The following is a 72,089-nucleotide window of genomic DNA, read 5'->3' on the forward strand; positions in this document are numbered from 1 at the left end:
CAGTCATATGGAAAATGAAGAATTGTTTGAAAATTTGACCATTATGAGTCACGTATCATCCTTAGTGAGGTGTTGTAAGGGAAGATGTCAGTATGTGTCTGGCAGCAGCAGCATTACAGCAGTACAGCTGTGACAGCGGCTGTATCAAGCACCAGAGGACGACCTTGCCAGTACCTGCTGGTGCCACATGTGTTGTGCTGGTGTGTGGTGTCACCTGCACTCACTACTGCAGATGACATTCGGAGTTTTATTGATTCTAAAATGAAGTGAATTTTTTAACGCTTGATAAGAACACAGTAATTGACCTGCATAATAATTGTACAAATCTTTCAGTACTCTGAACATTTTATGACGGTTAATGATATGTATATATGGAAAGAAAAGAAATTTGGTGTGCTTACTTTCATCATGTTATGTCATTAATCATACGTTGGCAGATATATATGATATGTGTTATCTATTCATAAATATTCTAAGACTCCATTCTAGAAAGGGCCCTAGAGTTACTCTAGGACGCCATTTCTAGATGTTCAAGCATTTACAAAACTGCGCTATTTCCAGTAGCAGATAGATGGTGGACTCCATAGGAGGAGGAGTTCTGTAGCGAGGTTGTGCTCCTAATGATGCAACCTCGCCAAGAATGACATCTTAAGGCGGCCTGTAACCTCGCACAGGTGGAGTCCGGCAACACCTGTATGATATATGTACACAGAGGCAACCAGTAAGGAAAATTCAGAAACAAAATCTCTTTCAAAAGACTGTATGATTTTGTGACTTGTTATGTTCTGAGGAATATACTATATGAAGGTAATATAAAAGACTGACGTGTATCTAAATTGGCTCACTTAAAGTTTATGGTTATCTGTGGGTTCACGTTGAAATCCCTTAACTTTCCTACCTATTCTGAAACATCTCATGATAAGGAGAAACTCTTAAAGTCCCCAGCTGCGAAAGCAGTTCAGGTTCACATTAGATAATATAACAAAGAAATAGGAGGCTCACAGGTATTTGAGTTAATCTACGTATTTCTTGTCATCGTAATGATTAGATACATTAACCCAGTACCATCCCGTTGGTATATCATCTGTGTCAGGAGTAAAGGATTCTGTAGAACTATTATCTTACACTGTTTCTCCTACTTCCATCCATCACCCGCTGTCTTTCTTTTCTTTCATTGTCCTTTTACATTTACTATGTTTCTATTTCTTTGCTTCTTTCCCTCAATATATCGTCGTCGTCTTACTCTTCAATTTTTTCTATCTTTAATTTCTCCTCTGTTTTACCGGCCTCTTTTTCTCTTCTCCTCAGTTCCCTTCCTTATGTTCCCTGACCTTGGTAGCGGTGGCAGTCGATGCACAAACCATCACCATAACAGTCTACAACTCACCTGTGTTCTCTGTGGTCGCCTGACACCTGTCTGGTTTCTAAGGAGACACCGCTGATGTTCGGTGTTTGTCTGGTTTATTATGACAAGCTGTTCTGCTGCTGCTGCTGCTGCTTCACTTCGCATCCTGCCACATATCTAAGGCGTCTTCTGGAGGATGATGGCAGGTAAGTGGAGGATTGCATCAATCCTCCCTCAGTTGGGCTGGCCTTCAGAAACATATCTCTAGTAACAGGATAGTAGGCCGGGCATCCTGCAAGATAGACTGTTGGGCTATACCTGACGCCCTGCAGGATAACTTCAGCAACCATATCTGCTCCATCTGGCATTCTGTATGAAACTACTTACAAATTGCAAGATTGTAATCGTAACACAGAGGCCATATCAGCTTAAACCTCTCTGCTCCGATATACCTTCAAATTTTAAAGCATCTTATTGATAACTGGATATCTTAACACATCAACTGAGGTACTGGTATAAGCGCTTCATGTTACAACCAGGACACGTATGCCTGTGTGGACAGAACAAAATTCTTCTCTCTGGTCTTTATTATTGTAATACGTCGGAATAGCACTGTGCTGTACTGAAGTAGGAAAGGTGTGGTTATATAAGTCCAAGTGTGAGGCTGGTGGGCTCCCAGTTCACAGCTGAAACTCTGTGCTCTGATTAATTCAAGTGTTCTACCTGACGGTTTGATAAAGATATACTGCAGTGATACTTTGATAATAACTCAGCACATCAGTTTTGGGAAATTCACTTTAAAAAGATTATGATGTGCAACTTTACATGGGATTAGTTTCACTCATTAGAGTTAAATGTAAAGAAACTAAGAAACAACCTTGAAGATGTAGTCCTATACACGTCCTCGTGTCTAGAGTTGGGATGCTGGGCGATCTCATCCACTGAGAACATTAAGTAACATCCTCTGCCTCAGTGGAACAAGGCTCTGCCACCATTCCCTACACAGATGTTTACGTCACTACAAGTGTGCGTGAACAAAGTAACAGAAACTTCTAGTGTAGCTCTTCATTCATCTGAACAGTGATGTCCTGCAGTGAATCAGGACAAAATAGTTTTAAGACCATGACACATGCATGATCAAAAATTATTCTGCATCTCATCCATAACAATTTCCAAGTGGAGTAATTCTGTTAATTGATGTGTAGCACCAGCAGAACAAAAGAGTACGTGACATTCTTTCCATGGTGTTGTGACAAGAATTTAATTGCGCTCAACCGTAATGCATGACAAAAGAAAGATATCACAGTATACATACAATCTTCCTACATGTTATCATAACCGTACCAGATAACGTAGAAATATAAAGCATCCTCACCACAGAGCAACACGTCGTGTAACTGGCAACGCTTCAATGTACCAGCACATGGTGGTATGGCCAACACTCTTTCCTCTCCTCCCATCTCACTTCTCCTCCTTCCACTCTGATCATATTTTTGAAAATCAATAGTTGAAAAGTAAAAAGAATAAAGAAAATTCTGTCTTGATTGGATGGGTCGGAGGCTGCTGCCAAGGAAGACGGAAATAATTTCTTAATAAAAGTTCCGACGGTGAACCGTGAATGCCTCTCCTCCTTACGGAATTTTACATTATATTTTGTAATTGTTGCTTTGCACCCTCCACAGTACAGTACATAGAACTCCAGGAAGTAACACAAAAGATAATGTGCTATACGGGATAAAATAGAAAAGAGAAGGACTATGGGTTAGGATTATACATCCATGTGTAGTAATATCTGTAGGTGAACAAGTTTCATGAATATACCTTTCAGATCCATCCATTCATATGTTCAGTTTTGGTACATAGACCAAAACGTACGGACACTATCACATACTTTACTAATAACTGTTTCTTATCATTTCTTATTATTGTTACTTGTTGAAAGAGAGAAGTATGTAGAAGGAAAGAAGAATAAAGATAGAGGCAAACTGTAAAAGACCAACAAAGGATAGGGTGAATAGAAATGAAGGGAACAGAGTAAAGAGCCTTAAAGGTAACAAAGGGTGAACAAAAGACTGAGGGAAAGAAGACAGGCGGAGAGAAAAATGAACGAAGCGATAAAATGTGAGGGTAAGATGGAGAGGAGAGAGAAGGAAGATTAGAAAAAGATGGGGGGAGTAAGAATAGGGAAGGGAGTTTGAGGGAAGACGATTAGAATATGGAAAAGGAAAAAAGTGAAGAAAGGGGAAGGTGGAATGAAAATAGTTAAGGAAAATGAAAACAGGATGCGGCAAATGAGGGAGGATAGAGAGGGGCGAAAAGAAGGTAAAGGTAGATATTGATACACGATAGATATGTGATCACACGAAGCTTTATACTGGAGAAGAGCAGTACAATGGTGGTCGACTTCGACACAATGTCTGTGTTAGATAATACTTGTTTTTAACCGTGCCACAGTCTGACCAGTATAAAACCTTTCAAACCCTTAACATAGGACACTGTTCACACGACCAGTCACATCCTTAGAGCTGTGTCGTGTGAGGTTATATCTAACCAAATCATCTGTATAAGCCACCTGTTTTCTGAGAGAACAACATCGGTAACATTATCATGGGAGCATATTATGGCTACTGTTAATCTTAAGGTATGAATCATTAGAGAGAGAGAGAGAGAGAGAGAGAGAGAGAGAGAGAGAGAGAGAGAGAGAGAGAGAGAGAGAGAGAGAGAGAGAGAGAGAGAGAGAGAGAGAGAGAGAGAGAGAGAGAGAGAGAGAGTACTCATTACCAGGCGTTACCGGACTCCTCCTGCAAGTGTAAAGTCACCTCTAGCGAGGCTGTATCATTGGGATTAAGTCTGGTTAGAGAACGTTTCACCCCAGTGGAGTGCACATTTGCCTACTACTGGAAATATTGATACCTTGAGCTGAATGAACCATTAGAACGAGGTCGTGGGTAACACCAGGACTCTTTCTGGTGTAACTATGCATAGATAAATTCATAATCATTCATAACCATGAAAACTGTGCAGGTGTACGTACATACATAGCTTTTCGTTAACAATATATTTAATCTGTTCATTTAGGGATATCCATTATTCTAAAATATAAATCAACAGTGATATATCTGGGTGATCTCACCCACTGAGGACATTCAGTGACACCCCAGCGCCAAGTGAAGAAGGCTTTTGTGCAACAGTTCATCATCATGCATTATGTGTGGACATGTGTACCCTCATATTTCCGTGTTTCACTCACGTATCTACTTTCCACATCTTTGATGAACTTGAGCCGTTCACGTAATTTCCAATGGTCTCTCGAGAAATTATTTGGTTGGTCTGTCAACTGGGAAATTTATGTGAGCTACAGACATTATGGAGGAGGTAAACGAAGGAGCAGCTTCTTGTTAACGAAGAGGAAAGTCAACATCTTAACTGTAGCTTCAGATGCTTTGTATTTAGTTTTTCCTTGTTCTCTCAGCCAACATCATCTCAAGACAATCTTTATGTGACTAATATTTATGGTTTTTATGGAAGTTTAATCTTTTCTCTTCCCGAATCAACTTTCTCACAACTCCAGTGAGGTTATTTTCTCTGCCCGTGTCTATGTATGTGTGTGTGTGTGTGTGTGTGTGTGTGTGTGTGTGTGTGTGTGTGTGTGTGTGCTCAAGGTAAGTGTCCATGCTCTTCTATAATCCTCATAATATAATGGTTACCACCCCGCACTTGGCAAGGAGGCGAGGACACGCTCCTCTGGACATAATATTGCACGCAGGAGCCGCACGCACGTGTCAGAGGCCACACATGTGGAGGGACAAAGGATGACTCAGCATGTATGATCCATCTTACATATAACACATTATAATTCATATTTCAGAGGTCTCAGTCCGCCTTACTAACTCCTTCTCCCCATTCATCGGTCATTGTTTACCGTCAGTGTCGTGGGTTCGACTGCCATCCACCCACGTTACTGGGCATTACATTTTCAGTGTACCAGGTTGTCGCTCCATTTCAGTCCACAGCTGTACTTAATACTGCACTAAGTGTCTGAGTTTCTACAACGGCTAATATGTACTTAAGTCTCACTGGAATACAAAAGAATTTAAACTGATCTGCCAGTCTCTGGTTAGTTACATTTTCTCTTCCAAATATATAATTTTGACCACCAGCCTGAGTGGCCCCACACTGTCCCTCCTCTGCTCTTGGTGTTCCCACATTTCATCGTCCACTCACGACCACATTATGGACACCCAAGTCACAACATCACGTTTCATTATCGTCCGCTGTCATTGACATCACAGAGTTCCTGTGCTTGAACAAACTTTCGCTCTAACGGAATACCCCAGGACCACAGAGGATGAGAAGTTGTGAAAATGAAAATCTTTTAATTTTAGTTCATATGTTTAACAACTTCTGATCTAATTAAGAAACGCAATTTAGATTCTCCGTCAAAGAGAGCCTTTTACCTTACAGTTTAGTGGCCATAAACTGCGTAATCTAAAATCGCTTTCATCTCTCTCTCTCTCTCTCTCTCTCTCTCTCTCTCTCTCTCTCTCTCTCTCTCTCTCTCTCTCTCTCTCTCTCTCTCTCTCTCTCTCTCTCTCTCTCTCTCTCTCTCTCTCTCTCTCTCTCTCCAGCATCATGAACAGACGATTTCTTTCCTCTGCTTGTTCTTCTGTTACTATATTTGGAAATGAACAAGAGGAAACGATTTCCAGCCTCCGTCCCTATTAGTCACCATCCACGACACACAGGAGATACGTCGGTCATATTCTGTTTACCTTATCCCACTTCTGATAAGATTTTCCCTTACCGTATCATTATTGCTGAAGACTACATTAATATTAGATATTTCTACGAAAACAGGAATATTAAGCAAGTTTTCACAATAGAGTAATACGAACAAATGGTTCTTTAGGGTTAACATTGTCAAAAGGCTTTCTAGCAAGATTACAAGGTGAGTCAAGGAAATGTTTTGTAATACTGTGTTACAGTAATGAGCCGCCAGCCTCAGTAATGTTGTGATCAGCTTCGCTACCTGTGAAGTTCTCGGGCTTGTGTTCGAGTCCTGGACCAAGCCGTACAGAACACCAGTGATAGATACATATCTGTGTTGGTGTTTGAAATCAGAATGATACTGAAGATACATTGTAAAAAAAATCTACAATGTTTTGGCGAAGGGAAATTAGTGTTATGACCAATCTTGAAAAATCTGTTTTAATCTAAAACATATCTGGCTATATGTACGATTATTTGCTTCCACCTGGCCCCACACTTAATAACAATATCAGTACAAAAGAATACAAACAACAACAGACCACTGGGTCATATCGAGGCTGTTGGTGATAGTGGAAGATATCAGAAACTCATGGATACTTATACATAGTCATACAGATGATTCATAGGTAATAACCAGCAAACTATTAATGTGGCTAAGGAGCTGAAAACAGTGTAAGTCGTGGACTCGAAGCGAAATATGTCAAGTCTGTTCTTAAACGTATCAATGGTAATGCTTTCAACCTCTCCAATTGGCGAATCATTCCATATGTTGACAATACTGCTGCAGAAAAAGTGCTTCGCCTCATTCCAGGTGAAACGTTGACATTTATGACATTTATGATTATGTTGTAGGTTGATGATATTCATGATTATGTTGTAGGTTGATGATATTCATGATTATGTTGTAGGTTGATGATATTCATGATTATGTTGTAGGTTGATGATATTCATGATTATGTTGTAGGTTGATGATATTCATGATTATGTTGTAGGTTGATGATATTATGATTATGTTGTAGGTTGATGATATTTATGATTATGTTGTAGGTTGATGATATTATGATTATGTTGTAGGTTGATGATATTATGATTATGTTGTAGGTTGATGATATTATGATTATGTTGTAGGTTGATGATATTATGATTATGTTGTAGGTTGATGATATTATGATTATGTTGTAGGTTGATGATATTATGATTATGTTGTAGGTTGATGATATTATGATTATGTTGTAGGTTGATGATATTATGATTATGTTGTAGGTTGATGATATTATGATTATGTTGTAGGTTGATGATATTATGATTATGTTGTAGGTTGATGATATTATGATTATGTTGTAGGTTGATGATATTATGATTATGTTGTAGGTTGATGATATTATGATTATGTTGTAGGTTGATGATATTATGATTATGTTGTAGGTTGATGATATTATGATTATGTTGTAGGTTGATGATATTCATGATTATGTTGTAGGTTGATGATATTCATGATTATGTTGTAGGTTGATGATATTATGATTATGTTGTAGGTTGATGATATTATGATTATGTTGTAGGTTGATGATATTATGATTATGTTGTAGGTTGATGATATTATGATTATGTTGTAGGTTGATGATATTATGATTATGTTGTAGGTTGATGATATTCATGATTATGTTGTAGGTTGATGATATTCATGATTATGTTGTAGGTTGATGATATTATGATTATGTTGTAGGTTGATGATATTCATGATTATGTTGTAGGTTGATGATATTCATGATTATGTTGTAGGTTGATGATATTATGATTATGTTGTAGGTTGATGATATTATGATTATGTTGTAGGTTGATGATATTATGATTATGTTGTAGGTTGATGATATTATGATTATGTTGTAGGTTGATGATATTCATGATTATGTTGTAGGTTGATGATATTATGATTATGTTGTAGGTTGATGATATTATGATTATGTTGTAGGTTGATGATATTATGATTATGTTGTAGGTTGATGATATTCATGATTATGTTGTAGGTTGATGATATTCATGATTATGTTGTAGGTTGATGATATTATGATTATGTTGTAGGTTGATGATATTCATGATTATGTTGTAGGTTGATGATATTCATGATTATGTTGTAGGTTGATGATATTCATGATTATGTTGTAGGTTGATGATATTCATGATTATGTTGTAGGTTGATGATATTATGATTATGTTGTAGGTTGATGATATTCATGATTATGTTGTAGGTTGATGATATTATGATTATGTTGTAGGTTGATGATATTATGATTATGTTGTAGGTTGATGATATTCATGATTATGTTGTAGGTTGATGATATTATGATTATGTTGTAGGTTGATGATATTATGATTATGTTGTAGGTTGATGATATTATGATTATGTTGTAGGTTGATGATATTATGATTATGTTGTAGGTTGATGATATTATGATTATGTTGTAGGTTGATGATATTATGATTATGTTGTAGGTTGATGATATTATGATTATGTTGTAGGTTGATGATATTATGATTATGTTGTAGGTTGATGATATTATGATTATGTTGTAGGTTGATGATATTCATGATTATGTTGTAGGTTGATGATATTATGATTATGTTGTAGGTTGATGATATTATGATTATGTTGTAGGTTGATGATATTATGATTATGTTGTAGGTTGATGATATTATGATTATGTTGTAGGTTGATGATATTCATGATTATGTTGTAGGTTGATGATATTATGATTATGTTGTAGGTTGATGATATTTATGATTATGTTGTAGGTTGATGATATTTATGATTATGTTGTAGGTTGATGATATTCATGATTATGTTGTAGGTTGATGATATTATGATTATGTTGTAGGTTGATGATATTCATGATTATGTTGTAGGTTGATGATATTATGATTATGTTGTAGGTTGATGATATTATGATTATGTTGTAGGTTGATGATATTATGATTATGTTGTAGGTTGATGATATTCATGATTATGTTGTAGGTTGATGATATTCATGATTATGTTGTAGGTTGATGATATATGATTATGTTGTAGGTTGATGATATTCATGATTATGTTGCCGGTTGATGATGTTTATGTTTGTGTGTGTTCCAGGTTAATGATACTTTTGATGAAATATTATACAAGTTGATATGATCAAGTATGTGGCATGTTTATGATAACATAAGTTTCAAGTTGATAATACTTATGATCATGTCAGTTAAAGCTGAAAGTAACTTTGATAATGTATGTTACAAATGATTAATACTTTTGTTGATATATGTTTCAGGTTGATGATACTTATGATAATGTATGTTGCAGGTAAATGACACATCATAGTTAATGTCTCAAATTGATGATACTTATAATAAAGTATGTTACAGATTCATAATACTTATGAAAATGTATGATGAAGGTTGATGTTACTTGTATAATGTATGTTGAAGGTTGATGTTGCTTGTGTAATGTGTGTTGAAGGTTGATGTTGCTTGTATAATGTATGTTGAAGGTTGATGTTGCTTGTGTAATGTGTGTTGAAGGTTGATGTTGCTTGTATAATGTATGTTTCATGTTGACGATAATCTTGATAATGTATGTATCATGATTATATCTATAAAGCCAAGTGGCTAGTTATGTGTCAACATCACACTATTACTATCAGACCCTGACCATCACACCAACATGGTGGGTCCCTCACCACCAGACCTGTATGGTCGGTCCCTCACCATCAGATCTGTATGGTCGGTCCCCCACCACCTGATCTGTGTGGTCGGTCCCTCACCATCAGACCTGTATGGTCGGTCCCTCACCATCAGACCTGTATGGTCGGTACCTCATCATCAGACCTGTATGGTGGGTCCCTCACCACCAGACCTGTATGGTGGGTCCCTCACCACCAGACCTGTATGGTCGGTCCCTAACCATCAGACCTCTATGGTCGGTCCCTCACCATCAGGCATGTATGGTCGGTCCCTCACCACCAGACCTGTACGGTAGGTCTCTCACCATCAGGCCTGTATGGCAGGTCTCTCACCACCAGATCTGTATGATCGGTCCCTTACCACCAGACCTGTATGGTCGGTCCCTCACCACCAGATCTGTATGGTCGGTCCCTAACCACCAGACCTGTATGGTTGGTCCCTCACCACCAGACCTGTATGGCAGGTCTCTCACCATCAGGCCTGTATGGTCGGTCCCTTACCACCAGACCTGTATGGTCGGTCCCTCACCACCAGACCTGTATGGTCGGTCCCTCACCACCAGACCTGTATGGTAGGTCTCTCACCATCAGGCCTCTATGGTCGGTCCCTCACCACCACATCTGCATGGTCGGTCCCTCACCACCAGACCCGTATGGCAGGTCTCTAACCATCAGGCCTGTATGGTCGGTCCCTCACCATTAGACCTGTACGGTCGGTCCCTCACCATCAGATCTGTACGGTCGGTCCCTCACCACCAGACCTGTATGGTCGGTCCCTCACCACCAGACCTGTATGGTCGGTCCCCCACCACCAGACCTGTATGGTCGGTCCCTCACCATCAGACCTGTATGGTGGGTCCCTCATCATCAGACCTGTATGGTAGGTCCCTCACCACCAGACCTGTATGGTCGGTCCCTCACCACCAGACCTGTATGGTCGGTCCCCCACCACCAGACCTGTATGGTCGGTCCCTCACCATCAGACCTGTATGGTGGGTCCCTCATCATCAGACCTGTATGGTCGGTCCCTCACCACCAGACCTGTATGGTCGGTCCCTCATCATCAGACCTGTATGGTCGGTCCCTCATCACCAGACCCTCACCAGCCTACCTCATCCTCGGCAACCCATCATCAAATCTTGCCCCGGCCTCATAAGGATTAGTGAAGGGACACTGGGAGACTTATCATTAATGAGCATAATCTTGCAGGTAACAAGAACACCGGGACAAAGTTTGCCTGGAGAGATTTACCTACTTAGTCTCGGTCACTGGGGATATGGAGAGAGAAGATGGTCGTCATTAACGTCACCAAGTGTTTCTTCTTAAGAGAAAAATTAAAGGTGAAGCAGCAGCTTAGGGACTGGGGTGATGTCTCTTTATTTAGCGTAATGTTTTCTTTTTACCTTTCAGGGTAATCATCACTGTAACATGAGGAAAGAAGAGGGCACTCATGAAGTCACAGAAGGCTTGTAGAAGGTAAACATCCCTATTCCCGGTGTGTATTTGTATATGTGTGAGAGAGAGAGAGAGAGAGAGAGAGAGAGAGAGAGAGAGAGAGAGAGAGAGAGAGAGAGAGAGAGAGAGAGAGAGAGAGAGAGAGAGAGAGTATAATGCATGAGACACAAGGTTGACTTGTAGGATATATATCTCATTCCAGTGTTACCGATTTCTTTACACCGTCATCATGTATCAAAATGTGTCATATTTGTAGAATTTCATATAATTCCCCTGCTAACGATGTCACTGTTGATGAGAACACAAACAGTAACGATTAAATTGTAATGAAATGAAATAATGACACATAGACGACACAGAAAATTATCCTGAGTTAATTCACAGGAAAGCCAAAGAGAGAAAACAGTAATCAAAATCCCAAACAATTGAATACAAAGAATGATTGTAACAAAAGATATTAAAGACCAGAAAGTGAGAGAGAAGCAGAGGTGGGTGAGTCCTGACACAGGTGATAATCCAGGCGACACAGATCACGACTAAATGGCTGAATGGCAAACATTTCCATGTGTTAATGTGTGAGAGATCTTACCCCTGTACGATGACTCTCCTCCAGCACTCCTTACTGACAGCAAATATCGCCATGTCTCACAAACTAAACCAGAAGGTGTCGTCATGTACCAGTCTCCACATACAGCAGGTGTTGCAGGTTAACACTCTCTTCAGGCAGCTGGTGTTGCTGGGTGACAGTTTCTACATGCAGCAGCCGTTGTCATGTACAGTCTGTACAGGCAGCAGGTGTTGCCATGTAGCAGTCTGTACAGGCAGCAGGTGTTGCAGTGTAACAGTTTCTACAGACAGCAGGCGTTACTGGCCAACAGTTTCTACATGCAGCAGGTGTTGCAGTGTAACAGTTTCTACAGGCAGCAGGTGTTGCCGTATAAGAGCCTTTGCAAGGAACAGGTATTACTAGGTAACGGTCCATACAGGCAGCAAGTGTTGCCATGTAACAATTGTTATGGGCAGCAGCGGCAAGTGTTGCTATTTAACAGCCTCCACAGGCAGCAGATGTTACCATGTAGCAGTCTTTAAAGGCAGCATATGTTACCTTGTAGCAGTTTCTCCAAGCAGCAGATGTTGTAGTGTAACAGACTTTACAGGTAGCAGTTGTTACCTCGTAACTGTGTCTACAAGCAGCAGCTGTCGTGTATCAGTTTCTACGGCAGCAGATGTTGCCGCTCTACCCACGTGGCTACACTTGTTCAGAGGGCCAGAGTGAGGCATCAGGATTTGTCTCTGAAACGTCAAGATATTATCCTGATGTCTTCATTGTTGACCACCTTATCTTACTGATGTGATCCTTCCCGGGAACTGATGATTGAACTGATGTAATGTGAACTTTGTTACAATGCACAGAAACACCAGCCAGCTCCTCTGCTGCTGGGTTATGTACTCTGAACGTGTGTCCATCATCTCCTCAGTTGTGGTAGTGTGGCGGGTCGGTCGTGACCAAGGGTCGTTCACTGTGTGGCCAGGAGGGTCCTGTTGGCCACGCTTACTCTGCTTGGTAGGGTGAAATGACAACTCTACGTTTCAACTAATTTTTTTTCCCATTTATTTCTTTACTTACCATTATTGAGGATTTATTGGACCCTCTGCTAGGAAGTAAAGCAAAGAGGTCAACACGGTCACTTTCTGACACAAAGCTGTTGTTTTGTTTTTCTTTAACTCTGGTTCTCGTCATGCAGTACTGAACGTCTGATGTTTCTGTTTACATCTCCAGGATCCTCGAGTATTATGAGGTCAGTTTACGATCTTCGGTAATGTTTGATAATTTACAACCAACTAAACTGTAAATTTAGATCTGCTAATTAGCTACGTTAAAACATTTTCCATAGAGCTAGTATCATACAAAGTTAACCTTGCGTTCTTTTCTTATTCTGTTCACATTCAATTGTTTTCCTCACTAGACACGTTCTTTATAGATTTGCCTGTTATTCATGAACTCATGAGTATAGTAGCGGCAGATGAGATGATGGAGGGAAATAATAGAAAATCAAGGAATGTTAAGTGTGGTGCATGAGAGGTAAGATAGAGAGACAGCTCGAGATTTACAAAAATTCGAGTATAGATTCGTAAGTTTGGAAAGAATGAATCATCAATAACTGGCAAAAGAATAATGAGAATAAGAAACGTGAAGAGAGAAGAAAAAAACAAAGGATAAGAAGAGTTGATGAGAGAGAGAGAGAGAGAAGAGAGAGAGAGAGAGAGAGAGAGAGAGAGAGAGAGAGAGAGAGAGAGAGAGAGAGAGAGAGAGAGAGAGAGAGAGAGAGAGAGAGAGAGAGAGAGAGTCACGTCATAATGGTTGTGTGGTTGACACAGAAGACATTGTGTTGGTCTTCCCTGGTGAGTGACGCCATTATTGTCTTCATTGGTGGCCACGCTGTGTTCGGGACACTTCCATGTGCAGCCTCTTACTTCTCCCTCATCTTCTCACCTCTCCCTCGCTCCTCCACCAACCGTGTTCTCCCTCATTGTGAGATCTCAACTCTCGATCATTCCTCCTGCTGAAGAGACCATCTGGATGTCGTAATATGCTGCATCTTTTCAGCTGCCATTGCCTTTTCTAGTTCATCTCTATTTACCTTTTCCGGTTTGTTTTTCTGTGTTTGTGCGTTTGTGTGTCTGCCTATACTCTACCGACACGCTACAGTGGCCAGAGGTTTCTCATTCGACCACTTTTTGTTATGACGACTTAAGGTTTCGAAATCGTATATCGGGATGTGTGAGCATGAAACTGGATCAATGATCAAAATTATCAGTTCGAATAAACATTTATATTTTGGTTATGATTATAAATTGAGGCAAGTGGTTTATATACCCGGTTTGTGATCTTGGACAACATCAATGAACACCTCATCTGGGAAGTGATTTTACGTTTAGACAAATGGTTAAAGTGTCCTACGTAAGATAAGATGGTCCAGACAACGGATGTGCATCAGAATATATGGATAAACGAATACGATAATTGAAATCTGATCCTGAGCCCAAATAATCGGAAAGAAATTCCTTTCTATGATCATTATGTTGAAGAACCAGTTAAACTAGATCAGGCGCCAGGCTTTGGCCGGATATACAGTCAACCTAACAGGGACCGCAAGAGTGAAGTGGCTGGGAGAAACCTTGGCAAAGGTATGTGGGGCCTGGTTGTGGACTGGAGGCTGTGGTTTCGGTGCATTACACGCGAAAACTAGAAAATGAGTGTGAAAGGATGTGGCCTTTCTTCATCTGCTCCTGGCACTTCATCGCTAACGTGGTAAACGGCAGGCAAGTATAAAATGGATAAAAAGGTTCTGGGAGCGTTGTTGAAGAATGTGTGGAAGGCGAGAACGTTATCTCGGAGGGCAAAAGTGGGTATGGTTCCAACAATGTTATATGGTTGCGAGGTATGGGCTATAGATAGGGTTGTGTGGAGGAGGGTGGATGTGCTGGAAATGAAATGTTTGACTACAATATGGGGTGTGAGGTAGTTTGATCGAGTAAGTGATGAAAGGGTAAGAGAGGCGTGTGGTAATAAAAAGAGTGTGGTTGAGAGAGCAGAAGAGGGTGTGTTGAAATGGTCTGGTCACATGGAGATAATGAGTGAAGAAAGATTGAGAAAGAGGGTATATGTGTCACAGGTGGAGGGAACGAGGAGAAGCAGGAGACCAAATTGGAGGTGGAAGGATAGAGTGAAAATGATTTTGAGCGATCGGAGCCTGAACATGCAGGAGGATGAAAGGCGTGTAAGGAATAGAGTGAATTGGAACGATGTGGTATACCGTGGTAGAGGTGCTGTCAATGGATTGAACCAGGGCATGTGAAGTGTCTGGGGTAAGCCATGAAAAGTTTTGTGTGACCTGGATGTGGAAAGGGAGCTATGGTTTAGGTGCATTACACATGACAGCTAGAAACTAAGTGTGAACGAATGTTGCCTTTTTTGTCTTTTCCTTGCGCTACCTCGCGGGGGGGGGGGGGGGGGGGGGGGGGTATTTCATGTGTGGTGGGGTGGCGACAGGAATAAATAATGGCAGCAAGTATGAATATATATATATATATGTATATATATATATATATATATATATATATATATATATATATATATATATATATATATATATATATATATATATATATATATATTTTCTTTTTTTTTTTTTTTCAAACTATTCGCCATTTCCCGCGTTAGCGAGGTAGCGTTAAGAACAGAGAACTGGGCCACTGAGGGAATATCCTCACCTGGCCCCCTTCTCTGTTCCTTCTTTGGAAAATTAAAAAAAATTGAGAGGGGAGGATTTCCAGCCCCCCGCTCCCTCCCCTTTTAGTCGCCTTCTACGACACGCAGGGAATACGTGGGAAGTATTCTTTCTCCCCTATCCCCAGGGATAATATATATATATATATATATATATATATATATATATATATATATATATATATATATATATATATACATGCAGCCAGGATTTTTGTTTATTGATGCAGAAAATATTCCACTGTCGCTTGGCTGACGGAGACTGACTGAAAATGTTACATCAAAAACCGAAGTCGAAAAGTTTATAAAGTACTCTGACTGTCTGTCTCTGTTTGTAGCCAGTCACCGACCGTCACTACCCGCATGTGTAAGTGAAAGGTTGCTAACCGCTGCATAGTTAACCAGTACTTCAGCTGCTGTCAAGTGTCATTCTTTTGACCTAGTAAGCTGTTTTTTTCTTTCTGCTTCACCTTAACATGTGCAGTTGACAAGGTTACAATACCATACAGTCTCTCCATCCCACCCATACATAACACTTGACAACACATATGTAACTTCGTAACTCTAAACTTTTCTGTGGTTACCGCTGTGCGCAAGTTCTGCTTTTTGGCTAGACCTTATCATAGATACACTCTCTCTCTCTCTCTCTCTCTCTCTCTCTCTCTCTCTCTCTCTCTCTCTCTCTCTCTCTCTCTCTCTCTCTCTCTCTCTCTCTCTCTCTCTCTCTTCTTCCAATTATTCAATACTAGCAATATGTTCAAGCAACACACAGTAACCATTTTCTTTACCGTACAGACACCATTCTCTCACTAGAGGTAGAAGGAGGTAGTTAAACATTTCTGTTGGTAATTTTCCCCTCGTATTCCAGCAAAGATGACATTTCTCCCTGACCAGCCGGTCACTTCCCACGGTTAAAGCAATAACTATACACCAGTCACTCTGTCGTGGGTACCGCCGCGCCGCCTTGATAGCTTAGTGGTCTGGCTCCACACATCTTACTGAGGCAGAGGAGGAAAACTCTCCCGCCAGTGGAAAGTGAAGGACGGAGGACGAATATTTTTATGACATTTTAGAATTTACTTTTACTTAGTATTTTTATGATTGGGTTAGCTCAATTTTCATCACTTCAACCTTTATTTTACTTGTATGAAGTTTGCTAATATAGTTTAGATAGGTGATATATGACAACAATGCAGTGTCATCATAATAGTACAGCTAGATATGGAATGAAGTTTCATGTGATAGTTACTTTTGTCATTTCTTCATATTCTCCATCATTCTACTTGTAAACTATAAGATTTACGTCAGAATTTCCATTTGTACCAGAGTCATCATCGTAGGATTAAGATGACGCTTCTTGGCTGTCATTTGGTAACAAATAATCACACAAATCAATACACAGCTGGGCAGTGTTGACCACCTGCCTGGCTAAGTGTGAGCAAGCGTCTAGTGATCATTACTAACCACAACAACAACAACAACACATACCATTATCTTCCTACAGTTACCACTGTGGTAGTGGGAGGTGATGATGGGGGAAGGTGGCGGTGAGCAGTGTGCTTATGGAGGTTAGTGGCTCAGAGTAATGTATGACACGTATGGATGAAGGTTTCTTCAAAGAGACCTGCGTTAGGCAGTTTGTAATATAATGATTATTAGTCATTCTTTTATCATATTTATTTGTCCTCATCTGAATAGATATTAATGAGAGTGAATGAAAAGATATTGCCATTAATATATAAACATTTCACATCTTATCATATATCCACTTGTCGACCCCAGGTCTTCTTTTCTTATCAGTAATGAAGCAGTAACTCTGGCCAAATGAACTCATCCAGTGTTCCTGGGACACGTTCATCTCATCCCCCGGAGGGTAATGACGAGGAAGATCCTGAAGAAAAGGATTCACATGTGGAGAAACATCTCACGAAGATCAGCACCTGGGAATCTTCCGTCAAAGGCAAAAAGACTGAAAATCCCCTCCCCTCCCCAACCCTCATCCTCCCAGATATAAACAAACTGCTACTCACGGTTTAGTTCTCAAGGTTTGGACAGTTGTCTTCCACAGGAGAAGATTCTCCACAGGAAGACAACCGTCGGAACATTGAGATTTAAATCCTGATCAGCAGGTCGGGTCTCACTGCTACCTTGCTACTTCTCCCTCAGAATAAACAACATTTGAATGTGTTGAATGTGTTGTGTTCTGAGACAGGAGGGCACTGGCAGCACTGGTACTAACACCCCTGGTACTGGTAGCACAGGTGCTGACACCCCAGGTACTGGTAGCACTGGTAACTGACACCCTTGGTACTGGTAGCACTGGTGCTGACACCCCTGGCACTAGTAGCACTGGTACTGACACCCCGGTGCTGGTAGCACTGATACTAACACCCCTAGTAATGGTAGCACTAGTAATGACACCCTACGTACCGGTAGCAATACTACTGACACCCCTGGTACTGGTACTACTGGTACTAACACCCTCAGTTATTGGCAGCACTGGTACTGACACCCCAGGCATTGGTAGCACTGGTACTAACACACCTGGTACTGGTAGCACTGGTACTGCCACCCCAGGTGCTGGTAGCACTGGTACTAACATCCCTGGTACTGGTAGCACTAGCACTGACACCCCAGGTACTGGTAGCACTGGTACTGACACCCCAGGTATTGGCAGGATTGGTACTAACACTCCTGGTACTGGTGGCACTGGTGCTGACACCCCTGGTGCTGGTAGCACTTTTACTGACACCTCAGATACTGGTAGCAGTGGCACTAACACCCATGGTACTGGTAGCACTGGTACTGACACCCTTGGTACTGGTAGCACTGGTACTGACACCCCTGGTACTGGTAGCACTAGTACTGACACCCCAATTACCGGTAGCACTGGCACTGACACCCCTGGCACTGGTAGCACTGGCACTGACGCCACTGGTACTGGCAATACTAGTACTGACACCCCAGGTATTAGCAGCACTGGCACTAACACTCCTGGTACATGTAGCACTGGTACTGACACCCCTGGTGCTGGTAGCACTTTTACTGACACCCCAGGTACTGGTAGCACTGGTACTGACACCCCAGGCATTGGTAGCACTGGTACTAACACACCTGGTACTGGTAGCACTGGTACTGCCACCCCAGGTGCTGGTAGCACTGGTACTGACACCCTTGGTACTGGTAGCACTGGTACTGACACCCCTGGTACTGGTAGCACTAGTACTGACACCCCAATTACCGGTAGCACTGGCACTGACACCCCAGGTGCTGGTAGCACTGGTACTGACACCCCTGGTACTGGTAGCACTTTTACTGACACCCCAGGTACTGGTAGCACTGGTACTGATAACCCAGGTACTGGTAGCACTGGTACTGACACCCCAGGTACTGGTAGCACTGGTACTGATAACCTTGGTACTGGTAGCACTGGTACTAACTCCCCTAGTACTGGTAGCACTAGTACTGACACCCCTGGTACTGGTAGCACTGGTACTGATAACCCAGGTACTGGTAGCACTGGTACTAACTCCCCTAGTACTGGTAGCACTAGTACTGACACCCCTGGTACTGGTAGAACTGATAGTAACACCCCTGGTACTGGTAGCACTGGTACTGACACCCCTGGTACTGGTAGCACTGGTACTGACACCCCTGGTACTGGTAGCACTGGTACTGACACCTCAGGTACTGGTAGCACTGGTACTGATAACCTTGGTACTGGTAGCACTGGTACTAACACCCCTGGTACTGGTAGCACTGGTACTGACACCCCTGGTACTGGTAGCACTGGTACTGACACCCCTGGTACTGGTAGCACTGGTACTGACACCTCAGGTACTGGTAGCACTGGTACTGATAACCTTGGTACTGGTAGCACTGGTACTAACACCCCTGGTACTGGTAGCACTAGTACTGACACCACTGGTACTGGTAGCACTGGTGCAGATATTCCCACCCTCCACACGTATGTTCACATCCAGGGATGAAGTACCCACCAGCCACGCAGCGAGCCAACCACCAACATCAACATAACGTCAGTCAACAAGGATCCCCCAGTTAACCTGAGGGTATAACCATGTTCCAGCTGGAGGTCACGACCGGCCAAGTCCATAAGTGCCAGTAGTCCAAGATAGTGCCCAGCTATTTCCAGGATCATTATACCTCCTTGTGAAGCTAATACTCACAAGTACAGCTGAAAACACTGGCAGCTCCAGCACTGGTACACAGACAGCAAACCAAGCAGACATATGACACCTTATCCTGCCGCTATACAGACAGACACATGGAACCATAACATTACGCTACGCAGACAGCAGACTAAGCAGCTAGGCAGGCTTATGGCACTTTAACCTGTCCTCACACTCGGCAAACCAAGTAGACACGTAGCACCTTAAATTCCCGCTACATCAGACCAGACAGACAGACACATCGCACCTTAACCCGTCGCTATGCAGATAGAAGGCCAGGTAGACATATGGCACTTTAACTTGCCGCTATACAGACAGCAGATCAAGCAGGCACAAGACGTTTTAACTTGTCGCAACACAAACAGCACATCAAGCAGATGCATGGCTCTTTAACCTGCCTCTCCACATACAGCAAGCCAAGAAGGAACATGGGACCTTAACTCGCCGCTATACAAGCAACAGAAGAAGCAGGCACATGAAGTTTTAATATGCCGCTACAAAGATACTAGAACATGCAGACACGGCAAATTAACGTGCCTCTTCACAGTTAGCAGACCAGGTTGGCAGATGGTACCTTAACCCACTGCTAGACAGACAGCAAAACAGGCAGACACACTTCACCTTACCCAGCCTTACGCTACAATGTTCACGTAATGCCCAGCGCGCCCTAAACGGGTCACAAATGTGAGCTCGACTCAAGGCTACCCAAGCTACACATTCATCTTTCAATGGTTGATGTAGAGCGTAGGACGTCATTAGCGGCTAGGGGTAGACCCGGGAGCAGGCCGTACTGCTCTGACAGTGATGACAGAAGAGTATTGGTTACCATTGACCGAAAGCAAATGTGTTTACTGAGGTCAAGGATCATCTTGATAGAATAAACCGGAAAAGTCGTGAGAGAAATTAGATCTGCGTGAGAGGAAGACCTAACGAGAGGTAACAGATGATAAACTGAGGGCAGTCTGATCATATGATGTCACTGAACTGTCGTGTTGCATAAGAGTATCTAAATAGTATGAAAACTTTCCGAATCAAAGAGAATATAGAAATGAAATATGTTCTCTTATAACACAAAGAGACACTCATTGATACTTCACCTTCATATTCCAGGGAATCTTTCTCCTGTTATACTCGAGATATGAAAAAAAAAAATGGTTTCTAGTTTCTATCTTTTCATCTTCACAAGTCCCCAGGTCAGCGAGAGTACACCGTGAGAGCATCTTTAGTGTCATCTTATCTGTCAGGCACTGTGAACCCTCGAGGAGGCCTCTGTATCTCTTTCCTGTACAATATCATAGAAGTCGTTCTCTGCCTGAGTTGGGTGGAGAACCGTCCTTGCAATCATCTATTTACCTTTGTTAGTTATCTACCTCTGAATTCTTCATAACTACAGTGTACAGCTTCTAAAGGTAATGTTAATACAAAAACCCTCACTAGGTGGGCATCGTACCACTGACTGGTTCTGAACATCACCTCTGGCATCACGGATGTTCCTGCTGTCACGATTCACCAAGACGCACTGTGTCTTCCACACGTCGAACGATACCTGTCTCTCACACATAGAGACGTATCGCTCCACTTTCCTGACCTCCAGCAAAGTTCCATCTCCCATTCTAAGAGGGCGAAGATGCTGTATCTTCCTGTATCCTATATTTCCCTCGGTGCTTTGGATAAGAGTTCCGTGTATTACTCGACTGCCCACACCAGCCTCCCCAGAGCCACGTCCTTCCTGGGAAGTGAGCCACACTCCCTGCTGTACTGGCTGGTGTAATGACAGCTCAGAGCCAAACCCTCCCCGGGAAGTGAGCCACACTCCCTGCTGTACTTACAGCCACTGATCTGGCAGAGAAAATTCTTTGCGAGGCAATTTACTGAGAGATATGCAACAAGGTTGTCGACTTCACACCGGCTCCAGAGTTGAAGTTGACACCTCCAGGAAAAGTTCTGAAGACTTGGGCGCTTCTCTTGATGACATTTCTCGTGTCGTGTGTAACTGTGAGTGGCTTATGCACCAAGAATGTCACTATTGTTAAAGTAAACCTTATACCTTTCAGATTTCATTCCTCTTAACAGACTGGAAATGGATGTGATGAACGTGAGTGTACTGCTTTATACCCATACTTGTTAACCATTGTTCGAATTCACATTAAGAATACAGTATTAATTGATATTAATGTAAAGTGGAGAAAAGAATGTATGAAACTGCTCCTCTGCCTTGAAGCTATTTACTTGTCCATAAACAGGATATCAAATACATTTCTCTTTGAATTAAGATAATGATGCCACGGGCAACGTGATGGACAGGTGTCTGGCAACACTAGAGAAGCAAGGTCAGTGTCACTTATGTCCTGATAATCTACAGAGGACTTGCCTAAATGCCAAGCGTTTACATCAGGAATAATTATAATTCCACAGAGGCGTGTGACGAGCAACAGGCTTTATACTGATAGCAAAGATAATTAATTTCATCACCAGTTAATTGGATTCTTGATTTATTCAATTAACGTAATTGCTTTACTCTGGTTTTATTAGGAAATATTTCTGCATTATATCAGTTATAATCTTTCTATATATCACAGAGGCCTCTGGCTGTGGCATCACAGTCATCAGTTCAGCGTATCCCTGCACCTCTGATCATCTGCTCTGTCGTGTCCTGTTGGTTAGCCAGTTCTTGATGTGACTGTTTACATTTCAACAAACACCTCAAATCGTCACTGGGTTCTGATGAAGCAAACAAATGTCATCTCAGGTCACTAGTCTTTCATTCTAAAACAACAGTTCGTTACCAAATTGCAAAAAACTATTTGAAGTGTTTCATTTTAATCCTAAATATTCAGGGAGGTTTGCATGATAACATTGTTGTTACAAACGAGGTCGGTTTGAAAATCTTTTTCCTCGGCAAAAATGGCAACCTTTACATCAGGCTAGATTTAATACGTGAAGAAAAGGAAAATGGGATGATTTGTTGAGTGTGCTGCCCTTCAACATTTAACGCTGCTGCTGCTGGTAAATACTGTTTCATCAAGAATAGTGTTAGTGTTGTCATTCATCAGCCTGTCAGGTCTGTCCTTATATCTCTTTATCTCTCTGTTTGTTTTAATCATTTTGTTTCGCTCGAGTGCTTACTCTGGACCCCCGTCTAAATGTTTGTCTCTGTCACTCCATTTTCTATTTCATGTCTTCCTCTGGCTCCCTCTCCTGTTAGCCTCTCTCTCTCTCTCTCTCTCTCTCTCTCTCTCTCTCTCTCTCTCTCTCTCTCTCTCTCTCTCTCTCTCGGCTATGCAGTGGCTGTCAAGTTCAGCTGCTTTGGCTCAGATTATTGTGCTTTCTGTCTGCTTCACTAATTAGTGGGCAGTTGACATTTAGTCCACAAACACAATGTCTCGTTTTCGCACTTAACATCACGCAAAATCTTGTAAGTACTCGAAAGTAAGTACTCCTTACGTATATATGTATCTACATGTTACAAGACTTTTCTTCACTCTGTCAGTCATTCCGATAATTACATCATCTTCGCTGCATTCTTCTATTGCCATTCTGTCAGCCCTTCTCTCCCGTCATTCCCCTCCCTATCCACTATGGTGTCCCAGTCTCACGCATCACGCCAGTATACGGAAGTGGGTTGTGCCGCCACTTCTGTCACCCAGTACAACACATGCTAATCTAATAAACACACTAGTGGTGTATTTGTTCTTCCCTTCCACAGTGATCACAAGGTTTTCACTAAACTTTGGAATAATTGTCGTTGGGTCACTGCATATATCTTTGAATTGTAAAGGGCGATGTAATATATATGGACTCAAGTGGTGTAGATGATAGCGTTCCTGACTGACGCATTCACGGGGCGCCCATGTTCGAGCACATAGGTTCGAAACCTGATTGCGGCAGTCGGTCTACAGTCAACCCAGTTGTTAATCCACCCCTCGGGTATGTTCGATAAAATGGGAACCTGGATCAGGCAAGCGTACATATATATATATATATATATATATATATATATATATATATATATATATATATATATATATATATATATATATATATATATATTATTTTTTTTTATTATACTTTGTCGCTGTCTCCCGCGTTTGCGAGGTAGCGCAAGGAAACAGACGAAAGAAATGGCCCAACCCACCCCCATACACATGTATATACATACGTCCACACACGCAAATATACATACCTACACAGCTTTCCATGGTTTACCCCAGACGCTTCACATGCCTTGATTCAATCCACTGACAGCACGTCAACCCCGGTATACCACATCGCTCCAATTCACTCTATTCCTTGCCCTCCTTTCACCCTCCTGCATGTTCAGGCCCCGATCACACAAAATCTTTTTCACTCCATCTTTCCACCTCCAATTTGGTCTCCCTCTTCTCCTCGTTCCCTCCACCTCCGACACATATATCCTCTTGGTCAATCTTTCCTCACTCATTCTCTCCATGTGCCCAAACCATTTCAAAACACCCTCTTCTGCTCTCTCAACCACGCTCTTTTTATTTCCACACATCTCTCTTACCCTTACGTTACTTACTCGATCAAACCACCTCACACCACACATTGTCCTCAAACATCTCATTTCCAGCACATCCATCCTCCTGCGCACAACTCTATCCATAGCCCACGCCTCGCAACCATACAACATTGTTGGAACCACTATTCCTTCAAACATACCCATTTTTGCTTTCCGAGATAATGTTCTCGACTTCCACACATTCTTCAAGGCCCCCAGAATTTTCGCCCCCTCCCTACCCTATGATCCACTTCCGCTTCCATGGTTCCATCCGCTGCCAGAGCCACTCCCAGATATCTAAAACACTTCACTTCCTCCAGTTTTTCTCCATTCAAACTCACCTCCCATATATATATATATATATATATATATATATATATATATATATATATATATATATATATATATATATATATATATATATATATATATATATATATATATATATATATATATATATATATATATATATATATTTTTTTTTTTTTTTTTTTTGCTTTGTCGCTGTCTCCCGCGTTTGCGAGGTAGCGCAAGGAAAACAGACGAAAGAAATGGCCCAACCCACCCCCATACACATGTATATACATACACGTCCACACACGCAAATATCCATACCTACACAGCTTTCCATGGTTTACCCCAGGCGCTTCACATGCCTTGATTCAATCCACTGACAGCACGTCAACCCCGGTATACCACATCGATCCAATTCACTCTATTCCTTGCCCTCCTTTCACCCTCCTGCATGTTCAAGGCCCCGATCACACAAAATCTTTTTCACTCCATCTTTCCACCTCCAATTTGGTCTCCCACTTCTCCTCGTTCCCTCCACCTCCGACACATATATCCTCTTGGTCAATCTTTCCTCACTCATTCTCTCCATGTGCCCAAACCATTTCAAAACACCCTCTTCTGCTCTCTCAACCACGCTCTTTTTATTTCCACACATCTCTCTTACCCTTACGTTACTTACTCGATCAAACCACCTCACACCACACATTGTCCTCAAACATCTCATTTCCAGCACATCCACCCTCCTGCGCACAACTCTATCCATAGCCCACGCCTCGCAACCATACAACATTGTTGGAACCACTATTCCTTCAAACATACCCATTTTTGCTTTCCGAGATAATGTTCTCGACTTCCACACATTCTTCAAGGCTCCCAGGATTTTCGCCCCCTCCCCCCCCCTATGATCCACTTCCGCTTCCATGGTTCCATCCGCTGCCAGATCCACTCCCAGATATCTAAAACACTTTACTTCCTCCAGTTTTTCTCCATTCAAACTTACCTCCCAATTGACTTGACCCTCAACCCTACTGTACCTAATAACCTTGCTCTTATTCACATTTACTCTTAACTTTCTTCTTTCACACACTTTACCAAACTCAGTCACCAGCTTCTGCAGTTTCTCACATGAATCAGCCACCAGCGCTGTATCATCAGCGAACAACAACTGACTTACTTCCCAAGCTCTCTCATCCACAACAGACTTCATACTTGCCCCTCTTTCCAAAACTCTTGCATTCACCTCCCTAGCAACCCCATCCATAAACAAATTAAACAACCATGGAGACATCACACACCCCTGCCGCAAACCTACATTTACTGAGAACCAATATATATATATATATATATTCCTATGAGTCCACGGGGAAAATGAAACACGAAAAGCTCCCAAGTGCACTTTCGTGTAATAATCACATCAGCTTCGTCTCTTCGATGTATATCAACTGACTGAGCACTTGGGAACTTTTCGTGTTTCATTTTCCCCATGGACTCATAGGAATATCTTGATCACGCGCAAAATTGTGATCCTTTCCAATATATATATATATATATATATATATATATATATATATATATATATATATATATATATATATTTTTCTTTCTTTCTTTCATACTATTCGCCATTTCCCGCATTAGCGAGGTTGCGTTAAGGACAGAGGACTGGGCCTTTGAGGGAATATCCTCACCTGGCCCCCTTCTCTGTTCCTTCTTTTGGAAAATTAAAACAACCGAGAGGGGAGGATTTCCAGCCACCCGCTCCCTCCCCTTTTAGTCGCCTTCTACGACACGCAGGGAATACGTGGGAAGTATTCTTTCTCCCCTATCCCCAGGGATAATATATATATTTAATTCATTTATTTTGTTTTGTCGCTGTCTCCCGCGTTAGCGAGGTAGCACAAGGAAACAGACGAAAGAATGGCCTAACCCACCCACATACACATGTATATACATGCACGTCCACACACGCAAATATACATACCTATACATCTCAACGTATACATATATATACACACACAGACATATAGATATATACACATGTACATAATTTTATACTGTCTGCCTTTATTCATTCCCATCACCACCCTGCCACACATGAACTAACAACCCCCTCCCCCCGCAAGGTGCGCTAGGTAGCGCACACTTTCCAGGGGTCCACTAGTGGCTCCCGCTTGACGTTGTTCATCCCCACAGAGAAGTCGGTCCGCTGTGGCCAGGGAAATTTGGTTAAACCGCCTTGGAGATCCATCAAGAATGCCACCATCTTGATGTCTTCGATGACCCCCCAGCTGTAGCCTTAATACTTCAAGGCGTCTAGCGAGAAGGTCTTGACTGTGTTTTATTCTTCTGTGAAGTGCATCGAGTGAGCTAGGGGAAGAGACTTGTACTTGTTCCCATTAAGGAGCAGCGCGACTTTGAGGCTCCTGGATGAGCCGTCAATAAAGAGGCGCCAGTCGTTCGGGGTACAGGCGATTCCGATTGCCCCAAACAGACTGGTTACATTGTGGTAAAAGCAGAGTCCTTCTTAAAGGATGAAGAAGGTGAAAAAACCTAGGTGACGCTTCCTCTGGTCTGCGATTTGCACACTTTCATCCAATAACTTCCACTTGACGTCAAAAACTCGGCACTGGAATTGCGAGATCAAGACCTCTGACCGAGTCGTTGGGGTGCTTTTGACTTGGGAATAGCATGGGTTTCTTTCCTAAGCTGTAACTCTGAAATTCTAATCTCGATCTAATTCGTGTTCTTCCCCCTCTGACTTGCTGGTCTGTTTTGACGACGGCTGCTCTCTCTTCGGAGGTGTGGGTACGGGGAGGTCTGGTCCGTGTGGCACCGGGGCAATGGATGATGGAAGGTCAGGATACATGATAGCAGGTGCAGTCTTACCAGTCCAACGTTTGGAAGGATCCACCATGCAGATGTAGCAATTGTTTAAGTGGTCAGTGCGTTCCCGCAAAATTCTTGGGATAGTGAACTTCATGGCTCTTTCTTCCCCTGTATACCTTCCTGCAAAAGAACAATATAAAACTGTGATTATGAAAAAATGATATGACTGTTTATAGAATCATTTCATCCATGACTAATATGTAAGTAATTCTCTTAACATATTCTGCCATCCGAACGAGCAACAATTGCCTATCTTACCTTCCACAGTTTTCTATTTTTTTGCGGTGTTCGCAGGTGATGTGAGGCGTCCAGAATTTGCCTTGATCCCAGGGGGACAGTCATGCTGAAATATGCCTTGTAGGCCTGGCACATCTTAGCTGATGCTGCCACGCAGTACATTTTTCGTTCTTGTTTTCATAAATTGGCCGCAGACATAACCAGATGCGTCTGCTGGATGATTGCAGCCTCTAGATGCCTGCTCAGAGAAATGTATGTATATATATCCACTTAGGCAGCTAGATCTAAACTGAACTGGTTGGCTTAAGGGCATTATATTTATGCTACTGTTTATATTACTGGAAAGTTCTAGAAAGTTCTATATCAGCTACTCAGGACTGACTCTATCTGGAATGTTCTGAAAAATAGGTAAATTTCAAAATATCACAGTCGTGATCACAAAAGCAAAGATTCAAGGTAATAATGGCCATATTTTATACTTGTTAGACATAATCAATTAGAAAAAACTTATTACGCAGGAATGAAAAAAAAGTAAAATTTTTTCTACACAGTGCTATCTAGAGGAAATAAAGGAGTGAATCTGAAGTGTATATAAAAGACGAATGAGAAACCAGATAGAAAGTGGGGTAGAATTGGAGAGAGAGAGAGAGAGAGAGAGAGAGAGAGAGAGAGAGAGAGAGAGAGAGAGAGAGAGAGAGAGAGAGAGAGAGAGAGAGAGAGAGAGAGACTATGTTCATGGTAATCTTAATGGATTCTGGAGGTTCATTATACACGTGGTCTATTCCTACACGGTAATCATCTCGGCGTGTCACTTGGTATCTCTCATCAGATCACAGTGTAATTATCATTCCATTCATATCATGTGTACTGACATGTTCTAGTGTTCAGTATAATCTAACTATATACAACAATGCATCTAATCTTACTGCATTGTGGAATAACTAACTTAGAAAAAGAAGTTAATCAAAGACGATTAAGATAACATGTTGATGACGTCAGGGTCGGTGGAAAGTCTAGGAGGAATTTTTTCATCAGATTTATAGGACGTCAAAGATGAAGGAGGAGCCTTAATAGCCACTGCGGGACGGAGGTAATGTCCACTCTGGGATATGGATGTGGAGGCCTCGTGAAACCCAGGGAAAAGTGAGGCAAGAGAACGAAGGAGGAGGAGGAGGAGGAGGAGGAGAAGAGAGGAGGAGGAGGAGGAGGAGGAGGAGGAGCAGGAGGAGGAGAGATGAATAAGAATCTTTACAAACTACCTTGCGCCTCCATCCTCCTGCTGTGGATGGGATGACAGTCTGGACGGTGAATGAAAGTGGGAAAAAGACTTCGGCCCTGACGATACCACGTGGGTCAACTGATCAATCTTCTCTGTATCTCTGACTGATGAATGACCACACAGGGAAGGAGAGGATATTCATACATGAAAAATATGGACACTTCAGAGGTAAGCAAGTTGAGCAATTCTGAGGTAGCTACTAAACTGAAATAAAGTGAGCTGCTGCTAAGAGCACAGGAAGGTGGAGTGGTTGGCGCATAGTTTTGCGAAGGCTTTAGAGAATTATAAGGACAACGGCAAAAGATTATATTTGGGTATGGTAAGAGACAGCAGCTGTAGAACACATGTCCAAGTCAGATGAGCATAAATATTGGTGGAAAGCGAATGTAGATCTGCAGTGACCGCAATACTGGAGAGAATTTTGAGTGTTCCGACCCGACCTAAAGTTATGAGACATTCCACCGAATGCAAAGATAAGCAACAGCCTAAGTCAGTCTGGCACTGTGACAGTCTGTTGTGCTTGAAGGAACTGAAATGTGTATCTGTCAACTTGGTTGTCAGTGAAAACACGAACAAACGGTAGAAAAGTAATCATAGGATGATGGTACAATTACAGTCGAGTTGTACCTTCAATCTTCGATTCATATGACCATCACACCTGGTCATGATACTCAGACATACTGCTACCGGGATACCATTATGATTATGTGGGAATATTTTCTGGAAGCTTCTAGGACAGCCATTAATCCTGTGCAATGACAATATAATCGTGTGAACTGACATCTATGAAGAGCGATAGATATTGACGTGAAACAGTATTACATTTAATCTCGAATGCATTATATAGTTCCGTTAGATGTTATGATATGCCTGTACCTTTCGAGCTTTGCCTTTTCCATCACCGCCTTTATGAATCATTCTGGTAAGTAGACGCATAAACAATATCCCACGAAACTTGAAATTTCGACTAACATAGGGATCAAGAGATACGCCATCAGGAATGATAAGATCTATCTCAGCCAATCAACAGATATACAAAAAATAACAGATCTGTAAATTGGAAACTCAAGACAAGTGATCTGAAATATACGTGTTGCTGACGGTGAACCCAGAATCTAGATTGGATGGGACAAAGAGACGAATATAGATATAAGTATAATTCTAATAATATAATATGTAATGAGTTGTTCTAGTTCTCGGTAACGTGTAACTACATATAACATTATATCTAATCTAACTACAAATTGAATAATCATTAGAGAAAGTGAAATTAGCTAGAGGTAAATAATAGAAATTGTTAACGATGTCAGGATTTGTGGAAAGTCTGGGAGAAAAATTTTTCATTAGATTTACAAAACGTCAAAGATGAAGGAGGGGCCTTAATTGACATTGCAGGACGGAGGTAATGCCATGATATCTCAGCGATGGTCGTGGAATTTAAAGAAATCTTAGCAAGACCAAGAGTGTTAATTGGTCGTGTCTAAAAGAATTAATCCGGCTTAGCGTTTCTGACATGTGAAACGAGGGAAGGATTAAGAGATTAAGTAGGAATACAGAATATGGAAGCTGGATGAAAGGGGGCTTATAAAATGATGTTGATATCTGATGAAAAGTAACTTCTACAAGGAGTGCGTTACCAATTCAGGGGAATAAGTATATAGAGATCTGAACCTTTGATGGCTTCCACGATTCCGTAATTCCACCTCTTGACTTAGAGAACATACGTGGTATTATTGTAACTTTCACACTGTATTGGAAACCCCACGTTACAGAAATAGTTAATCTCTTCAAAGAAACTGGGAGTTGAGTGAAGGCGTCGAAATTTCTTTTCTTTCGAGCAGTTTCTCCGTTTATACAAAGACTTATATTGAGTACTAATCCAACAACTTGGGTGGTTCTAGTTCTTCATTTTGACTTGACAGATTTAAGTTCAAAGTGGTCCGACTTACCAACTCTCCCAGGCTAACATCAAAAATTAACCCGCTTGCTCTACGCCACAATAGTCGCTTAGTGTCTCTCTTATGCACATAGGTATTGCCTTTGTTTTTGTTTCCAAGAGCTGGCTGTTTGTGTGCCCGAACCACGTGCTAACCTACAGCAGATTTCATTTCATATGATACTGAACTTATCCACTGTTGTTAGTACCAGTAATATTGCTTATGTAAAGCATTCATCAAGATACTCATCAAAACACCACTCTACAGAATACCTGATCATCAGTACACACACAGATGGAAGTACACTGTGAATAGTTAACAACAGTGCTGAGTCGTACTACATATAAGGTGTCGCTAGATATGCCGGTGGTGACAGCGTCGCTAACCCTGTGCTTCAATATCTCAACGTGGAAAAGAAAATTTCTGTCCAAAGTAAGAGCAGTATGGTGGTCCGCCCTCCTCATGGCTCGACCGGCACATAGTCCAGGTCAGGGGTCACAACGTCGTGGTCAAGGGGAACAACTTCCTCCTCCTCCAGCATTACCTGGATAACTTTTCCTCTCCCCAACAGTCTTCCAATATTTCAAATGATTCACTATATTGTTATATTGATCTACTTCTCAAAGAATATTCAAAAGTTTCTCCTCTGATTTAATGAAATTAAGCAAAACTTTCCACATTCTCCGTCTAAACACGCCTTTGATAGAATAAACATCAGCCTCACCAACGCTTGCCTCACTCCTTCCCTGCACGTGAGGTGGATGTTCCCTAAACGTTGATCTCCTCAGATCATATAAAAACATCCGTTTAAGTACTTTACCCACAGTCAATACAGTACACCGCCGTTACTCATAAAGCACCTATTCGGAGTCCTCAGAAGTTTCTGGAACTCACCATAAATTCTTCTGAATCATAGAGTTAAACAAGTTTGGTAATCTCTGCCCCTTGCTTATAGTCAATAAGCCTTCTGCAAAGATTTTCTTTATTATCTACTATTTTCATTATCATTTTCCCTGAAATTTCATTCATCTTCATCATACAAATATATGAAACACCCTCTTCTGCTCTCTCAACCACGCTCTTTTTATTTCCACACATCTCTCTTACCCTTACGTTACTTACTCGATCAAACCACCTCACACCACACATTGTCCTCAAACATCTCATTTCCAGCACATCCATCCTCCTGCGCACAACTCTATCCATAGCCCACGCCTCGCAACCATACAACATTGTTGGAACCACTATTCCTTCAAACATACCCATTTTTGCTTTCCGAGATAATGTTCTCGACTTCCACACATTCTTCAAGGCTCCCAGAATTTTCGCCCCCTCCCCCACCCTATGATCCACTTCCGCTTCCATGGTTCCATCCGCTGCCAGATCCACTCCCAGATATCTAAAACACTTCACTTCCTCCAGTTTTTCTCCATTCAAACTCACCTCCCAATTGACTTGACCCTCAACCCTACTGTACCTAATAACCTTGCTCTTATTCACATTTACTCTTAACTTTCTTCTTTCACACACTTTACCAAACTCAGTCACCAGCTTTGTAGAGGTATATTATCAGTAACCGACAACTTATTTACTAACTATCATGAAAATGATACATAAGCTAGTGCAGTCGTCTTACAGGAGCAATCAATGATATATATATATATATATATATATATATATATATATATATATATATATATATATATATATATATATATATATATTCCTATGAGTCCACGGGGAAAATGAAACACGATAAGTTCCCAAGTGCACATCACATTAACAGGGGAGACTCAAGAGAGAAATATAAGTCAGTTGATATACATCGAAGAGACGAAGCTAGGACGCCATTTGGTAAGCATGTGATTGTCCAAAACATACGACGAGCGTTCATAAACTTATCATTTTACAAATTTTATCAACAATAAAGTTATTTGATTTGTATAGACCATTACTAATATTAAGATTATAATTCTTTGTGTATTTGATAATAGAAGATTCATGATATTTCTCAGGGTAATAGAGTTAGAGTTAATAACTGAGATGGCATTACTCCAGTCAGTACAATGACCATAGTTTATAACGTGATTAAACAAGGCATTTGATTCTTGTCCCGTTCTTATACTATATTTTTGCTGCTTAAGTCAAACAGAAAGATCCTTACCAGTCTGACCAACATAAAATTTATCACAATTTCCACAAGGCACTTTATAGATGCATCCAAGAGAATTTTCTGGTGAATTCCTGATAAAGATATTCTTTGTAGTATTATTGTTGCTAAAGGTAACATTTACATTAAAGGATTTAAGCAACATGGGAAGGAAAGTGAAATTATTATTAAAAGGGAGAACTAAAAGATTCTTGGTGTCGATGGGAGGTTTGGGCTCAACTCTATAAAATGATTTCTTTGCTAACTTAAGGGATTTATCAATGAAAGATCTAGGGTACTTTAACATAGATCCAATAGAATATATCTTCTCAAACTCATCATCAATAAACTCTGGACTGCAAATACGTTATGCCCTTAGGAACATAGATTGATATGATGATAATTTAACTCTGTCATGTTGAGATGAGTAATAATAGATATATGAGCATACATTAGTGGGTTTTCTGTATATGCTAAATTTAAACTTATTTCCTTGCCTATGGATCATGCAATATAAAAATGGTAACATACCACTATCTTCATTTTCTACAGTAAATTTAATGGAAAGTACTAAATTGTTAAGTAAGGGGAGATATATTTGTAAATTTTCATTTGTTGGCTAAACACATAGAACATCATCTACATACCTAAACCAAGTTGCATTAGAAGATAAGATATCCTTTAGTAATTTTGTTTAAAAAAATTCCATATAAAGATTACATAGTACAGGTGAAAGAGGGTTACCCATTGCCTTACCAAATTTTTGAGCATAATAATCTCCATTGAATTGAAATACACAGTCTTTTATACACAATTTTATCACTTCAATGAAAACAGACTTTGAAACGAGTAAATGAATATCATCCAAGACATCAAATAAATATTCTAAAAGGTCATATATATTTATTGAAAATAATCAAACTTTGGCTAGTCCGTCCAGTGGATGGGAAGGCAGCAGCAGCGTTAGGTTTTATCAGCTTACTGTTATTTTCTGGGTGTGAGCGGAAAGCCGTATCCTCAGGACTCGCTCTATCACAAAATTTTGCTGCTTTTAGCCTTAACATGGAAATGCCATCTTTGGCAAGACTGTAGAGCTCATAGGCAGTTCTTTGATTGAGCCTAAAAGCATAAAAGATCTGAGTCATATGTTTTGAAAATGAAGAAAATACTCACTGGAAACTCTTGCTTGTGACCTTCAGGTATCAGTGATTCGTAAATTTTGTGGTCATAGTTTCAGCGCATCTCAATTTTCAGTGTTAATATGATTTTGTTGCTTGAAGAATATATATACCCAGAATTTGTGTCCTGCTATTTCTTTCCGTTTTCTTTTACTTGTGTGTGTGTATTTTTTTTTTTTTTTTGTGTGTGTGTGTATGGATGTATTTTTTTTTGTGTGTGTGTGGATGTATATTTTGTGTGTGTGTTTGTGTGTGTTTGTGTGTGTGTGTGCGCGCGCGCGTACAGCGAAGTCTACGAAGTAGGGACATTGGGAGGAGGAAGAGGAGAAGGATGAGAGACTGTATGATGTAGAATGACATTAAGAGAGATGTCTGCTCCAGATGAAACCGTGTGTTCATTTCCTCCTCTACAACTCGGAGTCCCACAACCTCCAGTAGAGATGATATCTGTTGCTATAAATGATATATGGATCTAGGGCGCAATACTATAACTATAGCTTCTTCTGTTTTGAGCGCTACATGCTAGCCCTACGATTTGGTAAAATTTCGTCGTATGTACTTCTGAGTAATTATTCTCTCTCTCTCTCTCTCTCTCTCTCTCTCTCTCTCTCTCTCTCTCTCTCTCTCTCTCTCTCTCTCTCTCTCTCTCTCTCTCTCTCTCTCTCTCTAGCCTTGCTTCATGGGAAAACCTCGTGGTAGGGATTCCTGTGTAGGTAGATTTTCTTTCTCTTTCTTTCTCATAATAAAGCAAGGATGAAGTCTAGTTAAACCAAGCCTCGAATATGCAATGAAGGTGTGGGCCCCCTCCTAAGAAGGATATTTTTAGATTGGAAACAGTAGGGGGAAGAGCAACTAAATCTATCCCTTCCTTACGTAACAGGCCATATGAAGACAGACTGCGAGAATTGAATTGTTCTCTCTAAGCAAGAGGCTGCTCAGAGGCAAATCAAGATAATGTTTAAATCTGAGGATTCAACGATATCGACATAGAAAACTTCCTTACTGTCCCACCAGTGCTACCAACGAGAGTTGTCCAGTAAAACTTGTCTCTAAGTTAGTCTGGTTTGCACGAAATATTAGTTCAACATCAACAATATCGAAGTGTGGAATAATCTCCCTGATCATGCTGTTCATAGGAAGGCAATGAACAAATGCAAAACTATGCTTCATCATCCCCTGTCACTCTCTGGAACTAAACAATTCTTTGAATCATCATCATAGCGAAGTGTTATATTATGCTACCATCTCAACCTCTGTTCTTGCCTTAGCTATACTGCAGGAACGTACCAAAACTGGTTAACTCGCGTAGGAATCATTGCATGATACTTCCATATCTGGATTACTATAGACATAACAAGTCGCGAGGATGATGCACAAATATTATCCTTGTTTTCGTTTTTATAACAAAAAGTGAAGGGCTGCATATCTTGGGCGACGGTATGCATAACAAACTCAACTTTATTCTAATTTTCCACTTTTCCATAAAGATTTTTTCTGGCATATTAGTTTTGCTAGGAATTTTTTCTACCTTTTCCCTTCTAGCGTGTTGCTGAGGAGTGGAATGCTGTCCTTTCCTTCTATTGAATTTAAAGGGGCTGCATCTTTTTCAGAAGTGCTAAGCCCAGACTACCTCGCTTGAAACTTGGGTCTTTGTATGTAAGTAACACACACATACACTCTCTCTCTCTCTCTCTCTCTCTCTCTCTCTCTCTCTCTCTCTCTCTCTCTCTCTCTCTCTCTCTCTCTCTCTCTCTCTCTCTCTCTCTGTACGTATTTCTCCATCCTCCTTAATGTTCCGTCTGCTCTGCACTACTTCCACCTATGTTACCTGAAGTCCTTCCATTTCAAAGTCTTCCCATTTATTCTCCTCTTATTCACATCTTTTTTCTCTCATCTATGTGATTTCCCCTGTTGTCTCCGTTCTCCTTTATCGCCCAGTTCTCATTTCCTCCCTCCACTTTACTGTTATTCTACCATCCATCTTTCTTCATCTCTTATTTATCAGTGTTCCTATCTCATCCCCATAGAGCTATTTTCTTCCTACACCAACCGCATCTCTATCTCATTTTATGGCTTTTTCTTCTCATCATCCTCTCGCCTATCTCTTTACTCTTTATACACCACTTTTCTCCTGTGGTCTAATTATCACTCTGATTATTCAGTCTTTTCATCCTTCGTATTCTTGTTGAACACTTTTGTAAATAAACTTCTACCGATTTATCCTCGCAAGTCATCGTCCTTGTTCACCGCCTCCCAACTTTTCTCATGAATTTAATGTTAAATCTCGCCCTAAGATTTATATTGGGAATTTTCTCGAGGCCCTGCAGCCAGTATATGTGCACTACCACAGCCTTCCAATCAGAGTTAAGCCTTTTGCCTTAGGCCATCGCCTAGCTCTCACCATTATCCTTACTCATGGTCCTAATATCTATATAACTTAATCCTTCGCTAAATGCCAAACAGCAACCACCATCTTAACCAGCCTAGTGCACACAACTCAGCCCGTGCCCAAGCCCAGTGTCTAGCAAGGCCTCATCTCTCTTCCCAGGTCATCGTTCACTTCTCACCTCTTACCTCAGCTAATACAAAATGCTTACCTCCTTGTTCCAGCCAAACGCTTGCCATCGGATCCTGATTTCTATAAAGTACCCAAGGTTCAATAGTTGTCCCGACTTGGCAACCACCATGCAACCCCAGCGGCTGATCAACATCCATCAACTAAACTTTACACCAGTGTAGCATCCAGAACTCAACACTTGAATCTGTTAAGCATCCAGTATATAGCCGTTGCACCTGCCTAGCACCCAAATTCAACCACTGCACCTACCTAGCACCCAGCTTTAACCATGCACTTTCCTAGCACCCAGAATTAAGCCCTTGCACCAACATAGTCGCAAAATTCGACCCTAGCACCTGTTTAGAATCTATTATCCAACACTTGCACCTGCCTAGCACCGAGAACCAATTGGCAACTCAGCACTTAACGTGATCCAGGGGGCTTAGCATCAGCACTATATCCAACACTGAGCACTCAGCCCTTAAGTCTTAGCCCCTGCATATCACCCATCATTGAATCCCGGTCAGTCATACACCTTCTTCACTTCCCTCAGCACCACACACTCGGATATCACAAGTTCCATCCATATTTGCCAGTTCATAGATAATACCTCCTTGGAACTAAACGCTAGTTATTCATGAATTTTTTCTGTTGACCAAAAATAAAACCATAAATCTTTTCACTTTACTAATCTGGTCGGGAATTTTGTACAAACGCTAAAATATAGTATCCCTTAAGATCAGAAAAAAATTAATAGGAATTTAATGATGTAAATGGAAACCATAACGTTCTTAGATAAAACATTCTCTTCTCTGTTTGATGTATGTTGAGGTGAAATCAAAGGATCTTATCAGTATCTTGCACCATCTTCCAGCTGATATATCGGTATGTATCAGTGTCATTGTGGCCAACATCTGTGTTCTTCAACCATGACTGTGTCGTCCATCCCAGGGCTCTTACGGGCTGTGTCGTCTACCCAGGCGCTGCTGTGGTTATCTATCCTGGTGTTGCTGTGACTGCGGCGTCTATCCCGTATTGTTGCGCCTGTGGCATCTACCTGGGCGTTATCATGACTGTAACATCTACCTCTGTGTTTCGGCTTTATCGTCTGCCCTGGTTATGCTGCAGTCATGTCTTCTACTCCGATGCTGCTGTGGCTGTGGCGTCTGCTTCAGTGCTCTTGCAGCTGTGTCGTCTACCATTATGCAGCTGCGGCTGTATCATTTAACCTGGTGCTATCACGGCTATGTTGTCTACGTGGGTGATGCTATGGCTACGTCGTGTACCCCGGTCCTAATGTAACTGTGTTGTCTACCTGAGTGCTTCTGCGGCTGTGACATCTACCATGGTGCTACATCGGCTGTGGCATCTGCTCCGGCGCTGCTAAGGTGCTGCTAAGCCCTTGGCGTCTTCTGCTACGCTTCTCACTCTCGCTGCTGCTGCTGCTGAAGTTAATTCATTTTTTGTCATTCCTTGTCAACCCTTCCTTTCTGCTATCGTTGCTTTATCATGGTCGCAGCTGCAGTACTTTATTCCTCTGATACTCTTTAGCTTTATTGCCGTACTGTCAGTTTTCTCTAATCTCTAACATATTTTCTTTATATTTCTAAGAAGTTTAGCTATTTTTTCATATCCCATCAGTTTCCCTAAGTCATCCTGAATTATCATGTCCAGATTTGTGTTTCATCGTTTGTTTTATACGACACACACATAGCTATGGCAGTACTTGTTGGCAAGGGAAGGAGCACCCTTCTTACCTCGCCAGGTTACACTACCAGAAGCATCAACCAGCGATGTTTTAAATGATGTGAGGAACACGAACACGAAATTCTTCGACAACTGCGTTGGCTCTTTGACAATGTCATTTAACTAAGATTGCTCTTAGTCAAAAGCACAAAATCATAACGACTAGAACAGTGAATATTCTTTGCTCCTTACAGAGAATGGAGGTCAAGTTGGCCTAATACTCAGAGTTCGATAACAAAGACAAGGTGATACATGGTTCTGTCATAAGTGAGAGGAATTGTTGGACTCTGTCTGATTGTGGATGCATCATGAGTGAGAGGACACCTTGGGTGAATGAATATCATCAAAGTACAATCTCGTCCAGGAACTTCGTAATCACAATGAGTCATCTTTTCCAGCTACTGTTGATACCACAGCCTTCGAGGTGCAGGCGCCCCTGTGGTAGGAATCCTCGGGTTATATGATAATAATGATCATGACCAAGATTTCTCTCCTGAACGTGAGATTGATGTGTCAGCAGGACGTCTTCCCTCCTTGTACCACGTAAACCTTTACCACAGCCTCTATACCCAGGCCTTCATTACCACAGCCTCTATACCCAGGCCTTCATTACCACAGCCTCTATACCCAGGCCTTCATTACCACAGCCTCTATACCCAGGCCTTCATTACCACAGCCTCTATACCCAGGCCTTCATTACCACAGCCTCTATACCCAGGCCTTCATTACCACAGCCTCTATACCCAGGCCTTCATTACCACAGCCTCTATACCCAGGCCTTCATTACCACAGCCTCTATACCCAGGCCTTCATTACCACAGCCTCTATACCCAGGCCTTCATTACCACAGCCTCTATACCCAGGCCTTCATTACCACAGCCTCTATACCCAGGCCTTCATTACCACAGCCTCTATACCCAGGCCTTCATTACCACAGCCTCTATACCCAGGCCTTCATTACCACAGCCTCTATACCCAGGCCTTCATTCCATATCCAATATTCAGAGATATTTTGGTTTTGTTTACTGAAGCTCTGTCAACATGACACAAAACATAGTATTCCCACTTATCAAGAACATAACCATAAGCAACATTAAAAGATAATGAGCAAAATTCATCGCAAAATCTTAGTTATACACACGTTCATGACAGTCGGTTTATCGACCACACTTCCTCTGCTTCTTCCCTCCAGTAAGGGTTCCTCACTCCTCCCTCACATTATGTAAATGTCTGCAAATCAGTTTTAACATTTCTGTGACTGAACAATTCGCCCACCAGGCAGGCAGCTGCTCATGTAATATTCAGGGATTTCTATATCCTGCTGGATGTTCTCTCATAGCTTACCAGGAACACTACCTCACAAACTAAACTTTTTGGTCCTCACAAGTTTTCGTTTATATCTCCGCAGTACAATTTTCATTCATTTAAACTTCCTTCATGCTCTTGCAACTCATCATGAATTATTTTTACTTCCGTTATTTATCGTTATGCCTCACACAACCTGAGATTTTCATTTATATTTCTAAAATTTTTTGCGATGTATACTATTCTCAATTTCTACAAAACTCCTTGCAACAACTCCACTTCAAATGGCTTAACATACAAACACGTATAATACCTGACAACCGATTTACCAATCATGATAGTTTTCATCACCCCCCCCCCCCCCCCCACCACCACCACCCACCCACCCACCCACCCAACACACACACACGCGCGCGCACACACACACACACACACACACACACACACACTTCCTTGATACTACAATATACCCCTCCGAACTCCAGTTCTTACATATACACCATTGCATAACCAGCTCATCCCTTCATTATCCGCCACCAGTCGCAACACGCTCCACTGCACAACAAACTTTACCAGTAAAGTCCTTTCTGCTCACAACCCAGAACAAACACCTCACCACTACAGTACCTCTCATCACCTCTACCTACGGCAGACACCATTGGACAACCAACTTACCATAACATAATCATTCACCAACATCAACATCAAATTACTATGAGTGAAGAAAACGGTTTGTCCCATTACTAATGGATATGAGACACTGGGCAACACTAACCACCATACCTACGTGTACAAATATGGATGTGTTATATGTAACACAAAGAGTAAATATGTTATATGTAACACAATGAGTAAATATGTTATATGTAACACAATGAGTAAATATGTTATATGTAACACAATGAGTAAATATGTTATATATAACGCAATGAGTAGATATGTTATATGTAACACACTGAGTAAGTATGTTATATGTAACACATGAGTAGACATGTTATATGTAACACAATGAGTAAATATGTTATATGTAACACCATGAGTAAATATGTTACATGTAACACAATGAGTAGATATGTTATATGCAACACACTGAGTAAGTATGTTATATGTAACGCAATGAGTTAATATATTGTATGTAACACAATGAGTATATATGTTATATGTAACATAATGAGTAAATATATTATATGTAACACAATAAATGAATATGTTATATATAGCATAATGAGTAAAGTGTTCATATGATACTATGGGATGGAGCATAAATGAATATGTTATATATAGCATAATGAGTAAATGTGTCATATGATACTATGGGATGGAGCATCTTCAATGACCGTATATACTTCACACCATTATATTTGCCTCTAGCTGCTATAAATGAAGCCATACAACTTACTTAGTATGTCCCATACACTACATGCTACCATACACACAAGTAGGCACAACTGTTCAGATGATATACAGAAAATAGATTGAAAAGAAAAAGGAAAATGAATGAGTTACGTCAGTGAGAAATTGTCAGTGGTTATATTTCTATTTCGTCTAACTGGATGAAGAGAATATTTATTTTATCATATATCCATGCATACCAACCAGTAGACTGTCCTTCTGTGCGGATATCATATAGTCGTTCATCGTCAAGAATATAATACAGGGATTATCCTGTCTCTGTCTGGCTATATGTAATCGTATTTGCAGTGTACTGGGAGCGAGTTTTACTATCATAGAGCCTCATATCTTCTCTCAACTATTTTACATTTCAGTCCTCTGTATGTTGCCCGTATTAACAATATTCTCACTCAGGTTATCCTACCACTCATAACATAAATCTAATTCTTCAGATCTTTTTTCGAAATAATTCTTGCTTAATTTTATGGTATGTCTTCTTGTTATTATATCCTTGCATCTTTCGAAGAACTTCACTGCTGACTACATTAAACTTGTTTAAACCTTAATGGTTATAATCGGGTGCCATTTATTCTTTTCTCCTTCATAGCGGGCAAATTTAAGTACTCTAGCCATTCCCCGTACCTCAGGTCTCAATTCTGGCGCCATTATCTTCGACCTCCTCTGCACCCAGTCTATCAGTTCTCTTTGCTTCGAGGAGCATATTCTATGCTTAACCTAAGGTAGGATGTGAACAGCTCGCTGAATATTTCCTTACCCATATATCTGTATGTCATTTTGATACCTGCCAGCAGACAGACTGTCTGCTTTCTGTTCTCCTAAGGTAGGACTCTAGCAACAGGCTTGGTGCGATAGTAAGGGAGGCATAATTGCAAACATTAGAATACGATCAGACTATCTTAATAACGAGATACCCAGTAAGCTGTTCACATTGTACATTTGGTCAAAACTAGAATACGTTTTTCAGGTTTAGTCACTGCGCTGAGAGAAACAAAGAATATATAAGAATTAAGAGTGCTAAGTTACAGAGATAGAGAAGATGTCTTAAAATTATCCTAAGCAGAGAAGGGTGACCTAATCACATCACTTCTTAGATTTATAACAATAAGTTTTCAACCCAACTTGATGAGATAAATAGTGAGGAGTATTCGAAAAAATGGATTGATGGATCAGCCAGAGGCTATAACTTGAAATCATAAAGGAAACTTGCTACGAGAGGATATAAAGAAAAATTTGTACTGTAAAATCAATGGATGAATAGAGAAATCTGAAACAACATTGTGAATTTGGTCAGCACAGCATACAGAAGACTGAAAAGTTATACACAGTTAAGAAAGTTCGAGATGAGGCCCCACGAGTGTAGATCTCCCTGACCATATAGTTCAAGTCGTTCTAGCAAGGGACCAAGAAAGACTACTCCACTATGTCATGTTTTTATAACACATTGTAACCACAGTCTAAGACTTGTTGCTGAGTTACACCATCACTGGCTTCTCTCTGCCCTGTTGTTCCAGGTCAGTAAAGGACAATGGGAACCGGACGCTGCTTCCCCTCTATCTGGCAATGTGGTTTTGGCTACATTTAAAGTACAGAAGAGAACGAACATTATCCCTATAGAACTACGGAGAACTTTCAGTTACATATCTAAATCACACAGTCAAACGCTTAAGGAAGAGAGAAAGAGAATGAAAGACGAAAGAGAAGTAGTGAACTAATCATTGGAGCATCGCATGATTATCTCTTCTTTTTCCCTTCCATTAATCTCTCTATAATTCAATTAAGACTGAAGCTTCCAACGGTAAAAAAAAGATAAAGTTAGCTCTCAGCTTTTAAACATTGCCTCTGAAGCTATGTAAACTTTGACTGATAGTAAAGTTCACTTCAGACCCATATGGATAAAATTTCACAATGAATGTATGTTTATTTTCCCTTCAGGGAACACAAAGCAGCTGTGCCTTAAGGTCAAGTTCTAGGAGAACTTTGTCGCCGCATTCCAGGGTCAAAACTATTATGTAATACTGAGGATTCTATGGTAAGGTAAACAATAATTGTGAAGCAGAGCAAATTATTTTTGTACTGCTAAGACGAGAGGTTGTCTGTGAGGTAGTACACAAAATGAATGAGGACTTGTATCTTCACTGGGTTACAGAGGGTTCTCTCTGTCTTTCGGCTTGCCTATCTGTCTGTTTCTCTCTCTCTCTCTCTCTCTCTCTCTCTCTCTCTCTCTCTCTCTCTCTCTCTCTCTCTCTCTCTCTCTCTCTCTCTCTCTCTCTCTCTCTCCAATGGACACACCAGGTATCATTCACAGAGTCAGTGCTCCACAACTTGGCTGATGAGGTCACTAACTTTCAACCAAACAGCCAATATAAAAACAGATAACTTTGAAGACTGGAAAAATACGGAGTTGCATAAAAGTTTGTCTCGCTAATGAATGAAAAATTTTATGTCAGTGTTTATCAACGCAAAGTTTGTGTTGGGGACTCAGGAAAAGAAGAGATATAAAACTCAAAGTCTTAAGCTGCTGAGGACGGGATGACACTTCCTGTCAATAGATACCATGAAGTAGTAATATCACCTGGTGATATTATCACAAGGTCTCCTACTGGGTTATATTCCTATACGTGTCTGTTTTTCTGGTGCTTTGTCTTCTAAGCTGCTCGGGATATACATGTTTATTCAGAAAAGAGCAATTATTTTCCACTGTGCAATACCTGGAGTCACACTACATCTAATGTGAATAAAAAGGAAAGTAAGGAGGGTCGATCCTCTTGGATCCTCGCCTTTGAAGCTATTCTTGTTTAACGATGTTGTGGAAGTTGCTGGAGACTGATAAGATATGTGAGAGAACGTAAGGTGAATGAGTCATCTTGTTTCGTTTATCTCGTGTTCTTTTTTATCATAAGATTTACAGTTTAATAGTTGGTGCTGTTACATGTTGCTATGATATCAAAGTGAACAGGTTAATCCATGTAAAATATTTACCGAACAGTGACTCTTCGTATAGTCAAAATAGCTTCATTATGTTTTATTCTTACAGACGTTGTTCTCTTCCTCAAGAAAATATCTGCAATCATCGTTTTTGTCGAACGATTATATACATTCTTCAAAACAAACACCTGATCCACACATCCTCTACCACTTCTGAAACCACACTGCTCTTCCCCAATCTGATGCTCTGTACATGCCTTCACCCTCTCAATCAATACCCTCCCATATGATTTCCCAGGAATACTCAATAAACTTATACCTCTGCAATTTGATCACTCACCTTTATCCCCTTTGCCTTTGTACAATGGCACTATGCATGCATTCCGCCAATCCTCAGGCACTTCACTATGAGCCATACTTACATTAAATATCCTTAGCAACCAGTCAACAACACAGTCACTCCCATTTCTTTATAAATTCCACTGCAATACCATCCAAACCAGCCGCCTTGCCGGCTTTCATCTTCCGCAAAGCTTTCACTACTTCTTCTCTGTTTACCAAATCATTCTTCCTAAACCTCTCACTTCGCACGCCACCTCAACCAAAACACCTAATATCTGCCACTCTATCATCTAACACATTCAATAAACCTTCAAAGTACTCACTCCATCTTCTTCTCACATCACCACTACTTGTTATTACCTCCCCATTAGCCCCCTACACCGATGTTTCCATTTGTTCTCTTGTCTTACGCACTTTATTTACCTCCTTCTAAAACATCTTTTTATTTTCCCTTAAATTTAATGATAATCTCTCACCTCAACTTTCATTTGCCCTCTTTCTCACCTCTTGCACCTTTCTCTTGACCTCCCGCCTCTTTCTTTTATACATCTCCCACTCATTTGCACTATTTCCCTGCAAAAAACGTCCAAATGCCTCTCTCTTCTCTTTCACTAATAATCTTACCTCTTCATCCCACCACTCACTACCCTTTCTAATCTGCCCACCTCCCACGCTTTATATATATACGTATATGTCATACAAACCTCCAACAGTCAGGATCGAACCTGGGACCCTTGTGCAACAGGCGGGAGTGCTAACCGCTAGGCTATGGGCCTTGGCTAATAGGAAATAACTAATCGAATACTATGTACTCGAACTCTTCGTCTCATGTTGGTGAGCAACGGGGTCTACACCGGTCATTTCTCAAGAGGCTCACATAGCCAGCAGATAGCATTTTACCGAACCCAAGTGTACAACGCGGATGCATATGAATACGAACAAAGTTCATAGGAACGCGCGCCTTCATAGAACACACAAACCTCCAACAGCCATAATCGATGCGTGGATTTGTTGGAAATGAGATGTTTTAGGACAATATGTGGTGTGAGGTGGTTTGAAGAAGTAAGTAATGAAAGGGTAAGAGAGATGTGTGGTAATAAAAAGAGTGTTGTTGAGAGAGCAGATGAGGGTGTTTTGAAATGGTTTGGTTGCATGGAGAGAATGGGTTAGGAACGATTGACAAAGAGGATATATGTGTCAGAGGTGGAGGGAACGAGGAGAAGTGGGAGACCAAACTGGATGTGGAAGGATGGAATGAAAAAGATTTTGAGCGATCGGGGCCTGAACATGCAGGAGGGTGAAAGGCGTGCAAGGAATAGAGTGAATTGGAACAATGTGGTATACCGGGGTCGACGTGCTGTCAATGGATTGAACCAGGGCATGTGAAGCGTCTGGGGTAAACCATGGAAGGTTTTGTGGACCTTTATGTGAAAAGGGAGCCGTGGTTTCGGTGCATCATACATGACAGCTAGAGACCGAGTATGAACGAATGTGGCCTTTATTGTCTTTTCCTACCGCTACCTTGGGCGCACGCGGGAGGAGGAGGTGGTCATTTCATGTGTGGCGGGGTGGCGACGGAAATGAATGGAGGCAGCAAGTATGAATTATGTACATGTGTAAATATATATAAGTCTGTGTATGTATATATATATGCATACATTGAAATGTATAGGTATGTATATGTGTGTGTGTGCACGTGTATGTATATGCATGTGTATGTGGGTGGGTTGGGCCTTTCTTTCGTCTGTTTGCTTGCGCTACCTTGCTAACGCGAGAGACAGCGACAAAGTATAATATGAATATATATATACATATATATATATATATATATATATATATATATATATATATATATATATATATATATATATATATATATATATATATATATATATATATATTCATTTTTTTTTTTTTTCATACTATTTGCCATTTCCCGCGTTAGCGAGGTAGCGTTAAGAACAGAGAACTGGGCCTTAGAGGGAATATCCTCACCTGACCCCCTTCTCTGTTCCTTCTTTTGGAAAATAAAAAAAAAAACAAGAAAGGGGAGGATTTCCAGCCACCCGCTCCCTCCCCTTTTAGTCGCCTTCTACGACACGCAGGGAATACGTGGGAAGTATTCTTTCTCCCCTATCCCCAGGGATATATATATATATATATATATATATATATATATATATATATATTTTTTTTTTTTTTTTTTTTTTTACTTTGTCGCTGTCTCCCGCGTTTGCGAGGTAGCGCAAGGAAACAGACGAAAGAAATGGCCCAACCCCCCCCATACACATGTATATACATACGTCCACACACGCAAATATACATACCTACACAGCTTTCCATGGTTTACCCCAGACGCTTCACATGCCCTTGATTCAATCCACTGACAGCACGTCAACCCCGGTATACCACATCGCTCCAATTCACTCTATTCCTTGCCCTCCTTTCACCCTCCTGCATGTTCAGGCCCCGATCACACAAAATCTTTTTCACTCCATCTTTCCACCTCCAATTTGGTCTCCCTCTTCTCCTCGTTCCCTCCACCTCCGACACATATATCCTCTTGGTCAATCTTTCCTCACTCATTCTCTCCATGTGCCCAAACCATTTCAAAACACCCTCTTCTGCTCTCTCAACCACGCTCTTTTTATTTCCACACATCTCTCTTACCCTTACGTTACTTACTCGATCAAACCACCTCACACCACACATTGTCCTCAAACATCTCATTTCCAGCACATCCATCCTCCTGCGCACAACTCTATCCATAGCCCACGCCTCGCAACCATACAACATTGTTGGAACCACTATTCCTTCAAACATACCCATTTTTGCTTTCCGAGATAATGTTCTCGACTTCCACACATTCTTCAAGGCTCCCAGAATTTTCGCCCCCTCCCCCACCCTATGATCCACTTCCGCTTCCATGGTTCCATCCGCTGCCAGATCCACTCCCAGATATCTAAAACACTTCACTTCCTCCAGTTTTTCTCCATTCAAACTCACCTCCCAATTGACTTGACCCTCAACCCTACTGTACCTAATAACCTTGCTCTTATTCACATTTACTCTTAACTTTCTTCTTTCACACACTTTACCAAACTCAGTCACCAGCTTCTGCAGTTTCTCACATGAATCAGCCACCAGCGCTGTATCATCAGCGAACAACAACTGACTCACTTCCCAAGCTCTCTCATCCCCAACAGACTTCATACTTGCCCCTCTTTCCAGGACTCTTGCATTTACCTCCCTAACAACCCCATCCATAAACAAATTAAACAACCATATATATATATATATATATATATATATATATATATATATATATATATACATATATATATATATATATATATATATATATATATATATATATATATATATATATATATATATATATATATATATATATATATATATATATATATATATATATATATATATATATATATATGTATATATATATATATATATATATATATATATATATATATATATATATATATATATATATATATATATATATATATATATATATATATATATATATATATATATATTGGGAGGTAAGTTTGAATGGAGAAAAACTGGAGGAAGTGAAGTGTTTTAGATATCTGGGAGTGGATCTGGCAGCGGATGGAACCATGGAAGCGGAAGTGGATCATAGGGTGGGGGAGGGGGCGAAAATTCTGGGAGCCTTGAAGAATGTGTGGAAGTCGAGAACATTATCTCGGAAAGCAAAATGGGTATGTTTGAAGGAATAGTGGTTCCAACAATGTTGTATGGTTGCGAGGCGTGGGCTATGGATAGAGTTGTGCGCAGGAGGATGGATGTGCTGGAAATGAGATGTTTGAGGACAATGTGTGGTGTGAGGTGGTTTGATCGAGTAAGTAATGTAAGGGTAAGAGAGATGTGTGGAAATAAAAAGAGCGTGGTTGAGAGAGCAGAAGAGGGTGTTTTGAAATGGTTTGGGCACATGGAGAGAATGAGTGAGGAAAGATTGACCAAGAGGATATATGTGTCGGAGGTGGAGGGAACGAGGAGAAGTGGGAGACCAAATTGGAGGTGGAAAGATGGAGTGAAAAAGATTTTGAGTGATCGGGGCCTGAACATGCAGGAGGGTGAAAGGCGGGCAAGGAATAGAGTGAATTGGATCGATGTGGTATACCGGGGTTGACGTGCTGTCAGTGGATTGAATCAGGGCATGTGAAGCGTCTGGGGTAAACCATGGAAAGCTGTGTAGGTATGTATATTTGCGTGTGTGGACGTATGTATATACATGTGTATGGGGGTGGGTTGGGCCATTTCTTTCGTCTGTTTCCTTGCGCTACCTCGCAAACGCGGGAGACAGCGACAAAGGCAAAAAAAAAAAAAAAAAGAAAATATATATATATATATATATATATATATATATATATATATATATATATATATATATATATATATATATATATACATATATATATATATATATATATATATATATATATATATATATATATATATATATATATATATATATATATATATATATATATATATATATATATATTAATTCTAATTCTATTTCTGAGATAACTTCAAAGCAATATAAGTTCTAGGTGTAAGTGAACGTCTCAGGTCAACACCTTCCGTTTATATATTCGTCACTGGAATAACTTGGGGTCAGTTTCCTATTACCCAATTGTCCAGAGGGTGACTTATGGTCATAATCCCCTTCATCCAACTGTCACTGCGATAACCTGAGTTAAACTTCCACATTATACAATGGTGTACAGGTTACATAGAGTCAGGACTCCATTTCACCAATGTTCATAAGGCAGCTTGAGGTCAACATGGACCTTACAGGGTCACCAGTGTGTCAACTTGGGGTTAATATCTTCTTTATATTGCCGTTTTGTAGGTAACATGGAGTTGACACAACATTCAGTTATTATTAGACAACTTGAAGTCAATAATGCCTCCTCTTTATCAATTATTCATTGGAGTAATTTTTCTATTACCAAAACTTTCCATTTCTTGGTGTATCTCTTACCTGTATGTGTGAGAAGTTACAGGTTATTTGTGAAGGACTACGAAACGAAGATGGAAAGACACATAGGTGTAAAAGAAGATATCTAAACATGATTCTTAAATTCATAGATTATTTCCGTATCCTCGTGTGATATGATAACAGAATCCTGAGTTATGGTAAACTCTGAACTGGGAGTCGACTAGAGAACCCAGAGCTATGTCCTCACCCAGAGTTGTCATCTTAAAGGAAAATCTCCCATTCTAAGAAGATGAGGGTCAACCTTCGTAGGAGTTTGGGTTTCTGTTCAGCTGTTGTTAATGCTATTGCTACTGCTGCTCTTCTGGTAACAACGTTACTACGTCTACAACTGTTCTCGTAGTTACAACGCTACTACTGCTGCTATTATTACTAATAAAACAGGTTTTGTTTCTTCTGCCTCCTCTACTATCGCTTTCTATACTATTGCTTTCCTTTCTGTTGCTGTTACGATTGTACATTGTCGCTGTTGTTTGTAATAGCTCCTGTTGCTGTTGAGAATATCATCTCTGCTGTTGTTATCGCTATTGTTCCTGCTGCTGCTACTGTTGCTGTTCCCGCTGATTTAACTGATGACGCAGCCTGTGTGCTAATGCTGCGTTTCCTACTTTTACTGCAGCTCCTGCTATTGCCCTCGTTATCTTGAGTAGAGGGAGGCTAGTACGGCACATACAAGGCTGGTGACACTATCCTTACTACTATGATGCAACACAAGCTCCCTGGGCGTAGTTTGGCTGGAAAACATAGCCGTCATGGGGAGTTGTATGGAAGATTGGATGTGTTGGGAAGTGTGGGAGAACACTGGCATTTTGTAGTGTGTAGGCGAGCATAGGTGTGTTTTTGTTGGGTGTTTCACAGCCCAAGTGGATGGAAATGTCTATGTATTACAAACATTTACGAAAATCTGGATATGTTGGAAACCTGTGGGGGAACGGGTGTACTAGAATGCATGAGTTTGTTGCTGAAGTGTAGGAAAGAATGGGTGTGCTGTGAACTGTGGACAGGTGCAATGGGTGTGTTGGAGAGGTCGGGAGAAGAGTGTAAACATTGGTGGTAAACTATGATGTCAGTCAACGTAATATGCGAACAAGTATTATGTTTATACATAAGACTAAGCATAGCCCAAGATGTCTTAAATGCTAAATTATTAGCTAATGCAACATAATTGTCATTTTTACGTTGAGTGAATCAAGCGATGATACAGTCAAGTAATAAAATCCAGTTCAATTATCATGTGACTTAACACCTCTAATGAAAGATCAAATTTGCTCAAAAAGAGCAGAACAACAGAGATCATGATTTTTCTTTTCTTTGGTCGTATGAGAAATACATGCATGTCTGCACATAAGTTGGAGCCTCAGTGTATCGTATGGCTTAAGGAGACTCATCATTTCTTAAAGGCACAAAGATGTTATGTTAGATTGTCGAGTAAGGTTTTGTTCGTTGAGTTTGTACAAGACTGATTTGGTCTAGACGAAACTGAACGTAGTGTGTAAGCTGTATACCCATACAGTACACATTAAGTTGCCACAAATGTGTACGTATACTGCACAGATGTTTTTTATTACAAAGAATATTGGTTCAACTTTCCCCTGATAGATGGCTTTCCTGCCGGTAAAACCGAGTGTTATATGATGATCAGAATAATGGATACCTGCCTCAAGGCATCTTTCCTTTTACCAGTTGCTTTTCCGTTTTGTAAAGTTCCAGGTTATTTCTTTGCGCATGTTGTGCGGTGTTACTGTCTTCCGCTGTGATTGTGTCTGCGGCTGTGTTTACGTCCTCGGTTGTGCTGTGTTGTAGGGCTCCTTGACCGTACAGTTTTGTGTTCGAATCCTCAACTTGTTTTCTTGGTATCACACGGTATTGATATGTTTTACATTGTCTTTGTCAGTGGTTCTCTTGTGTCACACATCAGTGCTTCAGCTGTTGTATGCGATGTCTGTCTTGTAATGTCTTGTCAGGGTCTTTGATGATGTTTGTGAAGTGTATGCCTCGAGATTATGTTATGGTTTTGTTACATTAGGATCTTCATCTAGGATGTCCATGTAACGTTGCGCCACTCTAATATTCTCTACTTTGTGATGTGCTAGCATCTATTTTTCTCTGTTTTGTCACTTCCTCCTGGTAATTATTAAATGCGCTATGTTCTATCAGTATAGGTCGTTCGACAGAGAAACACTACAAACTTCTGGATGTATTACTTTGCTGTTTTATCGTCTAATATGGCAAGTGTTATCACTGACCCCAAGTGTGTCATATTCTAAAGGATTTTTTTGAAGACTTTGTCCCATGTTAACGTCCTGGACTTCTATAGGATGCCACTCAGGGTGCTCCTGGCTCCGTAGTTTGTTTACCTGTGACATGTGGGTTCGTTGTAGTAATATATCGTATCGGATTACAAGGATTCTCATAAAACTGTTGGTGTTTGCGGTGAGGAATTCTTGCCATATACTGAGGCACCAGGAACAGCCTTGAGCAACATACTACATCTCTCCTTTGGACTGCTAGTAAGAGCCTATAATTGCAGTTCTCTTGGAGTTTAGAATGTAAAGGTGAAATGTGACCATAAACTTGGATGACACTGGATTAACGGCTTTAAGTCCTTCACAGCCAGAACTAATGCTTTTACGAGAACATATTGTAGAGTGACAGGTTACATGACTACAAGGAATAAACATGGAACAGCTTGTCTTTGATTCTGGTACATCATATATGATAACTAAAAACTGATAAGGTGGAAAAGGCAATCTGGTATAAAATAAACAGATCTATGAAAGAAGTAGAAGACAATCTAACGAGAACAATCAACTTCCTTCTTCTGTGTTAATAATTGGCTGTAATCAACTGTGGAGCAAAAGGTACAAGAACTTGCTATTTCAGACCTCCAGGACCTCGTAGTTTATCATAATAAATCCATCTCCTGTGACATGGTACAAAATTGTGGTATTGTTTGATGTTACAGGGCGGCTGTAACTGTAGAGCCAGCCTCAGCAGGACCACCTACAGTAAGGGCTGCTATGAAGTTCCATGTGTCTTCCTACCACAGATATATCGTGTGTAATGAGCAGGGAGCCTTACCCCGACACATGTTATGGAGATATATAGAACAGGCAATAGCGCAAGAGGGATATATTACCATACTGGCTGTCAGAGGTTGATAAATTCAGCTGACCTTTACCACTGTCGTACAAAGGAGGAAACAAAAGAGTTCACTCTTTTCTTAATTCAGGCATGATAAGACCTGAAGTAGAATTGTTTATGACGTGAAGAAATAGTTTTCTTTTATCTTTTTTACCTATAGACTTCGAGCGATGGAAAGCGGAAGGAAAACAATATATCAAAAGTATTAGAAGGCGAGATAGCCGGAAGGATCAACGTTGGTGATTTATGCTTGAAGAAGCCAGATGTTTTGTGGAAAAAGAGTAATATAATTCTGTTCCACCAACACATCAGCAGGAAGAGTGTGGTGTCATTCTGCTTCTCTAACACACCAGCAGGAAGAGTGTGGTGTCATTCTGCTTCTCTAACACACCAGCAGGAAGAGTGTGGTGTCATTGTGCCTCACTAACACACCAGTAAGAACATTTTCCCAGGCTTGGTAAGGTTAGGTGAATTTGTTCATCTGATTGATCTGGCCTGACATATCAAGTACTTGTACTGTGCACGATGGAGACTGATACTAGGACTGCATTTTTTTTAAAAATATATTTCTCCCTCTCGATGACAAACAGGAGCAGCGTTATTAACCTTCAAGAAATTTCCTCACAAAAATACTTTCAATAAATTGGCGGACCTGAATTTCACTTTTATTTCTAAATGTATCATCAGCGAACAACAACTGACTCACTTCCCAAGCTCTCTCATCCACAACAGATTGCATACTTGCCCCTCTTTCCAAAACTCTTGCATTCACCTCCCTAACAACCCCATCCATAAACAAATTAAACAACCATGGAGACATCACACACCCCTGCCGCAAACCCACATTCACTAAGAACCAATCACTTTCCTCTCTTCCTACACGTACACATGCCTTACATCCTCGATAAAAACTTTTCACTGCTTCTAACAACTTGCCTCACACACCATATATTCTTAAAACCTTCCACAGAGCATCTCTATCAACTCTATCATATGCCTTCTCCAGATCCATAAATGCTACATAAAAAGCTATTTGTTTTTCTAAGTATTTCTCACATACATTCTTCAAAGCAAACACCTGATCCACACATCCTCTACCACTTCTGAAACCACACTGCTCTTCCCCAATCTGATGCTCTGTACATGCCTTCACCCTCTCAATCAATACCCTCCCATATAATTTACCAGGAATACTCAACAAACTTATACCTCTGTAATCTGAGCACTCACTCTTATCCCCTTTGCCTTTATACAATGGCACTATGCAAGCATTTCGCCAATCCTCAGGCACCTCACTATGAATCATACATACATTAAATAACCTTACCAACCAGTCAACAATACAGTCACCCCCTTTTTTAATAAAATTCCACTGCAATACCATCCAAACCTGCTGCTTTACCGGCTTTCATCTTCCGTAAAGCTTTTACTACCTCGTCTCTATTTACCAAATCATTTTCCCTAACCCTCTCACTTTGCACACCACCTCGAACAAGACACCCCACATCTGCCACTCTATTATCAAACACATTCAACAAACCTTCAAAATACTCACTCCATCTCCTCACATCACCACTACTTGTTATCACCTCCCCATTAGCCCCCTTCACTGAATTGAAGCTGGTGACTGAGTTTGGTAATGTGTGTGAAAGAAGAAAGTTAAGAGTAAATGTGAATAAGAGCAAGGTTATTAGGTACAGTAGGGTTGACGGTCAAGTCAATTGGGAGGTAAGTTTGAATGGAGAAAAGCTGGAGGAAGTCATGCTTTAGATATCTCGGAGTGGATCTGGCAGCGGATGGAACCATGGAAGCGGAAGTGAATCATAGGGTGGGGGAGGGGGCGAAAAGTCTGGGAGCCTTCAAGAATGTTTGGAAGTCGAGAACATTATCTCGGAAAGCAAAAATGGGTATGTTTGAAGGAATAGTGGTTCCAACAATGTTGTATGGTTGCGAGGCGTGGGCTATGGATAGAGTTGTGCGCAGTAGGGTGGATGTGCTGGAAATGAGATGTTTGAGGACAATATGTGGTGTGAGGTGGTTTGATCGAGTAAGTAATGTAAGGGTGAGAGAGATGTGTGGAAATAAAAAGAGTGTGGTTGAGAGAGCAGAAGAGGGTGTTTTGAAATGGTTTGGTCACATGGAGAGAATGAGTGAGGAAAGATTGACCAAGAGGATATATGTGTCAGAGGTGGAGGGAACGAGGAGAAGTGGGAGACCAAATTGGAGGTGGAAAGATGGAGTGAAAAAGATTTTGAGTGATCGGGGCCTGAAGATGCAGGAGGGTGAAAGGCGTGCAAGGAAAGGAGTGAATTGGAACGATGTGGTATACCGGGGTCGACGTGCTGTCAATGGCTTGAACCATATGAAGCGTCTGGGGTAAACCATGCAAAGTGTGTGGGGCCTGGATGTGGAAAGGGAGCTGTGGTTTCGGTGCATTATTACATGACAGTTAGAGACTGAGTGTGAACGAATGGGGCCTTTGGTGTTTTTCCTAGCGCTACCTCGCACACATGAGGGGGGGAGGGGGTTGTTATTCCATGTGTGGCGAAGTGGCGATGGGAACAAATAAAGGCAGACAGTATGAATTATGTATATGTGTATATATGTATATGTCTGTGTGTGTATATATATGTGTACATTGAGATGTATAGGTATGTATATTGTGCGTTTGTGGACATGTATGTATATACATGTGTATGTGGGCGGGTTGGGCCATTCTTTCGTCTGTTTCCTTGCGCTACCTCGCTGACGCGGGAGACAGCGACAAAGCAAAATAAATAAAAATAAATAATAAATATTTCTAAATGTACATAATGACATGCAACTTGCCAACTCAGCAAATAACTCCCTTCTAAAGTTGGGAGCTATAGCTAAACAGGATCTAATACTATACTGTACTACCTTGAGGAGGCAAACTGATGCATCATTATCATCATGATTTATAGCATACAAGCAAATCAAAGCCAAAGTCTGTATATTCCATATATGATTTTATTTCAGTATATTTCTGTGTAATGCATAGCCTGGTTAGAACATGCAAAACAGGAAAACAATGTTGATACAACATTTTATGTAAAAAAATCTTTACGGACAACTGCCTCCAATCGAGGAAATTTGTAAAAGGCTATTTTTCTTTCCATTTATTATTAATGAATATCAGAGAAATAGTTGCTACATAGTTTACCAAGGATGGCTAGTTTAGTCCCTGTCCTTTCATCACATAGGACTAATGATTACGAAATTCAACAAAACATTAACAATCTCCGACCATGATATATATGCATCATGTGTGATTCAGGAAATAGAAGGATTTCAGGCTTTTGATATGAGATGACTAGAAAGATTTACTGCTCTAGTCTAACTAGCGTTAAACTGTATGTGTTGGACTACCGTCACACCAGACAACTATACACAAGACGTGTAATGACTGGTGGTCAGTGAAATTATAAGTTATCAGCTTGGATCCGGATTCTTAGCTGGATGTAACCTATTGATGGAATGCAATGAAGGAGTTCTACACTCGCAAGACCCCATCTCTTCAACTTACTATCCTACAGTGTTCTCCACGTATTTGTACTGTCTGCATATACAGCGTCTTTGGCTAGCCTGTCTTATATGTCTGCTTTTCTGTTGCTATGAGAATATTTCATCTGTTATAACTTGATTCTTAAATTCCTGATATGTCCTGTTGCTGACCTGTCTTACTAATGTAAACAGCTGTTTGATATTAGGTTCATCAGATAGACTCAGAGAGTTGTAAGTCGTTGTTTCCCATCCCCGTTCTTTCTCCCAGCGTGGATAATTCCATGGCTGATAGCCTCTCACAGTACCTTAGTTCTCTCACTTCTTCAGTTTTTAATGTCATTTGCTGGACCTTCACCAGCAGATCCAAGTCTCCTACATGGTGTGATCAAACCTGTGCTGCAAACTCTAGTGTGGTCTAATGTCAGCTCTAGATCCTTTCTTGAACGTGATATACACTTGAAGGCAAGTTTACTGTTGACCAGTAAATCATTTACCCTTTAAGAACCTTGCTCGTGAAACATTCTAGGGATAGACTAGGCATTACAGCAACCTCCATCTCCTTTTCATTTATTGATCCCTGTAATTCGTTTCCTGCTAGATGGTATAGTTATAATTAAGCATCCTTTCACTGTGCTCCGACTTCATCATAGGTCAGTTAGTTGGCCTGAACTTCATCAGTCATATAACTACCACAAGTGCAGTCTGTTAAAGTTTCTTTGTAGATTTTCTCAATCCTTAACTTCTCATCTACAGGCACATTTGGGTATAACTCCAGTCTTTCTGGCAAGGCCTTTACATAGACCAGAACTCTACTGGTTAATTTTGTCGTATTTGAACGGGAACCTCTGACATTTGACTTGTGTCCCCTCCCGCTCAGAAAATTTTAATTTCACTAAAAGGGTTGCCTCCTGTGCCTGCCTGCCTGTGGGACGTTGTGTACACGTCATGAGAGACCTTGGTGCGTCTCCTAGATGTCCCTGAGACATACATAGTATCAGATGAGAAATGAAAATAACGAAATTGATGTTGAAAGCAAAGAAGATAGCTCAGGTAAGTACGAAAATAAAAAGTAAATTTAATATGTTCGTTAAGTAGAATATTTCCGACTATATTCTGTGTAATTAAATCTGATAATCCATGTTCCTGATGTACATTCCCAACGTTCATAACAGAATTTTACCCTCGCCATTTATTTTTAGCTTGATGTCTGTCATCAAATACTTAAACTGTAACAAAAGATCGGTATAGCAATTTTACTTACTCATTTTCGTTTGTGTCAAAATAAGATAAGATTCTTGTTTGCCAGCGGTGTGGGCGGGCGAGTCGTTGTAGTGATCATGACAGGACAATTTAACAAGATAAGTGGAGGCTGCTTATCACTGTCTTCCCCCGCGCCTGGTGCACACGGGAAATATACAGCAACAGGCGAGGTTTAACAGTTATACTTTGAGGTGAACATTACCTACAACGTATGTACCAAGTTGCTATTGTCAGTTAGAATACTCAAACTTTAGCTGATAGGACCTCAGTCGAGGATGTACCTAAAGGAAGCCGTGTTCTCACTCGGGACTCCTCTAGGACTTCCCCAGACATACAAACGCCTCCATGAGTTTTGTTCCCATTATCAACTCTGTCCATCTTGGTCTTACATGTCATCCTTGTATGTATATATTGTGTTCAGGTTTGACCGCCTTACTTGAGAGAAGATAAATAGAATAGAGTACATACAACGGGCGAGTTACCAAGATGGTCATTCAGACAGAGAAAATAAGTCCTAGAAGGTATATACATTTAGATGACCTCAACTTATTTAGCAGAGAAGAAGGAGGATAAAAGTAGTATGATACTGTTACTCAAAATTATCAAAGGCTTTGACACATTTCATATAAGTTGCTGCTTAATTCTAGAGTGGTCTAATTTTCACTCGAAACAATACAAATTCTTGGCGGATCTTTTACAGTCATTTGATGCTGAAAGTGACGCAAAACACCAATTTTGTAATCTCTCAATGTTTCTGCTTTATACAGGATATTTCTAACAGTATTTTGCATTTATTTCTAGAGTGTTGGCTATCATGCATTGCTTGACGAGAGTCTATTTATTAGAAGACAATTATCAAGCTAGATATTGTAGCAAATTTTTTTTTTAATAATTCTAAAACAATTAGATCAATACTGAAGTGTTCTTCACAGCCATGTTTGTGTTGAGGACCTTTGTAGCTGAGTATATGTAGGTAAGTCTTCATACAGATGAATATATCATGACTTGCAGCATATCAAAGTTTTGATAGGTTTAATAGGTTTCTATTTTTACCATTCCATACAGTGATTACCAGGTACTGAAATATCAATTTTCAGACATTGTCTTTGGTTCACGTAACACAGTTCTTCCTATACATTAGAATCTCTGAACTGCTGATTGGCAGTATGTTATAAATCGTGGTATTCACATCAAATATAGTTGCATAAACTAGATTAATGGGACAGAAAGAGATATGTATGTACTAAATAGTCATATTTATATGAAGATCACATGACTTTCTAATATCTATGGGAAATCTTATCACAGTGAAATACATCATGACAGCTTGTCATAATTCTTCCTGGGTTGTGTATATGACGACAGTTCTGCCTTAATGACCATCTTACTGTCAGTAGATATTATGTTCCTCAACGTTGACACTTACATATCACATTATAAACATCCCTTTGGACGCAACATTAAGTAGTATCAGTAATGCATTGACCACCAATACTAAACACCTTAAACTGTTGTAATCCTTCAGCCAAATTTCTTATTCTAAATACTACCTCCACACTGTCAAAAGCAACCACCAGTTCTATACACCGACACGAAACGAGCACTCAGGACAATCATCGGCTGCCTCGCATCCCAAAATATTTGCAACAGCATTGCACCCTTCCCAGACAAGCCACTCCATAACAAATTACCAATCCAAATATATATATGAAAACCAACCCCTGTTTCACACTTTCAGCATCATATGTATGCCCCATCCCTAACAATTACGACATTGAAGAAGAACGTACGCGCCAAACTGAAGCGACAAGCAGTAAACAACAATCTTTCTAGCCTAGTGTTAAGCATCATTACACCAACCATTCACCAAATTGGTACAAAACTCCTGACATGGACTAGTCAACCTTTCTCGTCTGTGATCTGGACACAACCAGAACACGGATTCATTATATCATACGACCCATCATACACAAGATATGATTTCCACATTAAAGACACTGAACACTTATTGCTCAACAAAGACACACATCACCACACTCTTTCACCTGTGGTTCTGCCCAGTGGGCTGGCCGACTTCCTGAGCGCTGCGGTAGCACCATCGGGGCAGGAAGGTAAGACATAGGTGAAAGTTTATACGGTTATTCAAGTAAGACAAAATGATCACTGGACCTTCCAACCAGTGTACAAATGCTCGGTTCCTGCCAGTTTACGTATCATAATAGTATGTCACTTCCACTGCCGCGCTCGTCATGTTTAATACTTTGTGTATGTTCTGATGCTCTTCCTTTATCTGTTATCAATTTGGCTACTTTCTCTTTCCTTTAACATGTCCTCTACTGTGTTCCTAGACTTCCTGGTGTACCAGATTATGTGGTTCGTTCTTCAGTTAGTACCTCGACTCTTGTCTCTCCTCACCGGGGCTCCCTGCCCGTTTGGTTATCGTCAACTTATTGATATTCTTGGTGATTACATAAACATTCCTTTCATTAAGGCTGATTCATTGGGAATTATCCACCTTTTGTGACTAATAATTAGTTCGTCTGATTAAATGCGACATTTTATATTCATTGTTGATTATCACGTGCAGGCAATTTCCATTCTATTGAAACTGAATTTGGTCTTCTTTTCGCACGTAATTAGTGCTGTTCAAGTACGGCTTAAAGTTCTGAATTGAAACTGTCAACTGGAGCCAACATGAAGGCCTAGAAGATTTCAGAGTAATGGAGGGTAATGGAGTTAACTGATTCATCTCAATATTGTTCGGTATTTTCTAATGTTTTCATCCATTCATTATGGTTTTATATCATATTTCTCATAATTCTATGATTTATTCTTCTCTGGAGTACGTTGTGATATTCATGATGTATGTCACACGCACACACACACACACACATATATATATATATATATATATATATATATATATATATATATATATATATATATATATATATATATATGTGTGTGTGTGTGTGTGTGGATCAGGTGTTTGCTTTGAAGAATGTATGTGGGAAATACTTAGAAAAGCAAATGGATCTGTATGTAGCATTCATGGATCTGGAGAAAGCATATGATAGAGTTGATAGAGATGCTCTGTGGAAGGTATTAAGAATATATGGTGTGGGAGGCAAGTTGTTAGAAGCAGTGAAAAGTTTTTATCAAGGATGTAAGGCTTGTGTACGTGTAGGAAGAGAGGAAAGTGACTGGTTCTCAGTGAATGTAGGTTTGCGGCAGGGGTGTGTGATGTCTCCATGGTTGTTTAATTTGTTTATGGATGGGGTTGTTAGGGAGGTGAATGCAAGAGTTTTGGAAAGAGGGGCAAGTATGAAGTCTGTTGTGGATGAGAGAGCTTAGGAAGTGAGTCAGTTGTTGTTCGCTGATGATACAGCGCTGGTGGCTGATTCATGTGAGAAACTGCAGAAGCTGATGACTGAGCTTGGTAAAGCGTGTGAAAGAAGAAAGCTAAGAGTAAATGTGAATAAGAGCAAGGTTATTAGGTACAGTAGGGCTGAGGGTCAAGTCAATTGGGAGGTAAGTTTGAATGGAGAAAAACTGGAGGAAGTAAAGTGTTTTAGATATCTGGGAGTGGATCTGGCAGCGGATGGAACCATGGAAGCGGAAGTGAATCATAGGGTGGGGGAGGGGGCGAAAATCCTGGGAGCCTTGAAGAATGTGTGGAAGTCGAGAACATTATCTCGGAAAGCAAAAATGGGTATGTTTGAAGGAATAATGGTTCCAACAATGTTGTATGGTTGCGAGGCGTGGGCTATGGATAGAGTTGTGCGCAGGAGGATGGATGTGCTGGAAATGAGATGTTTGAGGACAATGTGTGGTGTGAGGTGGTTTGATCGAGTAAGTAACGTAAGGGTAAGAGAGATGTGTGGAAATAAAAAGAGCGTGGTTGAGAGAGCAGAAGAGGGTGTTTTGAAATGGTTTGGGCACATGGAGAGAATGAGTGAGGAAAGATTGACCAAGAGGATATATGTGTCGGAGGTGGAGGGAACGAGGAGAAGTGGGAGACCAAATTGGAGGTGGAAAGATGGAGTGAAAAAGATTTTGTGTGATCGGGGCCTGAACATGCAGGAGGGTGAAAGGAGGGCAAGGAATAGAGTGAATTGGATCGATGTGGTATACCGGGGTTGACGTGCTGTCAGTGGATTGAATCAGGGCATGTGAAGCGTCTGGGGTAATCCATGGAAAGCTGTGTAGGTATGTATATTTGCGTGTGTGGACGTATGTATATACATGTGTATGGGGGTGGGTTGGGCCATATCTTTCGTCTGTTTCCTTGCGCTACCTCGCAAACGCGGGAGACGGCGACAAATCAAAAAAAAAAAATATATATATATATATATAAATATATATATATACATATATATATATATATATATATATATATATATATATATATATATATATATATATATATATATGTATATATATATATATATACGTAAATATATATATATATACATATATATATATATATATATATATATATATATATATATATATATATATATATATATATATATATATATATATATATATGTATATATATATATATATATATTTTTTTTTTTTTATACTATTCGCCATTTCCCGCGATAGCGAGGTAGCGTTAAGAACAGAGGACTGGGCCTTTGAGGGAATATCCTCACCTGGCCCTCTTCTCTGTTCCTTTTTTTGAAAAAAAAAAGAAAAAAAAAAAAAAAAATGTGGCGTCAGGGTCTCATACGATTATGTAGAATAGAAACACTGACCTCAGATAAAACCAGACCGGTAGCTCATACTGTCAACGGCTGAATGTGACGTTCACAAAAAGTACCAGCCCTAAACCGTTGCCTGATTTTCCAAGGCGATAATGAACACTTGATCATATCATTGACGGACTGCTATCGTGAGCATATTTTAGAATTTCAATATTCTTTGAACGTTTAGATACATTTATGGTATCATATCATTCAATTTCAAACAAAATGTAAGTATACAGCAACAGATCACCTATGGCCAACATACTTTCAGTATAATGTTGATGTCGGTGGATGGAAATTTGGTACTTCTTTGTTGTTTTGGTAGTTATCAATCAAATACACTGAACATTCTGAGCAGCTTCCTGATCCCCCCCCTGTGTGTTTACCGTCCCATCCTCAAAAAGAAGGAAAAACAAGACCAAGGATGTGTGGGGTGTACGGCCCGACTGGGGACCAGCGCTCGAGAAGAACTGAAGAGAGAACGTGTAGCTTGTTCCTAAATGACTTATATGTTACCTTGATTTGTAACTTTTAATATTGTACACCAGTTGGCAAGTGTAATATTGTACACCAATTGGTTAATGTAATGTTGTACTCTACTTGTTTAAATCAATAGTACACCAGTTGCTAAGCATAATATTGTACGCCATTTGCGAAGCATGTTGTACAGCAGTTGGCAATTATAATTTTGTACACCAGATGGCAAGTGTAACGTTCTATATCAGATACTAACTGTATTGTTGTACATCATTAGGTTAGTGTTATCAATGTATCTTTCAGATATCATTCACACTGAGAGACAGATTCTGTGTCCTGCTCACACTACCATAGTGACATCATAGAGGCAAATACAGTATATCTCTATGATCTGTTTAACATTAGTCGTGGACTGGAGGGACGGAGGTAAGGCACTAGTGTCTAAGACCCAGCAAGACTTTACAGGAATTATCTCAAAGCTCAGATGTTCAGTGTCAGTGTAACCGTAAATCATGTTCAGATATATTGTAAACTTTACTAATGTTCAGTTTGTGTTCCATTTTTATTTGATCTTACGTTCTGTATGGAAGAGAACATAAGAATATGAACTGAACACTTTAATTTTTCATTTTCTAATCTCAGTGAGATGATATTGATTGTAGAGATTTATTTGTCTATCATACATGCTTGACACTTTCCTTAAGAAGGCTACTACAGCTGATCACCAGTAAAGTAAGTAGCATGCATCCATTATTCCCTGGTAATTATCTGAAGTAGTATTACTAGTAAATAGTGGTTATAGTGAGTGGCCGGCCATGCTCCACACTGCAGAACCACTTTTACAACATTACCTATAAACATGGTCAATAGGACCATTATCATTGATTTCTCAGTAGTCGCTATGGTTATCATCAAGGTTTTGCTGGCTGTTGCTGGAGCATTTCTTTTTCAAGTTCAGGGTTTAGCGTCTGGCTTTCTTATAACCACATCTGTACATGTACTCTGTGGAGTAAGGTTTCTGGTAACTTTAGCGTATCTAACATGAAGATTAAGGCTTTTGGAGGTTTTTCAGTGAAATCAAACATTGGTATAAAAAGATCTATCTCATCAAACACAGAATATTATAGAAAATGCATTCATATCTTATGAAGAAATTTGACAGATCACAACTGTCTCCTGTAAGCTGACACAGCACTTTAAAAGATCTTCCACTTACACTGACCAAAATTGTTGAGAAAAGTATCCGACAATACAGTCTATAGATTATTAAAATAAAAAATCAGAGGATGAACGTTGAACAAAGATCCATAACTGCACATATGATTGCCGGCGGATGGAGATTTCATTCTCAGTCGGTACCTTCTATTGTACTCTCCCACGTACTAAGAATAACATTAACAGTTATGGTTCTATTCTAACACTGACAACGTTATACCTAGTACTGTCTTCCCTCCTGCCGCCAGATAACAGTCTGGGATCCAGGTTGGAGCAGCCACTCTCTCTTGCTGCAGTAAGATACGAGACGATCAGTTAGCTGGCAGTGTCGGCGATACAGATATCCTCCTCTGGAGTTTCTGCACCTCTGTACTGCTTCTCTTCTTGCCTACCTCGTTACTTCCTGATAAGACAATGTGCTCAACTATGTGTGCTGAGGTAATAGCAACGTTTTCCTCGCCATCTAATTAACTTCACATGATTCAAGCATCAGTTGTGAGATGGATCAATATCCTAAAGGAAAGAAAACCTTTGACTTCATTGCCTTTCATGGGTATAACATTCATCGATCTTTAGATCATAAAGTAACAAAATTCATTATTGTCTCTACGTCATCACTTTGTTAATGATCACCCTGGGATTTTAGCTAGGACAGCATCAACGATATTATCACTCCTGCAGATATCTTGCGGCCTGATGATTAATTTCATACGAATATGATCACACATATATGTTTTAGACTGTAAAAATGGAGATCGATGTCAAATTTTGATACCTAGAATATAGTATGAGAAAGACTTATGTTGATGTGGACATTCAATTTATGATTCTATCCTGTCTGAAGGAGAGTTGGTGACATCACCAGAACCATCGTTACCGTAACAGCTCAAGCAAATTCTAAATAAAGTAAGTGACTATCTATACACCAGCCAACGCTTTGCAGAACTCTCCTACTATCCTCAGTCGAAGTGTTTCTTCACCGTAAATCTCCAGTCACACACCTTCTCCTCCCTAGCATCACTCTGCTTGGCTAATTGACTTGCTTTAACCAGCAACCTTGAGTTCCTCCCTCTGTCTTCTTCAACTAATCTTGTATCTTGCCAGAACAGGTGTAGCACTAAGAGTAGCTCGTGGCGATGGAGCTTCACTTCCACACTGCCACAGATGGGCCTTATACCAGTTTCATGGAGGAATCTGCTGAGGTCTGGTGCAAAGTTTTCCAATAATACGCCTCGATCGTTCCCACAAAACCTCATGCGGAAGACATCGTCAACGGCAATCTTTGCAAATCAATTTCAATTTGTCAAATGTCACACATACATGAAATTTGACAGAATGCATCAGCATCTTAAAGATACGAATCCATCTCCAAATGTTCCGGTGAGATGGGTCCATTGTACCATAAGCTGACACGTACCGGATCTATCTTGCTCTGAGGACAGAAAGCAGATCTTTTCTTAATACACCTACAATAATATCCAGCACGTATATCCACACCAATACCTCGAGATGACTTCACATTAAAAAAGCGAAAGTTGGTTCCGTAATATAGTTACCAGCTTTAAGCTGTTAACTACTTTGCCAACTTTTGGTTTCTCTTCACCTTTTAAAGATCCCAGTATAATCTCACCAACATAAGAGATATATTCCAAATTATGTTGAATAGTTTGTAAGAGTACTTAGAAAATTAAGTAACACAAATGCCGGAGGCTGGTCTGCAGTACCTGACACCATTCATAGAGAGAAAGAATATGAAGAATGAAATGTATAGGAGAGAGAGAGAGAGAGAGAGAGAGAGAGAGAGAGAGAGAGAGAGAGAGAGAGAGAGAGAGAGAGAGAGAGAGAGAGAGAGAGAGAGAGAGGAACAACTAGATACTCATGGAACAACATCGAACGAGTAGTACATTCAGTTTAGAGAAAACACTATCAAGATGACGGCTGTTTTTATCGCAAACGACAGATAATATAAACAAGAAGTCTGCGGGTGGGTAGGACGGCTGTCCACAACTACCTGTTGAACAAATACATTGGAAGCTGTGGATGAAGTTCGACACGAACTAGATATAACAAGTATTTAGTTCTACGTGATATTGTGGTTTCTTTCCTCCTGTTAACTGCAGTACACACTGTTTGCGAGACGTAAGGCTTTACTTGGCGCAAATACTGCTCAATGTTGTCCGATAAATGACCTTCTGGTAGCCACTCGGGCCTCTAGGGCTGAGTTTTCCTTGATGCCAACAGTAACAGAATGGTATTTGAAAGATATAAGATGCCCGATTTCTACATGTGGTATGTTGTGAATTGCTTATTGAGTGTGTACTTTGTTGTGAGATGTCTACTGTGAGTGTGTAATGTTCTCTGTAGGTGCATCCTGAGTTATGAATTGAATTATGTATTATGGTTATGTATTGTGTTGTGAATTATCTATTGTTAGTGTGTAATACGTAGTAAATTGTCTATTGTGGGTGTGAGATGAATTATGACTTGTGTGTTTTATGTGTATGCCGCGTAGGACACTGCTAATTGTTAATGTTTACTGTGTGGAACATTGCTTACTCTGGATGCTGTCTAGTGTGGGTGACCATTGTACATTGTGGTCGTTTACAGTATTGTGAATTGTCTATTGTAGTTATGTGGGTGTGTACTTTTCGTGTATTGCTCTATGGAAGTACATGGTGTATGGGTATTGTGCTAGAAACTGTGCCTCATGGGTGTGCACTATTGTGTGTATTGCACATTGTGGGTGTTTATCATTGTGAGTCGTACATTCTGGATGAAATTTTTGAAGTCATAACATTTTGGTGAAGTATTGACATCCATGATCAGCTGTAGTGAAGTCCGGACGCTAACTATAGAGCGATGAACATGATTGGGATGATGTTGTAGGAAACAAAAAGAAAGACAGAAATGTCTTTAACCCATAGGAAAGCGTCATAGAAGCAGGAATGACTTAGGTTACAGGTGTTTGGCTGCAGATGAAAAAAGAAACAGCATAAGGTAAAATGTTTCACTTAACATCCTGCCAAACATTTAGGTTTGCTGTCGTGAGGATGAAGGGATGTGAGCGCTTTCCCATATTTCATCTGGAAAATGTTTTAGGGAGGAATGAGGAGAATTCCAAAGAAATGTATTTGATGTATTTGGCTTCAGGTAATCTCTATCTTAGGGAAACAACAGAGAAGGTTAAATTTGTTTAAATTTTCACCAGTAGGGCGAAGATCGCTTAAAATGTATTTGTGTACCATTCTGATCGGTTGCCGGGAATGATGGAAGAAAAAATCATACATAACCAACAATCTATAGCTAACTCTCCAACTGATAAAACTGCTCCTTTTACACCGTTAAATTTCTATGATTCTAATCTAATTTTCCTTCATCAATTCTTCCCACTAAACCTATTCCTTCTCCTACATTTTCCTGGGGCATCATGGTCTCCCGAGTTCTTCCCCAGCTCCACGTGAATAAGACGCATGACCCACATGACCCAGATGGTTTACCTCTTTAAAATAGCTCTGATCCTTTCTCAGCAACTTCGTCTCAGTCTAAAACAACAAACTTTTCCTTCTTCTTGGAAGCCTGCCTCGGAGAAGCCCATCCTAAGAAAGATAACCACTCTAACCCTTCCAACTATCACCTTATCGCTCTCATTTTTGCCATATCTAAAGAGTTAGAGACTCTCCTTAACTCTCACTTTCTCAGACACAGAACCCGTTCTTTTTTTACTGATAACCGATAAGGTTTAGCAGTGCCTCTGGTCCTCCTTCAGGGGCAATTTTGGTGTAACATTTTCCGATGTCCTCAGCATCTTTAAAGCATGTGACAGGGTGTGGCATAAGTCTTTCTCTCCTCAGATTCCTTCGAACGGTTTTTCGTCTCCTGTCGTTCCACTGCATTTGTTGTTAATGGAGCGGCATCTCCCTTCTTGTCCTAACAACAATGGTGTCTTTCAGAGTTCTGTCTTATTGAATATTCTTTTTTCTTACTATAAGCGATCTCTCTTCAACTAACCTTGTTTGCCCTTATACTGAAGATTCCACTCTATACACTTCAGTTTATTTTTCCTTCCCAAACCTTCTAGTAATCATTCTCTTTCTCGTATGGAAAATATATCCTATTTCATTTCGAGCCTGTGCAACATCTCGGATTGAGGAATCATTATCCTGGTTAAATTCATTTGAGTTAAACGCAATTCTTGCCATTGTTCAAGAGTCGCTCGTTTCTCTCTGTACAGTTTCTGCGCACAACAATTCCTCCCTGTAATAAGATAAGAATGTTAGGCATAACTATATCCACTACTCTACCCTGAACACCCACATGATCAACATCATAAAGCCTGCTTCCCAAAGGTTGATGATATATTATTGGTGCAGGAATTATTACTGGGAAATCCGTAAAGTTGATCATAAAAAAGGAAATGGTATCCTAAGTGTCAGAAAAAGTGAGAGTTAAGGAGTTTCAAGGACTTGCAATCAGCAGAAGTGTGAGCAATGGGGCCATAGAAGGAGGGTTAGAGAGGTCGCCTTTCTTAGGGATGGGCTGCACCAAGGCTTGCCTGCAAGAAGGAAAAATTCTGGGATTTCTTGAGAAAGAAAAATAGGCGAGCAGGAATTAGAACTAGTTGAGAGTTACATTTCTTTAGGGCTCGAGGAGGCATGTCGTCCAGGTCATACACATCCCCTGGATCTGGGGAGGGCTTGGAAGACCATGCGTAAGATGAACATTATAGATACTGTAGGTTCGGTGGAGGAGATGGACACGAAGTATCAGAGTAGAAACTTCCAAGATTGTATCAGAGGAAAAATGAATTACCAGAAGGAACGGCTTTATCAGCTGGAGAGTTAGTTAAAGATTGATAATGTTGGATAAGAGGAGGAAAGGTTAAGTTACAGAAGTAATTGGAGATTTATTTTGGTTAAGAACCATAGAGATTTGTCAGTGGAAAAAGTCAAATCAGAACAATTTGTTTTTATGAAGGTATGTTTGCCTTTACGGAGCGCATCTTCGAGGTGATTCCAAGCATAATTGAAAGCAAGGTAGGTTTCAAGGGAAGGGAGGAGGTCCATGGCCCAACACGCTCTCTCTTATGTGACAAGACTCACAGCTGAACCGCTCAAATTAATGAATCGATGAAGAAATATAGAGTAGAAGATGGGATGTAGGTCTCCATCCCAGCCAAGATAACTCTGCTATGAACTCCCCATCCCAGGGAAAGTCTGTAAAGAAACTGCACAAGGATGACCACTGAGCTCTCCCACAGCGCCTAAGCTATGTTTTCTAGGAGTGATGGATGGGTGTGCCCAGTTGGGGCAGAAGAAATAAGATTGTGGTTGAAGTAGCCTAAGGAGGCAGAATTAGTGTGATTATAGTGACAGGATCCAGAAATAAACAAAAAATCGAGAGCTGGAAAAGTGGTCATGACAGTGTGGAACACGCGCTGGATATTTGCTTCTTCATTCCAGATCGTTATGGAGGAAGACAAAATGGCCTCGTCTCAGCGGGGATCATCCCGAGTAGAGCGTAATCAATCCCTGTGGTGTACAATGAAGTCCCCTGCACAGTGGATTACATCACTTGGATGTGAAGAGACGAATTCTTCGTGGCAGAAGTTAAACAGTTGAAGAATTATGTGTTGCCATCTTGTGGCTCGGGCAGGCGGCGTCTTGATGTGTGCCAGCTTAACCTGAGGTAGTAATACAACCCCCGCTCTCCCAGGTGACAGCTGGGTTTAGCACGACGTGACCCTGGTTGACGTATCTTTAACTATGAGCCAGACTTGATGGGCAAAATGAATAGTGGGATTGTGTGTGGTCTTAGAATTATCCATAACACCTGAGGATGATGTTAAGGATGTGTTGGTTGATGGTTGTGACTTAATGTTGACGGTGTTAATATCCCAGCCAACTGATAGACCAAAAACCAAAACAACTAATCATTCAAGGTTCCATGAATACTACAAAACGTTTACATGCTTCTGACGTATATTTCAGTCGTTTAGATTGAGTGTAAACCAACTAATCTACGAAGTTCGCTATATGAAAGATAACATAAATCATCATGTATCGCACATCAGCAGTTGAGCACCGATAGTGTTTTGTTAGGAAGATCGTAAGGGTCAATTGTACGTCTTTATATTGAATACATTTTGCCAGATTATCTATACGTGGAGAAGGCACGAGTTGTGGAGGAAACACTCAGTACTTGGCAGGGAGGCTGAAGGTAACTGCAAGGAGTTAAATCACATTATTCTATAAAGTCTTGATACATAAGCTGGTCTACTTTTATCATGAAATTCTAGAGTATATTCATGAAAAGATATAACGCGCTAGGTTATAGTACTGTGATCTAAGAGATATTATGTGTATTAGTGTAGCACTTTTACTTTCAAGGAAAAACAAGATGTAAAAAAAAAGATATACCAGAAATGTTAAACACATTGTCTTGCGTCACACCAACAGATCTTGTCTAACCTACAGAAGAAACCTTCCAGTTTACGTACTGGGAAATATAGTGGTATGTGTTAATGTTTGTTGTGCTGACTCCCTGAGCAAGTCATCACAAGGTGGGTGGTGCCCCTCAACACACACGGGCTGGGTGTTGCCTCACACCACCATGATTCACATGGGCTGGGAGATTCCCCTCACCACTACAACATACATGGGACGGGCGGCGTCCCTTACCAATATAACACTTTGGCTGGGTGACTCCCCAGTCGTAGACATTCCTGGGTGTCTGTCTACCGGTGAGGAAAGGAGGTTCTCACCTTTGGCTACACCTGATAAAGCTCCCTGAAAATTGACTCAGCCTTTTACTGTCGGCTAATTATCGCCCCTTCCATGGAAATGTTGAGCGATGAGGAATATAGTCAACTGGCTTCTCCTGACTTCCACTCACGTCTTCCCTCTTCTCCTGACGCCCAGTCGTGTGGTGTCTCCTGATATGCTGTATGTTAGTCTCTCCTAACTTTACCCTCTCACGATGCCTGTTCTTGGCTGCTTGAATCAAGTGACACCTTTCGCCAACTCTAATTGTTGGCTTTTATTTCCGTACTAACTAGTTCGACCATATAACCCTTTACGTAACCAGTATACAATGGACCAAACGTGTCTCGTTGCTCCCCTGGTGGTATTTGGCTTCAGAGGTCTTGTCGAGATCTATTAGTCAAGTGCATCAGTTAACGTCTGCCATGTTGGTTGGCTGTCATGATAACATAATGATATCCTGTTGCCTCTAGGTCACCTGACATCCACCATCACACCTTACTGGACCGTCTCTTTTTTGTATACTAAATTGCCTTCCCCCATTCTACCAGCGAGCATTGCTTACCTGATTGATCTTCAAGTCAAAACTATTTATTATGTCGTGTTTATACTTTGTTCAGTGTAAGAAAGTAATGTGTAGTTCGTCTGGTGTGTGGTATGTTACTGTGGCACAGATCTGTGATTAGTGTAAAACTGATGACTTTTGGGTGTAGTGTGTAGCGCTGGTACATAACTGTGACCCTTATTTCTGTGTCCTTGTTACTTGTGGCACACAACTGTGTATAGTGTGTTAGTGGTGGCACACAACTGTGTATAATGTGTTAGTGGTGGCACACAACTGTGTATAGTGTGTTAGGGGTGGCACACAACTGTGTGTAGTGTGTTAGTGTGGCACACAACTGTGTGTAGTGTGTTAGTGGTGGCACACAACTGTGTGTAGTGTGTTAGTGTGGCACACAACTGTGTGTAGTGTGTTAGTGGTGGCACACAACTGTGTGTAGTGTGTTAGTGGTGGCACACAACTGTGTGTAGTGTGTTAGTGGTGGCACACAACTGTGTGTAGTGTGTTAGTGGTGGCACACAACTGTGTGTAGTGTGTTAGTGGTGGCACACAACTGTGTATAGTGTGTTAGTGGTGGCACACAACTGTGTGTAGTGTGTTAGTGGTGGCACACAACTGTGTGTAGTGTGTTAGTGGTGGCACAGAACTGTGTGTAGTGTGTTAGGGGTGGCACACAACTGTGTGTAGTGTGTTAGTGTGGCACACAACTGTGTGTAGTGTGTTAGTGGTGGCACACAACTGTGTGTAGTGTGTTAGTGGTGGCACACAACTGTGTGTAGTGTGTTAGTGGTGGCACACAACTGTGTGTAGTGT

The sequence above is a fragment of the Panulirus ornatus genome, chromosome 63 (genome assembly GCF_036320965.1).
Source record: "Panulirus ornatus isolate Po-2019 chromosome 63, ASM3632096v1, whole genome shotgun sequence".
NCBI lineage: Eukaryota > Metazoa > Arthropoda > Malacostraca > Decapoda > Palinuridae > Panulirus > Panulirus ornatus.